Source organism: Cinclus cinclus, chromosome 3 (genome assembly GCF_963662255.1).
Source record: "Cinclus cinclus chromosome 3, bCinCin1.1, whole genome shotgun sequence".
NCBI classification, from domain to species: Eukaryota; Metazoa; Chordata; class Aves; order Passeriformes; family Cinclidae; genus Cinclus; species Cinclus cinclus.
Window position 1 is genome coordinate 8854688 of NC_085048.1, and position 71127 is coordinate 8925814.

Here is a 71127-nt window from a genome sequence, read left to right on the forward strand (position 1 = left end):
AGATATTGAGGGCAGTTTTCAGACCTTGCACAGAGTTCTGCTCTAATGCTCTCTGCTCCACACTGCCCCTGGCAGAACTGTAAACTGCCTGCCTGTGAGAAGGGACAAAGCATGCCATCTCTGAAACAGGCAATTCTTCATCTTCACTCCCAGCCTTTAAACTGGTACCTTCCCTTGCTAAACCTCTGGGAGTGCTCCAATGGCCACACCTTAATTTTTACTTTATTCTCGTCTGCTGCTCCAAGATCTGAAGAACCATCCAAATGGCAGAAATGACCCTTTTGTCGTAAATCAAACAGGCGTTTTGACTGTACAAGATTTACATGTGGCTTATTTTTCTTCTCTGTAGACAAGTCTGCATTTTTTATATAACAGAAGGTGGCATTCCAGATTGTTTGCAGGATGTAGACACAAGGGTTTCGTTTTTAGCACACTTCATAAGTATTTTGCATAGACAGATGAAGATGCACAACACACTGTAAGCAAAAGCAACATTTCATGCCTTCATTCCATAATTAGGCTTAGCTCTTAACAAGTCACATTCTAATTCCCACCAAGCAAGTATGAAGAGGGCATCTGATCTCAAATACCTTATTCATGCAAAGAATAGGTTCAGCTAAAGTGCAACAATGAATAAAATATGGGAAACATATTTCTGAAAGGTTATTTTACTGTGTCACCAAGTTAATTCTGGCACAAGATGACTCAAACCATCTGCAGCTTGAACAAGAAGAATTAAACATTTTGACAGGCCTGAAACCTCATACTTTGATTTTCCATTTTTTAAAATCCCAGTTTAATTCCACCTCACTCCTCCCTTTTTTTCACCCCTAATGCTCTCCTTGCCATTATCTCTCCATTAAATCCAAGTGCTGGAAACCCCCCACTGTGTGACACTTTCAACCAGAGGTTGCTCAGGTTGAAATGAAGAACATGGTAGTTATTCCCAGACTTGCTCACAACTCAGGCTCCAGAACTTTTTGCAAGGCTGACTTAGAGCAACCTTAACATATTACCCATGTTTTGTGTGGGTTTGAAATGCAAATGTTTACTTTCTACTGTAACATAAACATGATTTGTTATGCAGGGCGCTGACACTTCTTATCATACCTCTAAGAAATGGTATAACTGCTGCTGTTAAACACATTTCTTAACACCAGGATGCTTGAAATTTATACTTTGGATAACAACAATGTACTACAGTGAATGCATAAATCAATATGCACTGATCCTCACTTGAAAATTTAGGCTCTAATTCAGGAAAAAAATCTGTGTCATATTCTCCTGTTTAAGAAAGCATTTAAATATTGTCCTCTACAAGGGCGGAATTCCTAATACACTTCTAATGTTAGAGTGCATCACTACATCCCATCCTTATGGGTTTTTTTCTTTCTTTGTCCTTTTTCCTTGCCATCTGCCTTTCAGTGTTAATTACATTTATCTGTCTAAAATTTTGCCACATGCTGCATTTTTTATTGAGCCAAATGATACAGTCCACATGCATTTTACTGGAGAATTTACGGCTAGAGGGCCCTCTTTTTTTCCCTGTCCTTTATGAGAGGAACAGTTCTAGTTTTAATGTTTTGGCACATGAGCTTTAATAGCATCCATGCATCTGCTCCTGAGCTCCTCACTTAAGTTCCCTGTGTACCACCCAGGATGGAAGCTAAAACACAGAGAACATTTGTCACTACTCCATTTTCACACTTGCTTCTCAATCCTTTTCATTACTGCTGATCACACAGTTCTAAAACCTGACAAATAACTGGAGATGCACAAAAGGCTTCTCCATCAACAAAACGGCCCAAGCTTTCAAACTGTGAGATGAAACTCAATTCCCAGACACTGTCCTACCCAAAATTCCTGTCTGCTTTAGGAGGCTTAGCCTTTCCTACTGTTCAGTTTCTGGGCTCTGCATGTGTGAAATTATTTCTTTATGCTACTCTACTTCCAACACTTAAATGCCAACATTATAAATAGGGAGGGGAAATAGGAGCAGGATTAGTCAAACAGTTATGGGCAAATAATTTTATTTTCCATTAAAATCTGAATGACATTATTCTAAGGTTTATTTGGGGGTTTATTATTTTTGTGATTGTTGCTTAATTTGTAGGTGATAGATGCAAAATGTTTTTTTCCAAATTGGAGGCAATTTGTGCACTAAATAAAAAAGCAGTGCACAGTTTTAAGAATATCCCTTAAATGTATAGACCAATCCAATAATAACTTTTAAGGAATAAAGCCACTAAGATTTTGTAATGTCAACTTTTTTTTTTTGTAAACTATTATACACTTCTGTTTGTCTTTAATCACTTCCTAAGCAGCTAAATAATGATTTCAAGTTAATTATTTAGTACTAATGAGAAATCCACCATATCCATATAAGTGTTTCATAGTACTAAATATTTGATACCTCAGTTTACATTACTGCTTGGAGGATACTAACAGCAAACAAAATTATTAGTTTCATTTTGTCAGATAAAGCCCAAGTTTTTATACTTTTTAAAAGCAAGTATTTTGAAATGAAAATAAAACTATATTTCATTATGAACAATTAAAAAAAAAAATCCCCCAGCCTCCAGATTTAGAAACACAATGCTGTATACTTGTGCAAGCCCTTAAGAGAAGGAAGGACAGAATCGTAAGAATTCAGTGGCAATTTGGAGCACTCAACACTTCCTAGGAGATTTTCAGCTTCCTTTAGGCATAAGCCCTAGAGAAACTGCTTCTTTCTTTCATCCAAGAACTGCCCTATTCTCTTCCAAGGAAAGGAATGCATTGTTTTCAAGTTACAAGATTGAGCTCATCGTTCCTGTTCACTGGAATTTTAAATCACTTTCTATTTTGCTGTTTCTGTGAAGTACTTGGTGTGGTCAAACAGCTCTTCCATTAAGCTTACAAAAGTGATTAGATGGCACTTCTCAGAGTGCCAACGATTTCACAACCCCTAGCATCTTAAAATTCTGGAAAACATGAGCATGAATGTTTCTGGTCCAAACAGTGTTATAAGGACAGCACAGGAACACAAACGGTGAGCTAAGTACTCCTCTGTTTATAAATCACCAAAATTCTCACTGCAAAAGAAATCTGCTGATTTACACCAGGTGAAAATATCTGTGAAATTAATGTAATTGCCTTTTGATAACATTATCATTTTTCATTTAATGTTCTATGACTTAGTGATAAACACACTCTCATATCTTTCTATGCAATCTGCAGTAGTTTGTCCCTTAATATCAAATGGCTCTCAATATACAGCCTAATGATATTAATAACCTTTTTTCTTGTGATCCAGACAACATGCCTGGGAGTGGTAATCTTGAACCTTTCTGAGGTCCATCTTACTCACCTCTGTGTTTCTCACATCTTATGAATGTACCATGCTAACTGTCTTTGGCAGCCCTAGACAACCTTCTCAGGGCAGAATTTTCCAGGCAGTATAGTTTTAACTTTTTCAGTTTAGTTGTGGCTGTGGGCTAACTCTGGCCAGCAGCTGAGAACCACACAGCCACACGCTTGTTCCCCCGCAGCAGGATGTGGGAGAGAATCACAAGGGTAAAAGTGAGAAAACTTGTGGGTTGAGATAAACACAGTTCAATGGGAAAAGTTAAAAATAAAGGCAAAAAGAAGCAAAGAAAAACAAAACCATGGAGAAAAAAGCTGTACTATAACCTCAGTCTCCCTCCTCCAGCCGATCAATGCCAGCCAGTTCCCATGCGATAGCAGCCCTGACAAAATCCCTCCACTCTGCTTTTCCTGCTGAGCATGGTGTCATATGGGGTCAGTTTGGTCACTTGGTCAGTTTGGTCACTTGGGGTCAGTTTTCCTGACTGTGTCCCCTGCCATCTTGTGCAGCCTCCGTTTCCTCACCGGGGGAGCAGAGTCAGAAGTGGGAAATGCCTTGAGGCTGTTCACTGATAACTGAAACCGTGTTATCAGCCCTGTTCTCATCAGAAATTGAGAACATAGCACCATGCAAGCTACGGTGAGGAAAATTAACTCAATCCCAACCAAAAACCGTACAAGCTGTAGTAGGCATTGCTTTTTCTACTTTCCCTGAAAAATTGTTTCATGGTCCACTTAAACTCATTGTAAGGATGTTTTCCTTTCCTGTACTTTCTCACCAGTAATTCTACTGCCTTTGGGAAAAAAAAAAATCTTTAAATTCTGACTCTTTCCAAGATTCAGCCTATCACCCCTACTCCAATAAAACCTAAATTTATGTAGCTGGCCCTTTTATCTGCAATAGCTTGTCCTGTGGCCCCACAATTTTATTTATTTTGACAGAAACACTTTCTACTTTGATATTCTTGGTGAATATGAACTTGTCATTACACCTGACCCGGTCATGTTTTCTACAGCACTCTCAGCTACCCAGGCGTTTTACACCTACATGTTTCTATGGGTAGGCACTCTGTGATTTATCTAAGTGAAACTCTGCCTTCTACCTTTCTAGAACAGGATTCTATGGATCTGTGATATTAATGAACCAACCCACAAGAATCCTCTCCATGCCCACACTAAAAATGCTCCCTTGCTCTCCAACACATTTAAACTGCCAACAAGGAATGCTCCATGGCACAGGTTCACTCCTAGACCATGCCCAGGAGTAGCCTGGAAGAGCACTGGTTAGCTCAGGCCAGAGGCATGCAAAAATCCTTGTCCCATACAATAGCACCGATGGCCAAATTACAATACCTGGTTCCTTGACCTTGATTTGTTCGAGCACCAGGACAGACTAACCATAAATCCCAGAAATAATCAAAATTATTTCTTCTGAGTGAAAAGGTGTGTCCTCGTTTCTGCTTTCAGGGGTCTCAAAAACTACAGGCTTACACAAAGAAAAAAGTGTATCAGGAAATGTTTATTCACACAAGGTGTACCTGAACAAGGAATAGCGATCATGGGAATCAGAGTTAGACAGCACTGCTATTCTTCACACAAAATTAGAGAAGGTCTTATTTAGAATCACATTACCAGGCTCGGAAGGAAGATTTTTTTAGAAAGAAACTCCCCAAATCCTGTCTAAAAGGAAACAATTTAAATCACCTGTGTTCCTCAGACCACGGTGAACCCAAGTCCATACTTAAAAAAATATCTTTCAAAATCACTCAGTTTTGATCAAAAGAGTTGCTATATTAGTTGAAGGCAATGGTTTCTATGGTTCAATAAACAGATAAACAGAATAAACAGATGCCAGCAAAGACTAGCTTAAAAAATTATAAGAATGCACAAAACAATGCAATCATGACATACTTTTGAAATAGTGTCACCTCCTTGGGCTATGCTTAGAAATGCATCTTTTGGATCACTTTAATCACTGGTGTATTAAATGCTCTCTATCCATTTCTCTGTCCAGTCTGTGTTTGAATTTAGTTTTCTAAATTTTAGGAGTTTTCTAGAACTAAATAAATATAATGACAGGTTTAAGAAAAAACAAAACAACAAAAACAACAATAAAACAGCGCAGTGAAAAATATTTCTCTAAAATATATTTGAGTACATTTACACTTTTCAGTTATTTAAAAGTATTACTTTTTAACCAAAACGAAAATGTTTTCTTTTATTTTGAACTGTAATATTTCATTCTGTCCCTACTATCATTTCTCGGTTTTTATTTCTCATTCATACTTTTTAAAGTAAACCACAGATGTTAACAAAATACTTTAAGATTTTTTTTTTCTCAATGTGTTTCTTTATAAAGAAGATTATTTGATATGTGTCTTGCTTGGTAAATTTTCAGAGACTTCGTACATTATTGGCATACTGTGATTTTTTTTTAATGGGAATGGATTGCTATTTAGGGAAAAGAAATGTTTAAGAGAGCAGGGACTCTTCATGGAAGAATAACTATTGAAGGGAACTAAAATTTCAGTACAGTTCTAAACTTTTGCCTGAATAACGATTTCAGGTTTCAACCCATTTTTAACAGGAACATGGAACTGGAGGGGATCACCTGAGCTACTGAGTGCAGCTGATGAAAGGGAGTGTTGCTGTCAACGCCCTACAGCACTACCGTTCTTTAGCATTTACTAAATAAAGATTTACCGTGACTCAGGTTCAACCTTCTTTGTCTACATGCCCCCAGATTAATTCATTTTGTGTAAACTCAGACAAACCACATGAACTGAGAAAGCAACCACATCCTATACTGGGGAAGAGTGTGTCAAAATTAGTACCTGCCAGCCTGAGCTGTTGCAGCCTCTTGAACATGCAATGGCTCCAGAAAAACTGGAGGTCAATATTTCTTTTTTTTTCACAACACCTGGGGAAAGGCAACTCTTCTCACACAATCCCCACTAGTCCTCTATGGATCAACAGGGAGAATCCACCCTCTTCCTGCAAGCATCCTCAATCCCAGAAAGAGGTCCTCAACATATAAACTGATCACAATATACTCTCGTCTCAGAGACATCAAACATCCAAGGACTTGTTCATCCACAACAACCTTAAACTCCCTTATTTTAATACGTAATCTGTCTCAGTAGCTTACCAAACATCATCTTAAAACAATTTTGATTCCTTCTCCAGTTGGCTATTTGGCACATTGTGTAAACCCTGAAAGGCATTCCCTAGTTAGGCAGACACAAGAGGCTTCACTCACAGTAAATGCCAGCATACCCTGTTCTGTTCCCTGTACCCTGTTCTGTTTCCTGGGTCAGCCCTGTCTCCCTCCCTGTCCCTCAGTCTTTCAGTCACCCTCACCCAGTGTCCCTGTTGTCTCCCACTCCTTAAGCCCACCCTTGTGCCACCCCCATGTCCCCTGGTAATTGCTCTCTGATGCTCCCCACACCCCGAACACCCATCTACTTTAATCTAGACCCTCAACACAGTTTTTTGCTTTTGCCTTTCCTTCTGACCCTGGACTATCCATGTGCATGGCTGAAATAAACATCTCTATGGAACCCATGCAAAGGCCCTGCCTGCTTCTCTACCTGCTACCATCTCAACAGCTATCCAGGCTGCAACAGAACACCATTCCAGTAACTCACCCTTTTCTCTTTTTTTTACCCTACACTTCATGAAGACCAAATTTAATTTGTTTTTAATTTCAGAAGTTTTTTTTTCCTGTTTGATAGTTGTTCTCCAAAGGTGTCTGCAGGAAGTTATCCCTTTTGACAGTCAGGTTAAAAAGGCAAAATCTTTTAATCTGCCAACAAAGGTTTAAAGAACGCTTTTTACAAGGCAAACAACCAAGTAAATTCCTTGGCAGCTCAGAGACATCGTCCATCTAATGAATGACCTTTCTTGTTTTCCAATTCAAAAATCTTCTTCTGTAGGGAAAGAAAATACAATTGTTTTTTGAGTGCCAAATATCATAATTTGAAACTCTCAAGTTTCAACTCGTGCTTTTAATTTTGGCAACCTCAGTCATCTGATCCACCCTGCCATCTTTTAATGGGAAGGGAAGGAAGGGAAGGAAGGGAAGGAAGGGAAGGAAGGGAAGGAAGGGAAGGAAGGAAGGGAAGGAAGGGAAGGAAGGGAAGGGAGGGAAGGGAGGGAAGGGAGGGAAGGGAGGGAAGGGAGGGAAGGGAGGGAAGGGAGGGAAGGGAGGGAAGGAAGGGAAGGAAGGAAGGAAGGAAGGAAGGAAGGAAGGAAGGAAGGAAGGAAGGAAGGAAGGAAGGAAGGAAGGAAGGAAGGAAGGAAGGAAGGAAGGAAGGAAGGAAGGAAGGAAGGAAGGAAGGAAGGAAGGAAGGAAGGAAGGAAGGAAGGAAGAAAGAAAGAAAGAAAGGAAGAAAGGGAGAAAGGAAGAAAGAAAGGAAGAAAGAAAGGAAGAAAGAAAGGAAGGAAGGAAGGAAGGAAGGAAGGAAGGAAGGAAGGAAGGAAGAAAGAAAGAAAGAAAGAAAGAAAGAAAGAAAGAAAGAAAGAAAGAAAGAAAGAAAGAAAGAAAGAAAGAAAGAAAGAGAAAGAAAGAAAGAAAGAAAGAAAGAAAGAAAGAAAGAAAGAAAAGAAAGAAAGAAAGAAAGAAAGAAAGAAAGAAAGAAAGAAAGAAAGAAAGAAAGAAAGAAAGAAAGAAAGAAAGAAAGAAAGAAAGAAAGAAAGAAAGAAAGAAAGAAAGAAAGAAAGAAAGAAAGAAAAGAAAGATGTATGGCTAGGGATGTGGAAAAACTCTTCCGATCAATCTCTCCCATTTGCCTCTACTTCACTAAAACTTTTAAAAGCTCCTTCAAGCCTCTTATTGACTACTCAGTCTTCCCAAAATCATTCTTTCCTTCGTGACAAAACTGAAATGTCACCCCAGAACAATAATAAATACATAAATAAATAAATGTCCCTGATGCTCACCCATGCAGTGGCAAAATTTCATCTAAGAAGCCCTGAGTTGGCCCTGACAAGAAGCAAGAGAACAGAGGTTGTGGGGGAGGAGGTAGAGTTATTTTAAAAAATTATCACTGTTTTTGATACTCTCTAATCATACAATCCTTAAATTCCATTAAAAACCCTTACTGCTGGACTTGGCATTCCCTGCACTAGATTCCCTCAGCAGTCTAGAATGGAGATTATCTGGACTTTGTCACATTTAGCAATCTAATCTTTGCTTCTCAGAGCTCTGTTCTGCTGCTCCTGCATGTAGAGCAGTTACAATGACTGATTTATAATTGCATCAGAAACCATGTACAATGCACAAAACAAAGGGTTAACATTCTAATCTTCTTGCATTCAAACAGAAACACCCCAGTGGAGCCAGTCACTGAGATAATGAAATTATAGCTCAACAGGAAGATCCTGAGAAAGGATTGTAATGGTTTGAATAAATAAGAATTGCTAAAGTTGGGGAGAGAGGCTTTTTGGAGGCTTAATTAATCAAAAACAGCTAGGGAACACCTAAGCAACCATGATAAATAGTGCAAATAATTGTTCTTTGTGTGAGTACTTTACCAAGTCAGGATGTAATTTCCTAATTTAGCTGTGGAATTATATAGAGAGTGCAGAATGTAGAAAATGTCCATAGGTTCATAAAATCACAGGCCTGTTTTAAATATTTTTTTTTAATTATTACTCTGTTGATTGGCTAGGAAATGTGGTTAGGAAAGCAGAGCCTATCATCTGAAAATAGATGTCTGTTGTACCATTTTCCTGTGAGGGACTGTACAGTAAGAAATTTTATCTGGAACTTTCATCCAAGGCACTTTATAAAAGCTGGGACAGAATCGCAGATGGCATCTTTTTTTTTTTTGCAAGTTTAATAATTTGTGATTGTTTTATCCTGCAGGAGGAAGGAGTCACTCAAATATCTGGTTCAGAGCAGCATTTCTCACGTGTACCCATGTGCTCTCCACGAGAAATGCATCAATCTAACCACACTTTTTATGACATCCTGGCATCAGCAGAACCAGCTGTCGAGGCTAATGGAAATACAAAATCTTCCTGATGATTTCTGGAATAATCCAGAGGAGAAGATGATGGCAATTACCTCTGAGACACCTGCCTCTAAAATAGCACATGCTCATTTTAAACAGCCTGTAATCTCACCTTGACTGACTGCCAGGCTTCATTTGGATCCTTCATGTTTAATATATTATTTAGACTGCAAGGGGTTAGGCCTGAAAGGAAGCAATTTAGATTAAAATTAGCACTAGAGTGTGGAATTATGATGACAGTGCAAATTAAGATAGTTGTTTCACTTTGTGCTCTACATATACCTCAATGCTACTAAAAATGTTTAGATAATGTTAAGACATCACAGTTAAATGCTCAAAATTACAATTCTTAAGTTAAGGTGTCAGGCAGTTGTTTTGCTCCTTTGTTTCCCAGTGCATGACCAAGACCAGAATGTCACAGCCACACTTCTGGCTATTGATCAAACTGGGAGAAATGCAGTGAAGACTGATCAAGGAAAGGAGAAGAGACTTCAGGAGGTAAGTGCAGGAGGGAAGGTTAGTTTGTTTGATCAAATGAAATGTGATGAGAAGCTGATTAGAAATATATCCAAGATGATACAACAAAAACAAAGGAATAACTATTTATATCTGAAGAATAAAGTTGGTATGAGAGTATTATAGTAGAAATTTCTCACAAATAATTTGATGCTGAAACACAGCAAAACACTGACTGGCTGCTCATTTTAAATCACTTGAAATGCAGCCCTATGTCCTGCAAAGGGAGGAGTTGTGATGATTAACTCCTTTTTTATCTTTTTCCTGCAGAAAAATGGGTGAGGGAACTTTCAGCCAAACTGGGAAAAATTTCTGAAAGTAGAAGGTAATCAGGTGCACTTTGACACCCAGAAATAAATCTGCTAATGGTGTTCGCTATGTGTCATGATATATGGAATTGCCATTCATCTTAAACAGCAGGCAGTTATTCAGGAGAAGTACAATTTGCAGACACTGACAAGCTCTCATGCATGAGTTCCAGCTTCATTTCTTTTACTTGCTGGGGACCACATACCAAAATCAGACTTATAAATCAGTCATGTTAGTCTAATCTTGAGGTGACACTGCCCTGGACATGCGTAGTGAGACTTGGATAAAAAAGAAGTAGGCAGACTTGTCAACACCGGGATTAGCTACTTTTCTTCCTCTAATAATATTGTTTTATCAAAATGTAGCCAAATAGCATTTATCATTTAACTATCCATCCATGCTCCTTAGAATGGTTCTTACATTATTATCTATGAACTAATATTAGATGTATCTCCCATACGCAGCTTTATAGTGCATAGTTAAGTTCTAGAAAGATTAGAGAAAAAACAAATCACTTACCAACATTTTGCAGTATTTTTTCCTACTTTTTTTTTTTAACGTACAGCAGATTCTACTGCTTTTTTATTTTAGAAAACATTTCTTTTCAATCCAGCCAGCCTTCAGTGGCAGTGTATATTTTGAGGGAGCTGTACAGCCATCTGGAAAGGTTTTATTTTTTTGTTATGTTTATCCTTTGCACTTTTCAGATTTCTGTCAACGTCCATGGTAACAGCTGCTATAATATTTTCCATTCTTGTGTGGTTTGAGAGCTGCACAATCCAATGTGGTTTGGAGTCTAGACTTCAATCAACCACCAATTTGTAGGACCAATAGTGAGGTAGTGATTTTGGAGAGTATTATAAGCTGCCATAAGTGTCATTTCTGTGCCCTTTTTGCTCATGGTTTATTTCAAGGGTGGTTGATCAGAAGACTATGCATTAGTTTTTCATACTCATGTGTGCATATATATTTATATATATATATAAAATCCTGAAAATGTTGACCTTTGAATTACAGGTTTTGTGTTTCATTTGTGGCTGGGGTTTTGTGTGCTTTTTGTTGCTGTTGTTTTTGGGGTTTATTTTGTTGGGGTTTTTTTTTGGGGGGGTGTTAATTATTTTATTATCTTCTATACTCGTATCATCCACCCTGTAAAAGAAATTATTTTCCTTGCTTGGGAAAGCATAAACTCTAAAGTGTTCAGTTCATGTATGGGTCTATTTTATTTTTCATGAACAGTAGTAACTTGCATAGGTATAGCATTATTCAACTTACAGAATTAAAAAAGGTGGTATCACCTGCAGGTAAAGACATAATAACTGTTTAAAAAAGAAAACAAAACAAAACAAAACAAAAACAAACAACAAAAATATAAGTGTAAAAAGAACTGTAAAAACAGTAAATAAATCAATTTTTCTTTTAAAAAAGTAACTAAAACCGAGGGAAATATTTTTGAAGATGAAATCTGAGCTGAAATCTGAGTTGCCCTAAGTCTTAAAAGTAAAAAAGGAAAAGGAATACCTAATGATTGCACAATACTTTGAAATAAGTTCCCCAAACATTTGTGGAAATTATTGGAAAGAAAAATATTCCAATAATTTCCTGTCTTGAATTCAGGACACTTATGGTACGTGATCTACATTCAATAGCTTGTCAGAATTTTAGGTGCTTACAGCCCAGAGGGCATCAGTAGCTGTGCCAAGGATGTGTGCTGAGCCCAGAGCTACCAGAATAACCAGCAAACACCGAGGTGGGACTGGTCCCTGGGCAGTGCCTGCTGGGGGCTTAGGTGTTGAGATCTAAATTAACCTTGTGCATCTTCAGAGCCACCCAAGACAGGTGCCTGCTCTAATGTGGAAGCTGATGCTCCGTTTGTGGCCAGGGGAGAATATGCATGGAGCAATTCCCTAAGACCTGAACAACCATTCAAATTAAAAATTTTAATACCCCAGGCCTTGCAACAGGGTGCCCAGTGAAGTGTTGGAATCTTCATCCCTGGAGACATGGTTTAGTGATGCTGTGTTAATGGTTGGACTCAATGATCTTGAAAGGCTTTTCCTACCTTAGAAGTTCTATGATCCTATATACACAGGCTTTTAATTACTCTGTACTTGGAATTCAGTGTTTAATTTCAATCTCCAAAAATTCAACTTCTACACAAAGGTCTATGGACTGGGACATTAGTCTCAGAGCACTATCTCAGCAGCAAAAATACAACCACGTCTCTTTCTTTCACATGGCAGGTTTATGAGAAAAATGTATTTCTGTGACTTACTCAATTTCACAGCAATGGGCAATGTAGGTACCTAAGTAAGGTCTTTACATCAAATGAAAACTGAAATTCTCTAATTCGAACCTGCCTTACAGCTAATGAGCTCTTCAGTTCACCAGCGAGGGCTTTACCCTTCCCTTTCACAACCTAAACAGAAAAGCCAAACTGCGGCCAGCAAATTTTCATTATCTCATTCCACCTCTGTATCACAAGGTCAGGGTGTTGCCTCTGAAAAATTACATGGATCTATGAAGCCAAATTCTCCTTTAAAACATTTAACTTTATGCAAAGTTTGACTGGTCTTAAGAAATAGGAGAAGGAGAAAAAAAGCCCTGTAAATTTATACCCAGTACAGTGTGTTGAACTGTAGGCCCAGAGACATCAGCATATCAAGGAAAACAGCTCTTGGGCATTCTTAACATAATTTAGCAGGGAAAAATTTTTATATTATGTAAATATTGGACTGCCTGTCTTTCTATATTGTTATTGCTAAGTTCTTTACTGCTTAAGCTGTGTGGTACAGTACTTGTCAGTCTCTGTTGTACCTGAAAGTTCCTATAAACAAACAGCAGTATGATAAATCTCTTGAGTTTCCCTGAGGCGTTTTTGCTGCTGCTGGAAACCTGAGGTCAGTGTGCAGTCAGTCCTGCAAACATCCCCCTTGACTATCAACTAGGACAGCATGAGTCTGGATGCTGTGACACTGGAATGCTTTAATAAAAAACTCACAACACAGAGCTTTGGGAATTAGCATCTTTAAGAAGTGTAAAAAATCTTTTTGTTTCTTCTAAGGATCAGGAAAAAAATCATGTCTGTCAAACCAGAAGAAATTGTCCCTGAGCATACTCTGTTAATGCACAGACAGATCTGGCAGTGAGAGTGCTGCTACTTTATTGTGATCCACTGACAATTCACACTAAGGTTCCTGCCTCCTTCAAGGCTCAAGCTATGAGGAAACTAATTTCCAGTTTGGATTAAATAAATAAATGAATAAAATTGGTTATAGTTTTCTCACTATAGAGGCTGGAGGTCAGACTCAAACAACCTAAAGCAAGCTAACACCTAAAAATGGCATGCCAAGATTCAGTGTCAAGGTTCAGAAAATCTGAGTTAGTCATCTTAGACTCTTAAAGCAGAGCTGCTTCTGAGGCAGCCCTTGCAGCCTGCACTCCACTGCGGAGCCCTATGGAGCAGGACAGCAGCTGAGTAATTGTCCTGTCCAACTCAGCCACCCTAACTTCAGGTATCTAAGGAGGTTTTCTGTCTCTAAACTACCTCTGTAGTCAACATACAAAAGCAAGATGGTTAAAGTACCTCCCAGGACACCTATTCCATGAGATGAAGTGCTTCCCTATATGTGTTTATTTGTCTCCACTGGCTGAAGCTTACACATAAGGTAACTTTTGAATGTGCCTGTTTCAGGGAGGTGAAAGTCATCATAGCTGGCTTAGCCCATTTTGCACTTTGCATTTTCACATATCAAGCTATATAAGTTAATACAGAAACATAGTACTGTAAGAAAGATGACACTTATTTGCACTGACTGGACCATTATGGGTATTACTGAAGTTCCTACTTGCCTATTAATCTAGTTATTTCTTTTTTAATGCAAACCAAAAGAAAACCTGTGGTTTGCTCAGTTGTCAGTTAATTTCTGTATTTCTTAAGGTATGTCAGCCTAAGAGAACTATTGGAATTCCTGAGATTACAGCTCATTGCAGTTTTCTGACATGGACAGAAAACAAGTATTTTCCTATATTAATCACATGACTTTATTGCAGTGGCCAGTTTTAATCAACACCTGAATGGCTATGCTGTGGTTCTGTTCCCTTTGTACCCTCCACCAGACCCAAATCAAGATCTCTACCGGAAGTCAGAACACTGTCCTGCAGCTTAGTTTTCAAAATTATCTTATGTCAAAATGACTCACCTCACATATGTATGACAAGTTATATTATACCACACATCATTACAGGTATGAAAGCATGAATATGTTCCATTTGCAAATCCTAACCGTGAAAAATGAAACCACCATTACCCCAGTTTTCATTTCTGAGACAGGCAATCAAGAAAACTTTATTCCATGTGGACTACTTGGATTTGTGCATAAAGAAAATAATATTGTTTTACTTGCAGATAAACACTGAAAAGCTTCCAAAGACATACAAAACAGTCTTGCTTTGAATTACATTAGATCCTATTGGAACAGGAAGAAGAGATGACTACTCTTGTGCCATTGTGAGTACATCAGCAAGAGCAGTGTAAAATTCAAAACTGCTCCCTTTCTCAGGATGACTTAAAAGAGCTGGAAGATTAATTTGATAACCCAGGAAAACTCATTCAGTCCATGTTCGCATGCTAGCCTGGCATAGAATGAAATGCAGAATCTCCTCTGAAATGCTACAGTCTCCCAGTGTAAATCTGTGAGAATCTGTAACATTCCATTGCCCATCCACCTCTGTGTCCCTCCCCATCAGCAAAGCCTCCTAAGGCAACTACCTGGGAAGTAATGTTGCAGCCTATGCAGACTGTTATACAGCCAATATTTTCATTACATCTGCTAGCAAAACTTGCCACAGACTCAAGCTCTCCCCCATGACTGTTCACTGCAAACCATGTCAGCCAAGGGTGCTGCAGTCCAGCACCTCTCTTCAGGGGTGTTTTACAACCACTGAGGAAGAAGAGGCTCATAAACAATACACCCTCTGTATATATAAATGCTGTTGTTTGTGTCTCCTGCCTATTAACAGGGGTATCTTGTTCTTCATGATCCAAAAAGAAAAAAAAAATGCACACAAATGAAGTATATACACATATTTTTTTAAAATATAAATCAGAACATCCCTTATGTGTGAGTCAGGTTTTGTTCCCGTAACACAGGAAATAAGAGTTTTCCCAGAAAATGGTGTCATGCAGATTTATAATACTTATTATCCTGAGTGAGAAGATGAAGCTACTTTTGTTCTCCACACAAAAGTAGGTGGAGTGAAAACTGTGTGTGACTTGCCGGCACATTTGTGTTTTGAAGGGTTATTGATGTGAATAGCAGGCGATGTGTAAAGAAAAGACTCCAGCTGTTTCTTGTTTTGAATTCTTCCTTGGTGCAAGCACCAAGAGTAAATACTGGAATGGGAAAAGTTAAACTCATAAGTGTCCCAGTTACACTCAAAAAGAAAAGAATTAAAACCCTTCTCTGTTGGTGTGCTATGCAGCTCTGCAACACTGATTTTATTCACACATAGTGCACAACTGTTTATTGAGTCTGACCCTTGAGGGGAAGCTGAAGAAACACTGGAAATGAAACCACTCAGAAAAAGAGACAGTTTTCCTTTCCTGTTTACTTGACAGATGTTTTATATCTTAAAAAAAAAAAATCAGAAAAAGGAAGCATTTTTTATATAGCAGTGATATGCAAATCATTGTTTTGAATATTAGCATAATTATTTCAATACATCTGATGTTTTTCCCATCTTATTCTCCAGAACATTTCCTTTCACTAAAAATGAAAATAGTGGAGAAGCTCTTGTTGTTATTGTTCAGGAGACTATAAAATAAAAATAAGCAATGCTGTTCTTGATTAGAATGATTTAGTAGCACGACCAACTCAACTCACTTTTTTTATACCACCTTAAATGCTACTATAACTATCCTTAAATATGTCATTCCCATTCTGTTTGATTGTTTTGTCAGAAAAAGAAATCTAAAATACATAATGGATTCAAATAAACAGAGACTGAAAATAGGTGAGCACATTCAAATCCCGGCAGATCCAATTTTGTGGGTAGGGAGGATGACTGGAAAGTTGCCACCTGAGTACTTTTTGCTAGACTCCTGCAGAAATTTCTTTACTTAATACAATCCCTCTTGAATCAAGCAATACCATAATTTGAATATAAGAATTTACATAAAATTGTGAGCCATCCTTTTGGAACTGAAACTCATGTTTAAATAAACAATACTGGAAACTCATGTTTAAATAAACAATACTGGAAACTCATGTTTAAATAAACAATACTGAAGACAATAAATGCACAAAAAAAAAAAAAGGATGCTTTCAACCCCCCTTTCTCCTTAGGTACCTCTAACCTTCCAGTACCAAGATTTGCCCAGCCAAAAGTGATTTCCACAACCATCAATTCTGTATTCAGCACTGGACAATTCATCACAACCACATAAGGCTAAATTCTATCAGCTTGAAATGGCATATGTCTGTGCTTTGAGACTTTTAGAGGGATTCAGATTTAAGAATTCCTTTAGTTTACTTTATATTGCTATAAACTCAGCTCTAGTATATATATGTCAAAAAATTGAAATTCTAAATGTTCTTCTCCTGAAGGATGGCGTGATAAAATCATAAACTACTGTGAGGATGTTACCAGCAAAGCAAATGTTTGAACCTCGGGGAGGGTTAAAAAGCCAGGTCAAGGGGACTTGACAGAACACAGAATCCAAGATACAACCAGACCGAGCTGTCAAGTGCTCTGAAGACAGTTCAAACTCAGTGCTGCTTACAGAAAGAGCCAGTGGAAGATCTGAACAATGAAATAACTGATATATCAGAAAAGCAGATTTTTAGATATTTCAGTGAGGAATGCTGTATAAATGCAGAACATTATTTTCCAACAGGATGGTAGACTGGCCATCACGGGGTTGGAATGAGAAACGCAGATTTAATTAAAAAAAAAAAATTAAAATTGCACATCCAGTTCAGAGTTAGGGAGAAATATTTCACAATGTGTTAACTTTCAGATTGCTGCACCAGGACAAATGGGTACAAGTTTTTCTTCCTCCTTTTTAAACCATCTAAGCTGGAGGTCAAATGTTTGGATAAAAGTAAGCCCGTGCAAATTTTCCTTTTGTTGTACGTAGACTATCTTTTCCTATTACTTTACTTCTGAGTTTTATGTTAAAGTTATAAAGCTCTTAATCTTCTCTTCTGTGATATCTACAGGAACAAGGACAATAGTGAAAACCTTCAGCCTGAATAGTTCAGCAGCTTAGGCCAGCACATGAATTGATCAAATGCAAATAATGTCCATGACAGTCTATGTTAGTCTGATTTATTTCAACAAATCTCAAAGCTGTATTAAAAAAATCTCAATAAGGGGCTTAATATTTTGCTGCAATTAATGCTATTCATTGGCTTATGCATAATGGCAATCACTAAATAAGCTCTACCAACCTCACTGCCCTTTAAAGAACCTGCTGAAAGTCTTTTACTCTGAAATACATAGAAAAAAATACTAAACATCCAAAAAGAAAGGAAAATATTAAGGGACATATTTAAACCTGCAGGTTATGTAACAGTCCTCCTTTATAAATCAAATCTCAGTAATATAATCAAAATCTCACCTTGGAGAACTGTGGATTGTACCATCATAGAAGATCCAATGAGGACGAACTTTACAGATGTGAGCACAAGCTTTCCCCTCTTAGTCTTTCATACTAACAGTGGCACCCAGTGAACTGCCTTTCACAAATGAGGGACATCAGGTAGTTTCCAGATCTTAGTGTGAGTGCTAGATTCTCCTCCTTCGAAACACAAGGAACTATGTGTCTATATGGAACACATGATCCACTCTAGGAGAGCCTGCCCTCAGAGTGCCACACATCTCCTATGTACAACAGCACTAAAGTAGTTTTATTGTTAATTATGGGGCTCTTTTCTTTTAGTCTTTGTGAATAATTTTTCTAGTGATTCATAATGAATTCCGTAGAAAGTCAAACTGAGGAGTACCAAACACCACCAATGTCTGGAAGATAAAAAAAAAAAAGGCAAATTCATAATAAAACTAAAGATCCATATTTCTAATGACAAATGGTCAATCAGCCATGATAAATGAATTGATGTGATAACATCAAATTAAGTTAAAACACCTTCCCAAAATTTGTTCTCTATCTCAAGAAATAAACAAAACAGAAAATAGATGTGGATAATAGGGGGAAAAAATAGTTCTGCACTGAAAACTGACAACCCATTCAGAGGTGCTTGCCTAAGGCACCCTGAATCTTTTCCACAGCACACAAGGGGTAAGTGTGGCCTAGAAGCATATTTAGATGCAGCAGTAACCCCAGCAGAACTCACTGGGTACCCTCAAAGCTTTATAAGTACCTGCAGGTTTCACACCAAATCTACAGCAGATCAAAACATATAGAAAATTCCTCAACTGTCCAACTCCCATGCACCACTTGATCCAAAAAGTCCTCTGGGATCATTAAAACGGTTTTTCTAGTATTCATTTATTTATTTATTTAAATGTCATTTTCCTTATTTTCTGTAACAGTCACCATTTTTCTACAAGAGCATCTCATTACTGTTCCACTACTCCCTCTCACTACTTCAGACAAATATTGTGTTTATCCCCCACACCCAAAGTGGATACCACCACCCCTGCCCTAGGCTTTCATTCCACTTGTTCTTTCTTTCAAATCAGCATTTTTCAGACGTATCTGTTTATGGAATATGCCAAAAGCAGAAACAGGATTGGGATTCCTTCTTTTGCCCAAAGGTATTCATGATGAAAGCCAGGGAATAAACTAAGTAAACTAAAGTGCAGAGTAGCAAATAGTACAGGAATCCCTGAGACCCCTCTACCTGCCACCAGCCTCATTCCTCAGCTGACACTGCTTCCACTGCTCTGTCTCTCAATACTGTCATGTGCACCCTTTTAAAACACATCTATATGGAATTTTTTACCTATCCAAGATCAACTAGTCCTCTTTTCTCTCTCTCTCTCTTTTTCTTTTTTTCTTTTGGATACACTCCTGCACAAAACCATCTGATTCATGTTATCAGCCTTTTATCTACTATATTCACTTGCAACTCAGCCCCCAGATTTACTCACATATCCCCCTTTTCCCACTAGTCTGGAACTGAAAAATGTGATTATTGCTGATCAGAAAGGAAAAAATGCTTTATGTTTCTGCCTGATTACTGAAACTCTGCAGACCGATTAGTTACAGGGCAATGGGTCCTCACCTCTTTTTGCAGCCTCTTCATTGTATAAAAATGTAAAGATATACGGTGGAGTTCCAATTTAATATTACTCTCCTCCATATTAATAAAAAGCTAGCCTGGAAAACCAATTTCCTCCATAAATTTGCAGATTGTTATAGATGACACTGTCTATTATTATTTGCATTTAGGGACTTCCACTTAGAGAAAAGCATGCAATTATGTCTTTGCTATTAACTAAGCTACACAAAGATAAATGCTATTTAAACCTGCTGCAAATTCTAAAGGCCAAAGAGTTTTTATAACTAGGTCATTTTTAATGACAATAATTTGAGATTGGTCAATTCCCTGCCACTTAAAAGAAGAATCAAGCAGATAGAACATATTTAACTTAAGCAAATTCCATTATTTCATGAAACAATTCAGCAATATATTGCTAAATCTTATACTCTATGCTTCTCTTTTTTAAAAAAACAATTAAGGCTTAGCCTCCTCAGATCAGCTTGGAAAACTTTTCATTGCAAGAATTATCTACAAGAAGACCTGGAAAATAAATGGGATTATTTTATTTTTGTGCAAATGGCTTCTTAGTGTGGTATCTTCTTCTGCAGAATCGGTTTAGGAAAAGTTAAAGCAAAGTCTCCATCTGGTGGCCAGATGTATTTTAATGACATCGAAACATTTTGCTGCCTGGTCAGCATATTATAATCCCTTTCCTTCTCATTCAAGCCATTGCTTCAAATTTGGTTGTTACCATTAAATAGCAGGCAAAAACGGGTTGCAGAAACAATAACCCTAATATAATGTAGTAAGCACACAACGCTATTCATCTGTACCTCCCAGGTTTGTAATTTTGCACAGATTAATACCCCATTTTTCCAGTGGCTTGTTATGATCACACATTAATACACACAGCCCCAAAGTAGCCCATGCAGATAAATAAAATGTGGAGAAGGGTTTATCAAGGCAGTGAGCAATTTAAACTGAAAAACTGTGCAAGTGTCTTCTGCCAGAAACCAAAAATTTTATAGCAGAATTCAATACAAGGAATGGGACAACCTCTGAGCTAAAAGAAAAAGAAAACGGCAATTAGACGAGGAGAGAGTTGCCCAAATAAAGCTCAGTGTGGTTGGGTTGACTCTGGTGGGGTGCCTTGTTACCACCAAAGCCCATCTGTCACTACCCTCCTCAGCTGGGCTGGGGACAGAAATTATAATGCCAGACTCATGGGCTGGGACGAGGGCAGAGATCCCTCAGCAGAGACAACATGGGCAAACAGACTTGACTCGGGAAAATGTATTGAATTTATTACAAATCAAGTCAGAGAAGGATAATCAGAAATGAAACCAAGCTTTTAAACACTTTCCCCCTACTCCACCCTCAAGTGCTTTCACAGGAGGATGGGGAATGGGGGCTGTGGTCATTTCATCACACGTCTCTGCTGCTCCTTCTCCTCAGGGAAGGAAGGACTCAGTCTTTCCCTGCTCCAATGTGGGGTCCCTCCCACAGGAGAGTCCTCTAGGAACTTCAACATGAGCACTTCCCATGGACTACATTCTGCACAAACTGTTCCAGCATGGGTCTGTCCCTCCCATAGGATGCAATCCTTTAGGGACAGGCTGTTCCAGCACGGGTCCCCCACAGAGGCACAGGTCCTGCCAGAAGCTGCTCCAGCACAGGGTCACAGCCTCCTTTGTGCATCCCTCCGCTCTGCTATGGGATGCTTTACGGGCTGCAGGTGGACCTCTGCTCCACTGTGGACCTCCATGGGCTGCAGCGGCTGCACCAGGAACTTCACCAGGAGCTGCACCAGGAACTGCACCAGGAGTTGCACCAGGAGCTGCACCAGGGGCTGCACCAGGGACTGCACCAGGAGCTGCACCAGGAGTTGCACCAGGGACTGCACCAGGAACTGCACCAGGAGTTGCACCAGGAGCTGCACCAGGGGCTGCACCAGGAACTGCACCAGGAGTTGCACCAGGAGCTGCACCAGGGGCTGCACCAGGAGTTGCACCAGGGACTGCACCAGGAGCTGCACCAGGAACTGCACCAGGAACTGCACCAGGAGTTGCACCAGGGGCTGCACCAGGAGCTGCACCAGGAACTGCACCAAGGGCTGCACGAGGGGCTGAACGAGGGGCTGCACCAGGGGCTGCACCAGGAGCTGCACCAGAAACTGCATCAGGAACTGCACCAGGGGCTGCACCAGGAACTGCACCAGGAGCTGCACCAGGGGCTGCACCAGGAACTGCATCAGGAACTGCACCAGGGGCTGCACCAGGAACTGCACCAGGAGCTGCACGAGGGGCTGCACCAGGGGCTGCAGGGGAAACTCTGCTCCAGTGCCTGGACCATCTCCTGCCCCTCTTTCTGCACTGACCCTGGGATCTTTAGGCTTGCTGCTCTCATATACTCACAGACTCTCACTCCCCTCTCCTGGCTCCTGTGCAATAACTTTTTCCCCTTAACTCTGTCAGAGGCACTGCCACAGTCCCTCACTGGCTCAGCCATGGCCAGCAGAGACTCCTTTGTGGAGCTGGCTGACATTGGCTCTGCTGGACACGGGGGACTTTCTTACAGAAGCCACCCCTGTAGTACACCCACTACCCAAACCTTGCCATACAAACCCAGTAAAATCAAAGTTCATCTAGCACTATCACTGGAAGTGGTAAGATTAAATCACAGTTTTAAGGAACCCTGTTTGTGCACATGCCATGCATGATGATTGAAGTTGATGACATCATTCCAAGCAAAAAACAAACAAAAAAAACCCCAGATAATCTATGAACTCTTTAGATGTACTATAAACCACAGGTGTTTTACTTTATGAAAGTATTGCAATTATATTGTAAAATTAATGCAAATTCTACATGAATATATTTCAGACTTAATTTCCCCTTGAAACATTCTGTGCATGGTCCAGCTCTTCATCATTAATCTTCTGTTTTGAGCATCTCTGGTCAGCTAAGCCAATCACTAGCACAACTGTTCATTGGTTTTGACAGCGACAAAAATAACAGCATGCCATAACCACCAGGACAGCTTTGGATCTAATGATCCAAAATTAAATTAATGTCTACACTCCCTTTGGCATCAGCTATCAAATCATAACTTGTTGGAGCAGATACTGTGGATTCACAAAGTAGAATTGTAAATTTATAGACTGTTCGTTCTTTAGTTATTTTGAGTGTCCACCCTGACTGAGTACTTCCCAAAAAAAATCAAATAGAGTACTATAAAGACCAGCAAATTCTTTTGTTTAGTACAAAATCTTTTTTAAGGCCACTGTAGAAGAAACTATCTCCTTTTGTGTAAGTAAAAATACAAATAAGGAATGTTCAGATCATCTATGACTTATGAGCTTATAATGGAGACTAAGGAATTAAAAAAAACTAATATTGAAGAGTTTCCATGTATACATGTGGAAAATGGACAAAAAATGTCTTTGAAACTACAGTCCTGATCTTGCCAGAATATCAGGTGAGAAAACCAGACAGCCATTCAGTAATGCCTATGCAGCCATTCTTCCACAACCTTTCACTTTGGGGCTGTTCCATTCGGTGTGGAATAGCTACAGAGTCACTGACACTGAGAATGATAGAACAGATATATCTGGGCTTTTACAGAGCACCTTCACAGTAACCTCCCTCAGGTACCCATGGGAACTGTGGCACAGCCCTGGCAATGGCCTGAGGTCAGCCCCAGCACACAAAACAAACACTGGGCTCACCAGGGGTTGCATCCCGGTGGACAGGAGAAAGCATCATGATCACAACAACTTTCAGATCTTGGATATGCAGAGTGGAGGTTATAAAGACAATCATCTAAACAGCAAATTTCTAACTCTAAAAGAAAAACTAAGGACATATCCTCACACTTCTACCTTTGTCAAGTTATTCCTGATGTTGTATTTTAAAAAATTATTGTTTTTACTCACTGTCAGTGTGATATGTATCAGTACAAAGACCTATAAACTCCTAGAACAGTAAAAAAAAAAAGGTTAAATTTTAAAATCACACAAAGTATTGTAGAAAGAGGAGTACCTACAAACATTCCCACATATGAATGTACGAGATTTACCAAGACCACATCACAGGATAAAATATTTCAGAAGGAAAAAATACCTCTGAGGTAATCTTCTTCAGCCTTATAGGAAACAGCCCAAGCCTGCTCCCTTCAGGCATTTCATCTAATCTAGTTTTAAATAAGCCATATAATGAGCTTTCTACAGCTTCCCCTGGGAATTTATTCTACAGTCTAATAGAACTCATTTTCAGGAAGTTTAAATTATTTTTAATTTCCTCCCAGTACTTCCAGTTATATATATCATATTATTCTTCATACAGTAAAACCTTTTTGAAATACAATAAACAGTAATTTTTCTTTGTAAAAATCTAACCCTTACCATCATTAATAAGCTTACTAACTTCAAGGTTTTCTTTTTCAGACTAATTCAATTCTCTTGAAAGGTTACAAAGTGAAAACTGACTAAAAAGATTTCACTGTTTATAGACATATATATAAAGTATAATAATGTTGTAAGGTATGCTAAAAACATGATCCACTCAAAAATTAGCGTTATTAGTACCAAGGAGATACATTAGGTGAGTGTCCATTCCCTTGAACTGAAAACCTCCTTGTGGAAAAACACTTAAGAGTTCAAGAACAGCAGAAAAGGGAAAAAAACTCATTGTAAATTCTTACTGTCTGGATGGAACAGTTGTTTATTAATAAACCCATCCTAGCCCAGTGTTATTAACTTTCTTAATCATATCAATCTATAGAAGGCACATGCTGGGAAAAAGCCATAACATCAGAAGATGTACAAATTTGAAAGAAATAAGCCTGGGAAAGGGCTTTTTGGTACTGTAGTACATTGTCTGACATTGTTCAACCACATAATGATGGTTCCCTGTTATTGACACTTCTGGCAAACAGTGTTTGTAGCTGGAAAGTGGCATGGAAGATACCTGGGTATGTCTGTACTACCTGTGTGCTTATCACCATGTATGGACACGAAGCAGCTGGCCTGAATACAATATAAAGTCTGGTACTAATCCAAATAGGACCAAGCTTAGTTACTGGAGAGAAACCATCTGTTCCCAAACTGAATCACTCAAAAGTAGTTCAGGTCTGTGTACAAGACACTGTGCCTAACTCAAGAAAATAATGGTTATCAAAGAGTAACCAAGCCTGGACTAGACCTCTCAAGGCCATTTGGTGTGGCTCCAAGTGCTAGAGCAATCTTTGACAGCAACCTGTGCTCAAAGCAGGTGCAACTTCAAAGCCAGGCCAGGCTGTCCAGGGCCACGTTCAGTCAGGGATTTGCATCTCCAAGAAACAGAAAAGCCACAGCCTCTGCAGGCAAACTGTATCAGTGCTTATCTGGTCTCATTCGGAATAACTGTTTTTCTTGTATCTGTCTGAAATTTTCCTTGCTCCAAGTTCTGTCCATTGTTCTTCTACTGCACACCCCTGAGAAGAGTCTAGTTGTTTTCTCTGTACCTTCAGTTTAGGCAGCTGAAGACTGATTAAACCCAGCCCATTCAATGGGTACATGTCCTCACCACACAGGCACACTGCTCACACACATTCAACCCATCGTCCACCATAAGCACAAACATCTGATTTTGGATACACCTCCCTTTTGGCTGCAAAGCTGCTTTCCAGCAAGCCAGGTCCCGGCCTAAACTGTTGGGGTTGTTATGATGCCAAAAGGATTTCTGCTTTTTATACACTGCAAGTGTCCCTCCCTCGGCCCTGCGTGTGTCCACATTGCTCAAAAGTGGTCCCTAGCTCAATCTTCATTATCCATCCTCAGATATAAGAAAGTATCAATTTTTGGTGGAAAAAAATCCCACCATTTTATTTTAAAAATACACTAAGATATTTCTGAAGAAAACTAATTGCATGAATTATGTTGCATGGACTAAATGTAGTAAAATCTTATAGCATTGTATTGTCCAGAATCAAACTTTTTATTTAAAACAATTTGTTCAACAGCTGCTGCACCTACAGGCACCTGCAATTACAAGCTGTTTCCCTATCTGATTTTCCAATTCCCCAGGCACCAGGAACTATACTCCCAAGCATGCCCTGAACTACTTCAGTGTCACCAGCTCAGTGCTCCCACATATACCCAGCTGGAATCCAAGCATTGGCTTTTTTCACCTGACATCCTTCAGGGGACAGGCACCAAAAAGTAGATGTTCTTTCTGCCCCTCAGGGCCCCCTGGTTATGAAAAGGCTTCTCTGGGAGACCAGTTTTTGGGTTTTTTTTATTTTTAAGAGTTGACAGAAAGGAGGATTGCAAACACTAATCAGCAGTTTAACAGTTAAATCATTCACCAAGAAAACAAAGGATGTTTTCAGGTTGACAGTGTCCAAAAACATACCTTCCATCACTAAAAAAAAGGCGTAAGTAACATTGCCATTCATTCCTCTTGAAACTGCTCTGCTGTAGACAAAGTAATGAATGGGTCAGAGAAACAAGCATTTAGAACACATACCTTAATCCCTCTAATTCTGTACCCTAGCAGCTAAGCTACCAAATCATACCCTTTCCTCTTTTGCACAAGGAGCTCCAAATGCCTTGCTGCACTGCTGCACAGCTTCAGAAAGACAGGAAACTGTTCTTTCTCAAAATGTTAGTCTGTAGGCACTTTCCCTGGGTTGTGGCTATGGGTTGAGTAGCAACTTGTTCTTGGAAATCACAACAGCTGAGGAAGTGAGGCAAACAGCACAGACTGTACGAAACATGAGCATTATCTTCTGAACTGGTGGATGTGCTTTATGAACAGCTTTTCACTCTGCGGCATGAGCTATTTCCAGATGTGCAGGTCATGGAAAGACTGCAGACAGATGTCCCTACTTAAAACTCCACACAAAGCACCTTGTTCTGGAAGGGTGCAAAACTTGAAATACATTCTCATCCTCATGTTTTTCTATGATCAATATGTAGACTGTTTAAAATCCCACACTGAGAGATCAGACTTTTCCCCATACATACTACATGAAGCCTTCACATTCCCAAAAGGTTTCTGTGCTTGGCACACAAAACTCAAATGTTAGAAGCCTGCACAAGCCCTTAGCTGGACCCAATGCCATAAACTTTTTTTTAAGGCATTACATCTCATTAGGCACAAAATAAGGCCTAGTAAGTTACACCTAACTCTCCATCTGGCTATCAGAGCAGATTCCACAGCCCATGGCACGGAGCAGATGTTTTGGGATATGCTCCTAAGGACTCCTGAGTCCAAAGAGAGAAATGCTTAAATCAGCCAAACAGAAACACAGCCTAGACGCACCTGAGAGGCCACCCTTTAGCCAACTTATGCTGCAGGGAGGTTCTTCCATCCACTCATTCACAGGCCTCATAAAACTAAAGCTTAATTTGCCTCATGCTCTACTATGCTTTACTCTTTAAAACAGAGAATGAGGATATATTCTACCATGAAGTAGGCTGGTACAGTCAATTCAAGTGAAGAAAAGGCAAAGTTAATTCTCTATTTCAGACCAAAGTTGGTCTTTCCCTTTCTTTTGTTTTTTCTTTCTTTCAGGTGTGCAGTTTAATCCAAGAGCTATCAGCCATTTGCTCTCTCTTGCTGAAGGTGTCCTGCTTTGCTGAAAAGGATCCAAGATTAATTAGGGGAAACAAAGGATGCAAAATGCAGTGAACATTACAGGATTATGAAACTTTTAATATCTGCTCCCAGAGTTGTTTCATCAATGAGTTTTTCAGATAAAAATGCTTAAGAATTCCTTTGAGGAGAAACTGAAGCATAGTTTTTCCCCTGCTCAAGAAACTGCCTAGTTACTCAGCTTGACTCCTGTGGCTAGAGAGACATATCACAGCTCTTTAATACTTTTTAGTACAGTGAAACAGCTTCAAGAGGGTGAGTACCAAGCTTTTTGCTTGAAGGTGAGAAATAAGAGATGAAGGCTTGAACCCTTAGAGGCAGAAGGCAGAATACTGGCTTAATGGAAAAATAAGTGAAATTCCATGTTATATGGAATGTCAGATTAGGGATCAATGGCTCCATGGCTTAAAAGAAAATGAACATAATTAAAGGGCTTGATCATATACTAAGTGTTAAGTTCAAACTCCTATTAAATCAAGGTGATTAAACACTAAAGAATTAATCAGAATCAAAGTCTGTCAAACAGTGTTTTCCCACTTAACACCTTGGTATTCCTTTAAAGTACAAAAAATAAAAATAATATTAAACCCATTTAAACCCCACTTTTATTCCATTTCTTTATATTCACAGGAAAATAATTTCACAGAAATAGGCCTAATTATATTTCAGGGTCACCCAGTAGGATTCCTAATATTTACTGCTCACTAAACATTATACTGCAATCACCATTTTAATTCCTTCATTATGCAGATCTAGACACAGTAGCCCTAGAATCTTTCTTATTAAAACTGCAGGAATCAAGATACCTGTCCCTAAAGTCAGTCCAGAGCTGGCTAAATACTTCCATGATTTTGTTTCACAATGTTTATTATGATGGAAAAATTGATTCTTGGAAGAGAAATAAAAAGAAGATGAAATTTTAAAAGTGCGTGTAAACAACGGAGAAATAGAAATTTAATGAACATTAATGGAAATGTGCATTTTTAGATGCTTTTGAATAACCAGCCTGCAAATACAGCAACTATTTCTCTGCAGATAATAGGAATTTGCTACCTGAAAGTTTCTTTTATCACGTGTCCCCTAAAATAACATCTCCAACCTTTTTCTCCTACTCTGCCCAGTCATCATGAGACCCTTAAGGCTCATCTAGTCCAATCCCCCTGCAGGAACATCTCTAACTAGATTAGGTTGCTCAGAGCCATGTCCAAACTGCTCTCAAACGTTTCCAGGGATGGGACATCTATCACTTCTCTGAGCAAACAGTGCCAGTGTTTCACCATCCCCCTTGAAACCTTTCCCTTGCATCTACTCTAAGTCCACCTTCTTTTAGTTTAAAACTTGCCCTATTGCAACAGATTCTGCTAAAATGTTTCTCCCCAGCTTCATCATTTTTATGCTTTAGGTACTGGAAGGCTGCTAGAGTTCCCGTTTAGCCTTTCCTTATCCAGCTGTCTCAGCCTGTCTGGAGAGGTTTTAGTGCCCTCTGAGCATCTTCACGGCCTCCTCTGGACCTGCTCCTACAGGCTTATGTCTTTCCTGTGCTGAAGAGTGGAGAGCTGGATGCCCTACTCCAGGTTTCACTTCTTCTCAGAACATAAGCAGAGAGATCTTCACTCACAGGACATTTAAGGCCGGGGTGGTCCCTGCAGGTGCACCAGGAGTAAACCCTAAGTGCACAGGGCCAGCAGGTGCCAGTGCAGCTCCCAGAATCCATCAGAACAATCTGCCTCCCACACACAGGCAGGAGCACATTCCTGTGTGCCTTTAAGGACACTGACAATGTACACACACATCCCGGGGCAAACAGGAGAGCAGTCAAACTGGTATCACAGACTTCTCTCATGTCAAGTGTTTCCTGCTGCCCTGCTTACGCTAAAAATTAGTGCTAAAATTACATGCTAAAAATTATTTCCAGCTGTTACTGGAGCAGTTTTCCCAGTCTCCGCTATTCCCACTCTCAAATAAGCCAGCAATGCTTTTTACATTATCAGAGCTGGGTTTTTTTGGGAATCCCTGTTCCCCAGGAGTACTCAGAAGGGATCAGGAGACAACTCCTTGGCTTTCTGAGGAAGAAATATTTTTGCCCTCTTGTACCTCCATGTAGCACATAAACAGCAGCGTCTACACAGGAATTGTCTCTAAGTGGAAGACAACACAATCTGCCAGGGAAGAAGTTCCCTGGTCCCTTTTGAGTAGTCAAAGCAAGACTTTGGAAGTTCCTAAGGTATGTAGAGTAGCTGCAGCAGTAACAGGGAAATTCAGGTGAAGAGGTACCTCTAGAGTTCCCTTAGTTAACCTCCTGGTCTGAACTATGTGGTCAGACCAGGTTTATCAGAACTTAGCCAGTCGGATGATGGCTAAGGACCAAGGATGGAGACTTTGCTATCACTCTGCGTAACCTGCTACAACAGTTGACTGTCCTTGTTCTGAAAAGATCATGCTTTCCAGCCTGAACATTTCATTTTAATTATAAATTAAATTATATTAATTATAAATTAGCCATTTGTTCCTGTTACATTTAATTGTGTTTCTACTGACCTGTTTCTCCAGCCTCTCCCTCTGGATTGCTGCCTGTTGTCCTTAAGGGGTGTCAGCTGGTTCTTACAACTTGGTATAATGTGCAAACTTCATGGGAAAACATTCCATTGCTTCCTTATCACAGATAAGAGCGATGGACTTCACTTGTAAGAAAGAAGCAGCAAAATGTTTACTGATAAAAAACATTTGATAATTTAAGAGTGGTATAACAAAATCTGATGGCAAGATACACATGATTATTTACTGCACAGAGGTCAGGGTCAGACAAAACCGACAGGGAGACCCTCCTGTTGAGTCATGAGCCTCAGAAAGGACTCCCCTGCTCTCCAACTCCCTCTCAGAAGGGAGTTCAGCTGTAGCTGGATCCAGCCTTGGTCAATAGTTTATATCTGAGTGATTGTGTGTGGACAATCAACCCTTTACATCACATAGCCAAGATTCTGAAGTTTAACAGGCTATTATTCACTGAGAATCTGCTGCAGGAAGCAATCTCACAACCTCAAGGAGTAACCATGAGAGGTGTCCCTACTCAAGAGGAGATCCTAGCACACAGCCTCAACAGGCCCAGGGCTTTCCATTACTTACGCAGCGAGATAATTGACTCGTAGTCTTATCTGCATAGTAGTGACAGCAGTTAATTTTTTCCAAACCCCGTTTGAGTCCAACCTTGACCAGCACTAAGGCTCAGATTAGCCCTTGGCTATTGGGTTGTCTGTGGACCTTGAGTTCACTGACTCAGATGCAGCCATCATGGCCAGATGCATCCATTACGTTTGGGATGGGCTGTTTATCTGGGAGGAATGTGGGCAAAGATAAAGCACGAGGGTAGCAAAGCAGCAAGGGCAGGAAGTGCAGCTGTCCGTGGAAGAGTCAAACTTGTCCCCAGACGTTGGTCTGCAGCTAACATAACACCCTCAAGCATGCCCATGCAGTCCTCTGCAGGCATTACGGGTAATTAAATGCACAGTCAAAGGGTCTTTTCCCTCCTTGAATTTGCCTTTATGAAACAGAGGATGATTTGTTAAGTTTCTAGGAGCTGCTCTTCAAACACTACACTCCCACTTTATTTCCTAACTTTTTACTGAAAACTAATCTTAACACACTAGTTTAGCACTGAAACCTCAATTTCTGCCTGAAAGTTTACAGTTCTATGGTGCCTGATCCATACAAATATTCAATAAACTAGGCAGCCTCTTCAAAGCACCTGAACACCCGTCTCCTACCCCCAGTGAAGCCTTTTCCTTCTTTGCCTCTCCTCTTACATCAATCCTCAATTTTGCCTCCAAATCTCAGGCCCACAGTTTCTGGTGGCTCAAGTCTGACCACATTTCTTCTGGAGGTAGTGCAAAGTTACTCCTAAATCAGCCAAAAATATTCAGCAAAATCAGCAGGAGGTACTTCCTCTTGGAAGTTCCACGGAACACATACTGCTTCAGACATTTTCCAATGTATTCACCAACAGCAAAGGTGACAGAAAACTTGAGAATGTCCTAGGCAGGGCAAGTTACACAAAGGAGATAAGCATTTTGTTTATTATTTTTAGTATTAATTTGATTTTATTGATGACAAAAAGACAGTATACACATGAACGTTTTGAATTCCAAACAAATGAAACTGGTTCTCTACCACTTTTGTGGATTACAAATCAGTCATCAATGATACAATTTAAATAAATACAAAAATACCAATAAAACAAAAGATAAACAATACTTTCAAATTAAATTTTAGCCAAAAAAAAATTATTAATACAAGAAGTACTGTATTTGTTTAGCATTATGCTCACTCTAAGACAACCTAAAACTAGGAAAACACACCCAAGCTACTACATTCTATATAATTGACAACTTCTTCCAAGTAGGTTCTGAGTATAGATTCCCCTTTCTTACATGAAAAATGTTTTAACAGCAGAGGCACACTCCAGAGAAAGAAGACTGGATGTAAAAACACAGCCAGACCTCCCAGCAGCTTCACCTAACAATCTTAATATATCCTTGTAATCCACTTCTGAGAATCTGCATCAACAGTGGCAACAAGACATCCTTTATATTTACAGATGCAGTATAATTCTGAAATACTTTCAATTATCTGATTGTAACTTGAAGCATTTTGAGTACCAGACCTTCAGCAAAGGAATTATTATCACAAGTAAGACTCATTACAAGTTGAAAACACAACACACATTCTTGCAAATAAATCTAACATTTGCAATTTGTGGAACATAAAAATAGTACACACAGCTGTTTATTTTTTTTTCTTATTCATACTTCATTTCTAGGCTCCATTTTTTAACATGAGAGAAGCAATATTCCACAACTACATACAAGTTAAAGCACAATATACATTAGCAAACAAAACCCATCTACTTAAAACATGCAAATTGTGTATTACTGTTCACACCATGTCTGCATTTAGGGTATCTAAATTATTTTTAAAAAGAACAGATACCCAAGATCCTACTTTTCCAACTGTAAGTCAGCCAGAAGTTAGAACCAGTGCTAATTAACATGTAAGTGTCAGTGCCTCTATGCAGCACTACAATGAACCAGCACAGCAAGTGTAAAGTCATCACTCAACATGAGTAATGTTACACAACACAACCTTTGTGTTTTATACTAACAGCCAGCAGTTTGTCTAACTATTGACAAAGAATGTGCCAGGTAAGCTTACACTTTTAAGCAGGAAAATCTTGAAATTCTGAAATATGAAAAAACAGTGTAATATAAATAAAATAATTACATACAATAGTTACAAACCCCACCCCTTTTTTCTAATGATTATATTAACATAATGCTACTGATATTTTAAATAGCATTTACTTGAGAGATTTTATCTTACACATTTTCTGATTTGCTAGTAATGGCCATTTTTCACTTGTACAATGAAAATATTGTAAGATTCAAGAATAATTCACCAGCAGAGAGAGCCTAGTAAAGATCAGCTGGCAATGTCTCACCTCTTATTTATTTGGCTTTCCCAGACACGTCTCTCTTACTGGAGAGAAAAAAAAAAATATCTGTTTTCCCGATAAAGCTTTCAGGTTTACACATTAATTAAACACACTGTAAAATGGAGGATGGGGGGAGTAGGGGGAAAAGGGGACATGTGTTGTTAAATCTTGTTTTCTTGTAGAGATGCATTAGATATGTTGTCTATCATTAGGTTTGCATTCATTTTCTCACTGAAATTCAAACAATGACAGAGCATATAAAGAAAACCTCTAATTGCTTCAGGACTCTTAATACTTTATCTCTGTCCAAACAATTGAGGAATGAGGTGAGGGCAATAAAATAAAACAAACAAATAAATCAGAAAAACAGCTGACCATTTCAGACTAGATACTGAAAACAAGCACCCTTCTAAGATCCACAGTATTACCATCATTTTTCAGTTCTGAAATTTCCTCCTCCCACAAAGGAGAAAAAAAATAAATGGTTCTGAACGTTTCCCTTTAAGATACAAACAGTATTTTGACTTTACAGTGCATTGACTAAGCACCTGGAGAAAAATCCCTCTCTTCATTCTGGTAGATGGGGAGGAAGATGGAGGAGAGATATCAGTGGAACACACACTCAGCACACTGAAAAATCGCAAAATGATGTAACTCAGATACCAAGAGACTCTTAAAAAGGGGCAATGGCATCTGTACATCAAAAGCTAATTGAAAACAACTTAATACATGTCTCTCCCATAAATGGGGATGCAGATTTTTGACTTAATCATTGTAAACAATAAAACTTGTCTCACATGAAAACTCTGGAATCAGAAACAAAGAAAAGAGTATGTCTGGCATCTTAGTTTTTGAACATCCAAAACAGGGAGACACCACTACTGTAAACCAGATATTACTGCAAATAAAGATTACATATACATACAAAAACTCTGACAGCATTCCAACAAAAAGGTTGTTTGGTTTATTTTACTTTGAAGTAGTGCTGTTCTAACCGCAGCCTACTGATTATTCAACTAATTCTTTGACAGTCTTTCCAGACTGTAGAAATCAGCATCACAAGTCTCAGCCAGTGTTTCTGGTAGCAGATTTACTGTGTCACGCCAACTTTACCTTTCTTGTCATCATAGTGCTGAAAAATTTCAAAATCCTCACAGTACTGTCTATCTTTTGTAGGTTTTCTTTCAGTGTTGTAAACTCAGATCTTTTGTTAATGGTATTCCAGCAGCCACTTTACCACACTCCCTTCTTTTCAACTTTTTTATAGCTAATGCAGTGCTTCAAAAAGCTTTTTTGTTTCTCTCTGCCTGACTTCTGTCAGAAAATCACAATTTTCATCATAATTATATTCTGGTTCACAAAGAGAAGCACAGTAACTAGAATCTGGCCACTTCAATTGGAATTCTTTTTTCTGATTAGAGTCTGTCTACTGGAATGGGACAGCACCTGCTGTGAGAGCAGACTGCATGGCCAGCAGCAATTAAGACATCAGACAGATTGCTATCTTCACACAGAACATCCACCTCTAACTTCATTTCAGAGCCATAGTGGATAAAATGAATTATCAGACCTGGCTTATGAAGAAGTTGCTGAAACAGAAGTATAGCTTCCTCACTCCAGTGCTCCCCCATGCCAGGAACTGTATCATGCAAAGAGCAAGAGTGTGCCAAGTGTGGGAAGTACAAGAGACTTTCTGGAACAACTTTAAGTTTATAGATATCAGAATAGGGGATGGACCTCAGAAAGCCATAATCAATAAATGTAAGAGCAACAGATTGGCTTGTAACTTCACTAATTTCTGCCCTGTACCACTCTGCTTCCTGCCCAAATTCAATCAAGCAGCTAGCACCAGGTGTCACAAGTTCCTCTGGAAGAGCTGGCAAGTTGTCAGGAAGGTCAGAGAGCAGCAAGGACAAGTTTCGCATGCAATCAAAGAAGATTTCAAACTGGACGCTGAAGTTTGAAGGATCAGTAACTGCAGTTGCATACCCCGGGTACGTTCTGCCACTACGCAGCAGCATCCACATGACTGAATTTATCTTGAATGACGTATCAAACTCCTTACAGTTTGTATTACTGCATTCCTCTGGTCCCCCAATTGTCCAACAATGACTTAAGAGGCAGTTCAAATACTCCTGAAGCATAACTTGTCCTACTAAAATATCTACCTCCCAGATATCAGATGATTTCAAATACCTCAAAAATAAGATCCTTATTTCACAATCTAGGAGTGCATTTACTAAATGGTCTAAGTGAATTTTCTTCATATTTTTAAAACCAATCCACCTACAAAAAACAGCTTGTTTGGGAATACTTTTAATCTTATCACTGAGCATCTTTGCATTATTTAAGGACACCATCTCACACATGCCATAATCCATGAAAAAAACTAGCATTAACTTTTCCCTGACAAATTTCTTTATCACTTTTGATCGATACCATTTTAAGTTCTTTTCAGATTGTGTAATGCATTCCAGTCCCTGTTCAATGTCATCCACTCTAAGAAAATCACTTCTTCGTGCTTCTTTGTCAAGCATTACATTTAACTCCCGTAGTATTTGCAAATTTTTAAGTAACTGTACATAAAACTCTCCACTCTTTGAAATATTAACTACTTCTGCTGCTTCTACTTGTCCAGAATTTAAAACCTGATGAAGGAGACTTGAGGATTTTATAGAAATATTTTTCATCCCAGCAGCCTTGGTTTTATTTTGGCCACCTAAAATATTCTTAGACTTTAGAGGATTACCATTTTGTTTAGGCTTATTTTCCAAAGAAGATTCCCACGTGCTTTTCAACCTTATAATGCCTATTTTATGCAAAAGGCTGTTAGACAAAGATTCTCCATCACAAATTACATCTATTTCCCATTTTTCTCCATGCTGCTGTAAGAACTTGCAAGCTACTGGCTTGTCACTTACCATTCTTGCAAAATAAGCGGCACTTTCTTTAGTCCAGCTTTCACCAGGAACACTTTTTACACTGCTAAGGAAACAGTGAACACTAAACCTTGGCAGAGTTAAGAACTCTTCTGGAATCCTGCAGATTTTTGACCAACTTACAACTGCAGCATTACCATAGTCAATAAATTCTACCTCATAAGAATTTCCTGATTTCAGAGTTTTAATAACTGCTCTATAGTAAAAACCATCAGCATCGTGCTCTGCAACAATGAGATCCCCTACCATGAGCTCATTTAAGCAATTTTCCTGACCTCTCTTCTCCAAGCTTTCATTTAAATCATCTGCTAGTTTTATTATTAAGTTTTCATCCTCTGCAAAGTGAACATAGAAACTTGATGGACTATTTATGTGAGAAATATAACCTGATACTTTGGTATTCACCTGGATATCACGTTGAGGAAGACTAACTAATGTAGGTATATTTTTATTCCTCCTTTCCTGTTGACCTGTACAATTCTGAGATCCAGAGACAGCATTTTCAGTTATTTTCTTTGAATGTAAAACAGAATAAGAGAGTGAGTGAGAAGTAGGTTGTCCCATCCAAGGTTCCTCTCCATTCTCTGGAAGAGCACCGAAAGTATTTCTAAAACCTTGCTCTTTTCTGTCCTGTAAAGTTTGCTGTTTTGAGAATCCACTACACAGCTTTGATGCGCTACAAGCAGCCTGCTCTTCATCTCCAAAATTCTCACTGGTATCTGCCTGGAAATACTCATCATAGACTTGGCATTTCACTTCAGTTTTCAATTTAAGTACTTCAAGTTCTTTAACACTTACTTTATTAATTTTTTTGTCATCCTCTATGTGACATGTCCCTCCTTTATTACTACTAAATTGTTCCATACGGTTTTCCTGTGCCAACTCTTCCAATACCTTTTCTTTAATTTTCTGACTTACTTTGAGCTGTCCATCGTACAACTCCACAACAATCTTTCCATCTGATTCTCTAGATAAAATTACAGCCTTCAGCAGTTTACCAAGGAATGTTTTCACAAACCACGTAGTAATTCTTGCTGGAAATTCTGCCCCTCTAAGATCTGACAGATAGAATTTAATAGCTTGCATGGGTGTGAATAGTAGGTCAGTGGCAGAATCTGGAATAGGCATCAACTGGTCTCTCTCCACCATACTCCTACTTCCAAAATCCACATAGTCAACCCACAGAAAGGATGTTGATTCCACAGGAAAAGCCAATGCTCTGTAAAACAGACCATCTTCCACATATCTGGCTATACACAGTCGTGTATTGCTATGATAATTTGCATTATGTGACATTTTACTTACGTCACTGACCTTCTTCATCAATGCCTCAAGAGTTTCAGTGTTCCGATTAAGCTGACAATAGAATTTTGAAGGACTGTTTATGTGAGTTATATAAACCTCCTCCTCACTTCCAATTTTTATATTAAAAGACGAATAGCAAAAACTGTACAGAGAACCCAAAGATGAAAGGTTTCTCAGTCCAACATATTCAGACTGGCAGAGACCACATTCTCTGAGCAATTCCTCCACACTACTAAGTGGAGTCTGTAAGTCAACTACATTGCATAAACAGTTGGGGCTCACAAGAACAAGAGCATAAATGGTGCAAGTCAGTGGTCCTCTAGAAGAAGAAATGAAGTCTTCAAACTGTCTAAGCACTTCTTCAGACCAATTAAGTGAGTCAGTCTGTAAGACTACATTTTTAAGACCACATCGAAATGCTTGACTCTCTAGAGTTAGGAAATCTGGAAGAACACCCTGAACATCTTTAAGTGAAACTCTCTCCCGATAACCATAATCTACAAAAACCACATCAACTTCATCCATGGATACCTGCTGCACAACAGTTGCTCTGTACCACTTCCCATCTCTGGGACACTTAACAATACAGGCAACCTGTCCAGTTTTGTATGGACTGGTATGATCTTTATAGTAAGTCTGAATTTGTCCCATTAAGTCATTTAGCTCTGGCAGTTTGCTTTGCAGCTGACATGAAAAATCTGCTGGGGAAAAAATGCAAGAACATACCACTTCATAAACAGCTCCTGGTTTAAACACAAGCTCTTTATAAACTAATTTTTCCTCACGTGCTGATTTATGCATTTTAGAGACAGCACCTTCTCCTAAATGGGATGGCACAACAGATTCTCTAGGCATTGGCAGCACATTTAATGATTTTTCCTTCTGAAGTATGTCTCTATTTCCAGATACCTTATTTTTGCAAATATTACTGGTTTGCTCTGCATTGATTTTTTCTTTTTTACATTTGAAGTAATTCCCATTGTGCCATTTTTTTGCTGCCCTTCGAAGAGGATCTGGTGGCTTTAGCCGATATTCAGCATAACCAGCTTGAACCATACACGTGGCAACGTTTCCTTGCAGGAAACCAGTATGACACTGCACATTAACAATGTACTTGTTGTTTTGTTTTCCAACAACATGAAGCAGCAGTGGTTTGTTCAACACCACATTTTTAAAGAAATCAGTTTCTTTCTTAACCCACACACCATCAACAGGAAATGTGTAAGCAAGGGAACAACACATAGCTAAAGCTGGTAAAGCAGAAAACTCGGGAAGCAACATTTTCACATTGTGACAAGGTATAGTATCTGTATTTCCAAAATCCAAGAAGTAAATCATAATGCTAACACGAAACACTTTTGTGACAATACCCCTGTAGTAACACCCATCCTTGCTATACCGGGCACAGCATAGCAACCCAGGTTCTGGCTTTTTAAGGACCATCTCATCATCTCTACACTGACTGTATGTGCAGGCAATGTTTTTCATCAAGGCCTGAAACTCATTCTGGTATCTACACGTTTGAATCCAAAAGTCAGATGGATTTATGACATATACTACAAAAGCTCCATAAAAAGAGTTCATTTGCATCTCTTCTCTCTTGCAGTAGCTGGAGAAAGAAATATCCCGTTCAGGTAAGCAGGTTTTTTTATCTTTGTTTCCAGAGTAATTCTTAGATGAACTGTTTTTCTCAGGACTCGGTTTGTGGTTTTGTGCAATACTTCTGGGTTTTGTTTCCAAAAGTGAGACATATGGTGTAGCTGTCTCATTCTGGTTTTCTGGATGCTCAGCATTACTTCCAAGATTTTGTTCCTGCAGTGTTATATAATATAAGTGTTCAGTGTTATTGTATAAATCAAAATGGACACATACAGAGGTTTGTCCTATTAAGGCTTGTGTAAGTTCCTTGAGCTGAAGTTTTATTACTGTTTCATCCTGACTACCAAAACAAGACAGCGTACATGGAAATGAAATCATTGGTAACGTCATGAACTCAGCTTTCAGTTTCCGAATACAATTAGGTGGCACAGCTTCGATAATGCCCAAATCCATAAACCAGACCTCCACATGGTCAGAGAGAAGTTGTTTTATCACTCCTCTATGCCACTGTCCATTTTGCCTCTTGGCAGCACAGAGCAGCCCTAAACTATCACAAGATGTGGTATTTTCTCCAACAAGAGCTTCATAGTACAAATGCATAGCTCCTGTCAAACATTCCAGCTCTTTCTGCCATTTCTGTATCTGACAATAAAATTTATTTGGGCTTATTGCACCAGTTATTTTTACATTTTCTTTACTGCCAACAGGTAGACATGGGAAGAGCTGATCTGGAACATGACAAAAATCTGTTGGTTTCTCAGAATTATTTAAGGTAAGTAACTCTCTGAATGGATACTTCTGTTTCAACAATTGTGGCATTCTCTTACAAAGCATTCCTTGGGGCAATGCTCTTAAAGTTTCTATGACAAGACAAAATGAATCTCCATCAATAAATTTACCTAGCTGCAGTTCAAGAACATCAGTAATAATCTTAGGCACTTCTAGAATAAATAGCTGATACGGTGTAACAGCCTTCACATGACCTGTGATCTGTAATCCCACCAGAGATGAAAAATAGTTCATGGCTTTTGGACCCCATCTTTCTCCAAGAGGAAGTATGCTTGCAAAAACACCCAAAACCACCTTTGGAGGCAGCTGAAATAATTTATCACAGGCAGCAGCAAGATGTGTTTCCTCAACAGCCAACACATGTCCAGTGTCTATAAGAAAAGCCTCACAGATATTCCCTTTTTTTCCCAGAACTCTTCCTCTGTGCCATTCTCCTTCTGTGTCTTCCACCAAGCAAGATCCACCAACACAGACATCATCTTTTACTTTGAACACACGCTGTATTTCATTTTGTAGTATGAAATAGTCAAGCTCACATCCTACGTTGCATTGAGCCTGGAACACTATAACCAAGCACTCAGGATGACATTCTACATGAGTTATCTTCAATTTCTTATCTACTGAGTCTGGTGAAGAAGTCAGAGATTCCATCCTGTCTGCAAAGAAAAGGAGTACAATCATCTTGATAATTTTCTGTATTTTTTCTTTGCAACTAATTTCTTATACGACATTTGTTTCCGAAATGGTTTAACAGCATATTAAAATTTTGGCTAAAATGTACATTAAATATTTAAGGAAGTCTTACTTTAGCCAACTGGGATACATTCCACACAATTCCCTTAGCAAAGACACGCTCAGGTAACACACACAAAAAAAAAGGACCTCTGGATTCACTCACGTGCCTACAGACTGGTTTTATCACTTGAGACTAATTTTTAAGCAAAATGTTGCTCCCACAATATCACCAAGGTATTCTAGTCTGTCTCCCTCTCCTTTTAATACAAAGAGGCCCAAGAACTCATCCCCTACTCACTCTGCTTTTTCTGTCTAAATCACTTCTCCAAATTACCTACATTTTATAGCTCCACACGCCACTGTTTGTTTACTCTGTCTGTCCTTAACAATTGTAACAATAAAATATTTAAGGCTCTCATAATTGCACCAACATACTGAGATTATCACGTATGCGCAACATTTCTGCACTGCTCATCAAGTAACAACTGTGCCTGCTATGTTTTGTATGGTCTCAACACTCCCAATTCTGACAGTTTAAATATCTTCAAAACATTCAGGTACTTTTCTGATCTATAATCCAGTCTTGAAGCTCAACTTTCAGTTCAATTCATAAGTCAACAATTCAGTGAATCTGTGACTTCACATAGTTTAAAAACTCTGTGTATGACCATAATTTAATCAAGCAATTCCATTATATGAACTGCTGTTCTATTACAGTAATTTGAGGTAGACAACATCAAATGCAAAGGCAGTGGATAAATACTCAAGGATAGTCTGGACAGAGATAACCTTGATTTATGAATTTGTATATAAAGCTGGAACTTGCAGTTCCAACTACAAGGTTTTAGGGCAAGATCCCCCTTAGCCTGCAAAAAATCTTCAGTGAAATTGTCATGATAGTTTTAATCACAAGCATACATGAGGTAGCTAATGAATATACAACCTGTCTTCAGAAAAAATACTGATCCCTATCATTCTAGTTCACGAAGCAGTACAGCAGAGGGATGGAGGATGCCTAACTTCTAAAAAAAAAAAAAAAACAAAACAAAACAAAAACCAAAAAAAAAAAAAAAATCCAAACCACTGGACTCAAAAAACCTCTCCCAGTAGGGGTATCACAAAGCAGTATCAAACCCAGATCGGACAAATTCCTTATTCAACAAGGCCCCTTTTTAATCACCTTCCCCTGTAACAGAAAGTGACAATCTGGGTGTTTTTAATTAAAGAAAACAGCCTTAAGGAATTGTTTCTGTCTGCCTGGAAGAAACATTTGATCACTACAAAGACTTCAACTTTACAAGGGGCCTGACTGAAACTCTGCTCCCCTTTTTTTCCCCCTTCACTGAAACTATGCCTTACTTGTACTAAGACATAACAAAATAAAGCAATTTGTGCATTAACACTTGTCTGCTATCACAGCCTGAGTAACAGCATCACACTGACACAGCCATATTTCTACAGTTCACAAAATAATTTCTGCTGTTTACTCACCTTTCCACCTTCATTCATAACACATCTTCTAAAGGAAACATGGCCCAGTAATTAACAACTCGGTATCTCTTTATGAGGAAAGATAGTAGAAAAATCATTAGAAAAATACACAAACTAAATTACTGTACTACTTCTCTTACTGAGACCAGCCCCAAGGATTAAGTCTTGGTGTGTTTGTTGACAAGAAGCTCAACATGAGCCAGAACTGGGCACTCGCAGTCCAGGAAACCAAACACAACCTGAGCTGCATCAAAAGCAACTCGGGCATCAGATCCAGGGAGGGGATTCTGCCCCTCTGTCCTGCTGAGACCCCACCTGCAGTGCTGCATCCAGCTCTGGGGTCCACAGCACACGAAGAACATGGACCTGCTGGAGCAAGTCCAGAACCGGCCACAAAAATGCTGGAAGGGCCAGAGCATCTCTCCTATGAAGACTGGCTAAGGGAGCTGGGCTGTTCAGCCTGAAAAAGGGACAGTTCCCTAGAGACTTTATAGCACCTTACAATACCTGCAGGGGCTAAAAAGGGACTTTTTACAAGGGCATGGAACAACAGGAAACGGGGGGGATGTCTTTAATCCGAAAGGGAGTAGATTTAGATTATATATTACAAAGAAGTATTTTATTGTGACGGTGGTAAAGCCACTGGAACAGGTTGCCCAGAGAAGCTGTGGACACCCCATCCCTGGAAGTGTTCAAGGCCAGGCTGTAGGGCACTCTGAGCAGCCTGGTCCAGCAGAAAGTGCCCCAGCCCAGAGCAGAGGGGTTGAAAGTGGATGAACTCTAAAGCTCCTTCCAACACAAACCAATCCGTGATTCTCTAAATCCTCCTCCTGCCTGATAAACACATCCCGGAGAAGTTGCTCATACTTAGCTAAGCTACAATCTTAAGATTACAAAAAACGAAATTACAAAACTGAATTCACCCCCTTGGAAGTACAGCCTGGAAATTCTTTCTTCACTGAAGCTCAAAAAAACCAAAGCAGTCAGATGAACACCACGCAGGCACCTACTACCTGCCTCCTAAGCAAGAGGAGGTACATTTACATTTATATTTGCTTCCAAATCTTCAGCCTTCAAAACGCATACTTCTATCAAGCACCACTAACCTGCAGCAAACTCATGCCGTAACAAAAGAACTATTAAATGCAAACAAACGCAGCACACAAGACAGAGGCCGAGCTACCCGTGCTCCAAAGCAGTGCTCTGAGCGGCGCTGACACCGCACTCACCTGAGAGGAGCCGGGCATGGGCAGGCGAGCACGGGCGGAGGCTGCGGCCGCCAAGGGGGATCGGGGAGCGGAGCCGAGCGGAGCCCGGCGCCCTTCAGCAGCCGCCGCCTCTCCGCCCCTGGGCAGCAGCGCCGAGAGCGACCCGCGGCACCGAGCGCCCAAAATGGCGGCGCGAAGCGCGGCCGGAGCGTGCTGCCCGGGAACGCGCGTGCGCAGCCGCACTGCCCGGGCCTTTGGAGCATCTGGCGTGCGGTTTAGGAGAGCCCGCGGTGACGTCGGGTCCGTGGGTTCGAGTCCCGGTCCCGCGGGTTCGAGTCCCGGTCCCGCCTTCCGGTGGGGCGCGGCGGCCTCGTTCGCTTTCCTTCTGGAGTTGTGATTTCTTTGTTTGTTGTTGTATTTCCTTTGCTCTTGCACGTTGCAGGTGCCGTGTATTTAAGGTGCCACGTGAGATTTGAGAAAAGTGCCCGTGGATTGTAGAAGTTCCTGGAGCTGCCTAAGAGGATTCTAGAGCTCTTGTTCTTTCTTGTTAGCAAAAAGAAATTGTCTAGGCTGAGAAAAGTACATCTTAACAGAGTGCAAAGTGCTGCCCCGCTTATTTTTGCATGCACGTTTTATTTTTTTTTTTTTAATCGGGGCTTGGAGGCGGTGTTGCTTCTTTATTTTGTTTGGGTTTATTTTACAAAGAGTGTAAGATGAGGTGGTCACAAGAAAACTTGATATGAAGTATACTCCTATAAATGCCAACGTGATGGTATGTCTATAACTAATTGCACTCTAGAAAGAGCTCCACTGTGTATAATAATTTCTAAAGGTTTAATCTTCAATTTTTGCATTGTTTTCCCAAAATGCCACTGTTTCTGTACCACAGCTACACTTTGCAAAGTTAAGAGAGAGAAAAGCTGGGTTTGCAATACTTGAAGATGTAATAAGCCCCAAAGACAGCTATTATATTAAAGTCTGTATAATGTATGGTTAAAGTGGTATTGTAGCTACTTGGATTAACCCTCATATTTACAGGAGCTCTTAATTTGAGTTTGTGGGTAAACCATCATGTTTATCAGGGTCAAGTGTTTGTAAGAGCTACTCACAACAAATGTCATAGAGGTCCATTATTGATGGAACTTCAATTTCATGTTTCTGGATAAAATGTCTAGTTTATCTACGTAGTTTTGCTTGATGCCAAATGATCAGATTTTACATGAACAGCCTAGTTAGTCAGAGCTGGTCTTCTTTAGTACCATGTTTAGAGAGGGAAGATAAAACCAGATCTTTGAAAGAAGTTAGGTTAAGATTGGAACCTCAGACTTAAATCTAGAGCCCAAGGTTCTATATCATGTTAGCATTCTCTGCACTGTGAAGGGAAACTGTTCCCTAAGACTGGGTAGTTTGGGTTACTAGATAAGGAACAGTCTAGAACTTCAGAACACAAAATACTACAACAGGCTGTGGTATGGTTATGTTTTTCCTGGCAATTGAGGCTGAAGTCAGTCAGAGCGCTGCCACTGCTTTTGTAAAGGCAGAGACACCTACATTCTTTTCCTACTTAAATTACAGTGGTGATGGCAGCTGTGATACAGTGACCTTCTGGTTAGAGCACTCAGAAATGTAGTCTTGCAGCTTGAGCTGGTTTTAAAAATGTGCACTATTTCCCTGCAGTGTTCCTTAACCATGGGCAGCTACTCATGGTGGAGTGTCAGATCTTCCCCTGGTCTCTCTGACCTGCCCCAGCTAGCTGAGGGTCAGAGAGATAGGGGATTTTTTAACCGGCATGGACAAAGGCAAAAGATTAGAGGAGGCTCTCCTTCCCAGGATGATCCAAGTTTATTGTCCTGAAGAGTTCCAGGGAGAAGAGAGAGAGCATGGGAAACGTGGGGTATTTTCAACCCCAACTCAGAGGCAGAGGAATCCCGGGTCACAGCCACTCAGGGCTGGCCAGGGGAAAGGGAGGGGTTAAGGGAAGGGGACAACCACAATACAAACCGAGAGGGGAAACAGAGCAAACCATCCTCAGTGCAACACAAAACCATAAACGTGCATTACAGCTCCCCCTTTTTTGTTTAATAAGTTAGGAGAAAGGTATCGGTTTCATTCTGATTCAGAATATGGCAATATTGGATAAAGTTCATCACTGGGATGAGTGGGAGGTAGGTTTTTTCTAAAAGGAAAAAGCAAACATTTTTAAAGCATATTAAAGGTTGGTGTCCTTGTTAGAGGTAAAACCAAATTCCAAGGAGATGTTTTCTTCCTGGCAGCGTCTTCGTTTTGAAGCAATTGAAACTTGCTTCTCGTCCCCTTCTGCTGGAGCTGGATGTTTGGGGACAAAAGGTTTCACCCACTTCTGGGGAATCCACCAAGGGCCTGAGGGGGTGGATACATATGCATAACTACGTCCCCAGGTAACAAGCTCATAGGGACCTTTGGTTTCCCAAGTTTCTGGGTCCCTAATCAAAACTGGTGGACAGTGGGATAGTTTGAATTGATTACCACTGTTAAAGTGATGAACCACAGGTAGACTCATATTTTCAAAAGAACAGTTTAGAAAATTGATAGTAAACATGGCGTTGCAGAGCTTCTGCTGTGGAGACATCCACACAGTTGACCTGCTCTGTCTAGACAGGACCTGTTTGAGCATCTGGTGGGCACGCTCGATCACACCTTGGCCTGTGGGGGAGTGGGGGAATGCCAGTTTTATGTTCCACTCCCCACTGCTGGACAAACTCTAGGAACTCCTTGGATGTGTACGCTGGGCCATTGTCCGTTTTGATTTCTCTAGGGATCCCCAGCACTGAAAAGGCTTGCACTAGATGTTTTTTGGCATGCACAGCCCTTTCTCCTGCGTGGGCAGAGGCATAAACTTCACCTGAATAAGTATCAATGCTTACATGTACGTATTTGAGGCGACCAAACCTGGGAATGTGTGTGATGTCTGTCTGCCACACCTCACAGCTGCCAAGGCCTCGGGGGTTAACCCCTACACCCAGCGAAGGCATGGCCTGGAGCTGGCAGCTGGGACAGGTGGCCACAATGGCTCGAGCCTGACTCTGTGTTAGCTGGAACTGACAGATCAGACCTGGCACATTTTGATGGTACTGCTGGTGGCTCAGCTTTGCCTGTTGGAAATTGTCAGGGAGGCGTGCTTTCTCAGCTGGGGCAGCAAGGGAGTCTGCCTTATGATTCCCTTCTGCAATTTCACCTGGCAGATCGGTGTGTGACCTTACATGCATCACATAGAACGGGTGTTCTCTATACAAAACTAAATAGATTAGTCTGGAGAGCAACCTGAAGAGCTGCTCGTTCACAATGTCCTTGAGAACTGTCTGCTCTGCTCTGGATACCACCCCACTATATAGGCTGAGTCGGTTACCAAGTTAATTGGCTCCAAGAACTTCTCAAAGGCTCTCACAGCTGTGGCCAGTTCTGCTATCTGGGGTGAGCCCTCTACAAACTCAACCTCAGCTTCCCAATTTTGAGTTTGTGGATTTCTCAAAATTGCCTGGCTAGCTCAGTCAGTAGAGCATGGGACTCTTACTCCTCAGGGTCATGGGTTTGAGCCCCATGTTGGGCACCAACTTGTCAGAGTTCCCCTGGTCTCTCTGACCTGCCCCAGCTAGCTGAGGGTCAGAGAGATAGGGGATTTTTTATCCGGCATGGACAAAGGCAAAAGATTAGAGGAGGCTCTCCTTCCCAGGATGATCCAAGTTTATTGTCCTGAAGAGTTCCAGGGAGAAGAGAGAGAGCATGGGAAACGCGGGGTATTTTCAACCCCAACTCAGAGGCAGAGGAATCCCAGGTCACAGCCACTCAGGGCTGGCCAGGGGAAAGGGAGGGGTTAAGGGAAGGGGACAACCACAATACAAACCGAGGGGGAAAACAGAACAAACCATCCTCAGTGCAACACAAAACCATAAATGTGCATTACAACAGTGGAGCACAGTGTGTCCTGCTTGCCTGAGGTTGTGCTGGGATGTAGGATGGGGATGTGGGGGGAAGGAAGAAGAGATATTGTAACAAGAAAATCTGTCAGGGACAATGGAATGCCAGAGCTTTTTCTGAAAGGAAAGAAGATCTATTTTGCTAGTTATGAGTTTATTCCAAAATTTATTTGAAATTTACATAACAACAGCCAGAAAAATAATATGTCTTTTCTGACACTAAAGCAGGGGCAGGGGTGCTGTTGGATACATTTTGCTCACGAGTTGTATGTTTTCCCTCCCCCCTGCCCCCACGCTGATACCCACATTGAAGAGTGTGTGTAAAACAGATCTCAGAATTGAGGTCCTTCAATAACATTTGAGCCATGAAGAGTCACTGTAAGTCATTGGAAGCAATCAGGAAGCATATAATAGCCCAAAGCAGAAATCAGTGTTGCAGTATTCCAGAACATCCTTATCAAATACTTCAGAAAACTTGCAAAACTTACTCAGTGTTTATATTTGCATTGCAGATGTTTTCAAATGCTGCTGAAACTACACAATCCACATTGATTAGTACTAGATCTCGGAAGGGTTTCCCAACATTATGTACTATTAAAATAATATGGCTAACTCTGAGTTTTCATATTTTTAACTGTCTTGAACTTTAAAATTTTTGTGTTGTTGTTATTCCCAATATTTTCCTTCCATGTCATTATTGTGAAGAACTCATTAAATATTTTTGCTGTTTTAGCCAATGTGGAAGGCTAACAAACTCTAGTAAGTTTTGTATTTCATTGATAAAAATAAAATACAATGGAAAAATATTTTTTTTCATGTGAGGCTTTACTCTCTTAATAAATCTTGACTAAGACAAACACCAAAAGAGAACCTCATGTTGTTCTTTGAATATATCAAACTACTGAACAAGATGTGTTCCAAAATATATCTGTGTCCACTCAGAAGTGCTTTCTTATCAGGAAAGTTCTGCTATGACTCTGTATATACTTTAAAATGGCTAATGAAAACCTAAAATTAAAAATGTCTTCTGTGCTGACGGGGGGATGAAGTGTAATATAAAGAGTGTAAAAGTTTACTTCAGAGTATCATAAATGAAGCTCTGCTGCCAGCTGCCTGCCAGGAGATAGAATATAGTGGTGTGTGAGTGAGCACCTTGTTGAACTCACGTATCTGATGAGCATTCTTGCTAACTTCCAACATTTAGGAAAAAAGGTTTTGAGGGCAGGGAACATAAGGCAAAGCTACTATTTGTTGTAAAAACTGAGGGATGTACTGAAAAATAGTACCCAAAGGATGGGTTTAGGATAATGTGGACATTCATCACCTAGTCTAAGCGCCTGCAGACTTCTTAAACTGTGCTTGGTAGGTGGTAAATATGTGTTTGCTTTGATTTGAGCAGTAGAAAAATGGCAGGTAAAGGTTGCAATCTGTAGAATACCATGTAAAAGGAGGAGAGGCATTATCAGCATCTTCTCTTCTGTTGGGAGTTTTGTTTTAAAAATGAGTCTTACTGAATTCCATGCGGGGGAAAAAAACCCCCAAAATCAGGTAACCACCTGTCTCCAAGGAAGGCAGGAGGCACAGACTACAAGAGAATAAGAGTATCTCCCCAGTGCAGAAATAGAAAAGGGTTTAGGTCTTAATCTTCTCTTTAATTATTCCTTCTGGAGTGACTAAATAGCTGAATATTCATGAAACTGGTTCTGTGTGCTGACTGGAATAAATCCTATTTGCAGCACCTAACTTTCATAAAGCATTATGTAGTGATCATAACTGTTTTAATTCCACATGGGGAGAGAAGAATTAAGCAATATCCTACTTTTAAATCCCAACAACTGTTCTGGGATCTGTCCTTAGTTTTGCTTGGATTGTTTCTGAATATTAATATCGAAATTGTTTCTAAAATAGATACCTTATACTTCTTATTTTTAGGAAGGACAATAAAGTCCTAATAAAGTACTTTGAATCTGCCTCTTATGGAATTGGGCTAGTTCATAGCATGCTAAAGTGTATGAGAAGAGGAAACACTCCATGCCTCAGTTCCATGCCTCTCGGCTTGATTGTTGTGCAAACCTACAAATACATCAGTGATTTCTGTTTGCCAAAAACATTTTTTATTGTTTGTAATAATTTGCTTTTCTAAAAGGCACTGCAGCATTCCTTGTCATAGCATTTATGTTTGTCTTTTAAATGAATAAATAATTTTGTAAGGTAGCACAGAGTTCTGAGTGAGTAGTGACAGCAGAAATTAATGACGTTTCAGTATTCTGAAAATGAAGAGTGAAGGCACCTCTCTCTGCCCAAGCTAAATCTCACAATAAATGGGTCGTTTTAGCCAGATCACCCCAGGTTAATTGTTTAAACAATGTCATTTATACTTAAAAACTAGGGACATAAAAATAATCATATTGTTCTATTATGTTTCCCTGGGAAAATAAGTGTCTCATCTGAAATATTCATGTAACAAGATCTGTATAACACTTTTTTTCCCCTGAAGCCAGTCTGAAAGTTTTCTGTTTCTTTGTAGTAGTCGAAAAAACTTAAAAAAACAGGGGGACTGAAAACAGTAGTGCCAAAACCAAAGTTTGTCCCGTTTGCCTACTTAGTATTTGAAAGTGCGTCCTTGATGTGTTCTTAGTTTGTGTTTCTGTTAAGCTGAGCAATTGCCACGAGGTGGCAGGAATAGCCACAAGTTCAGCGGGATGCTTGGAAATGCACTTGTGTTCCTTCGGTAGAAGGAAGGAGCACGGGAATGATCGGTTCAGAGTGACCAACAATGAAATATGAGGGTGGGTGCATGTGCTGGAGAGTTTGCCCAGAAGGGTCATCACATTTATCACAGGGTCTGAAGCCACTTGCAGTGTTTTCAGGTGACCTAAAGTAACTCTTGAAATACTTTCAATCTATTTACAGCACCTATTTACTCAATACACAGTCAAAATTTCATTTCAGATGGTTTACTAAATTACAAGTTAATTTTACCACCTCCATATCTTTTCAACTATGTTAATATCATCACTTATATGAAATTGGTCAGTAATTCAGCAGCTTACATATCAGAAAGCAAGGGGTACAAACAATTTTTACAAAATACTTTCAGTAGCAGATGATTGAATCGTAGAATGGTTTGGGTTGGAAGGGAACTTAGAGATCATCAAGTTTCACCCTCCTGTCATGGGCAGGCAGTACCTTTGAGTACTTACTGTTGCTTCTTAAAATAGGCATTGCACATTTCAGTGACAATAAGTGTCAGAGCAGAGAGGTTTGCCCATTACATCAGAAGAAGTGTCCATTTTACAGAAAGAACAAAGTGAGAGTTGTTAAATAGTGAGACAATGTAAGAGATAGAATTTATGTTAGTAGGGGCTTTCCAAAATAGATGAGTTTTGCCATAGAGATGATACCAGTACTGCTGTGCAGGTACAGACCCACATTAGTGGTGAGATTGAGTTTCTCTGCTGTGCAGGTACAGACCCACATTAATGGTGAGATTGAGTTTCTCTGCTGTGCAGGTACAGACCCACATTAGTGGTGAGATTGAGTTTCTCTGCTCTGCAGTTTACATCAACAGTTCCTGGCACAATCAGAGCAGATCTGCAAGGTTAAATGAGTGGTACTGGTGACTCAGTATCCAAGTCAACAGGTTTGAAGGGAGGGAGGATTATTTAAGGCTAGCTCTAGTGTAGTCACATGGCCTGGATGTCTGCTAGCATTTGAGATAGTTTCATTCCAAAGAATTTGTGTGCTGCGGTGCTGACCAAAGCAGGCTAAGTGGGAATGGCAGGGAGATTCACCTCCTGTTCTAAACTAAAACTAAAGCACCTCAGAGGGAAGCTTAGACTTAGACATTCCGTGGGTAAATTCCCCTTTCTTCAGCATGGCAGTGCAGGAGTACGGCTAATAGAGCAGTAGAATGATCATACAGGAAAAGTGCCAACCATCTTCAGAATAGAACTATAGTAATTTCACTTAATTAAGTCCATATAGTTCCATTTCATATTGAAAATGCTGTATTTGTGAAGATCCATAGATGAAAACGTTTGGTTGTGTAGTAGGAGCTGAGAGATGGAAACAAAACCTTGCTAAATCATCTAGTTGTCTCTTCAGAGACAAACTGAACAATCTTACAGATTTTTAAAATTATTCCTTTCTGTGGTTCATATCAGTTAATTAACTTCTAGCTCCAAATCTGCAGGCTACATGTGAAGAAAAAGCCACAGCCTCTTGCAGACGTTAGTGAACACTCCAGGTGTCTGTGCAGGTGCACATTTTGGATTATGCAGATCTGACAGCACGTGAGTGGTCTTAATTCATACTCTCTTAAAATCTTACTAAATCTATTTATGAATTTTAGACATTCAAGTAAAAATCAAACACCCTCTCAAGAAAAGAAAAATTTTTTTGCTCAGTATACTGTCCATGCATCTGTGCACTGGACACATAATATTTAAGGAATGTTGTCTTACATGAAATCTCTATACACAGTTTTCATTTAAATGAAAAATTATAAGTCAGAAAAGGAAAAGATTCTGGTATCTTAAGTTTTTTCATCTCACAGTACAGTTCTATAATCTGTTAAAGGCCTTTCTGTTTAGTAATGTTGAATGTCTCCATTTCGTACTGGAGCAGAGGTCAGAATCTTTTTGATTTAGAGCCATGGTTTAAGTTAGTCCAGCATTATCTTTTTCTCAAAAGCCTTACAGTGTTAGACTGCAACGTTAATCATTATATCCAGCTTGTTAAATATTTTACATCTTGTCTCTGTTTACAAACAGAATGAGTTTTCTGAAGCTCTTTTCTGATATTTTTCATTGGCCATTTGTATGAAATCTGAAATCGTAGTGCAAACAATAAGGTCATGGAATGGTTTGTGTTGGAGGGGACCTTAAAAATCACAGATTCATAGGATAGGTTGGGTTGGAAGGGACCTTTAGAGGTCAGCTAGTCCAGCCCCCCTGCAATGAACAAGGACATCTTCAGCTAGATCAGGTTGCTCAGAGCCCTGTCCATTATGACCTTGATTGTTTGCAGGGGTAGGGCATCCACAGTTTATCTGGGCAACCTGTTCCAGTGCCTCACCACCCTCACAGTAATGAGATTCTTCTTTATATCTAATCTAAGCCTTCTGTCTTTCAGTTCAAAGCTGTTAACCCTTGTTCTGTCACAACAAGCCCTGATGAAAAGTTTGTCCTTCTCATTCTCATAGGCCCTGTTCAAGTATACCATAAGGAAGGCCACAATAGTGTCTCCCTAAAGCTTTCTCTTCTCCAAATGGAATAACCTCCACTTTTCCAGCCTATCTCCATAGCAGAGGTGCTGCACCCCTGTGATCATCTTTGTGATCTCCCCTGTACTCACTCCAACAGTTCTATGTCCTTCTCATGTTGAGGGCCTCGGAATTAAATGCAGGACTGCAGGGGGATCTCATGAGAGGGGATCTTTTCCCTGAAGGGACAAAAGCTTGCTCTCCTGAAATCCAGTGTACTGAGTTTACTGAACACCCACTTCACTGCCCTAAGAGGCTCAAATTCCACCATTTCATGGTCACTGCAGCCCAGCTGCCCTTGAGCTTCACATTTTTCATCAATCTCTCCTTGTTAGTCAGAATCAAGTCCAGAACAGCACCTCTTTTTGTTGACTCCTCTGTTACATGGAGGACATTGTCATCAATGAATTTCAGGAAACTCCTGCATTGCTTAAGCCCTGCTGGCTGTCCTTCCAACAAATAATGGGGTGCTTGAAGTCCTCCATGAGGACCAAGGTTTGTGAATGTGAAGCTGCTCCTGTCTGTAGAGTACCTTATCCACTCACTCTTCCTGGTCTGGTGGCCTGTAGCAGACCCCCACTATAATGTCACCTGTCCCTGCCTTCCCTTTAATCCTGATCCCTGAGTTCTTGGATAGCTCCTCATCTGAGGCTCATGGCTGAGCCCTGTGCACTCCAGCTGGTCATTGGCACAGAGGGTGACAGTCCCTCCTCGTGTCCCCTGCCTGTCCTTCCTGAGGAGCCTGGATCCTTCCATTCCAACTCTCCAGTCCCAGGACCCATCCCACCATGTCTCCATGATGCCAGTGAGGTCATAGCCCTGGAGTTGTGTGTACATTTCTAACTTCTCCTGTTCATTTACTCCTCCTGTTTGTTTACTCCTCCTGTCCTATGTGCATTTTCATAGAGGCCTTTAAAATGAGACCCTGGTGAAGCAGATTTACTGGCTGGAGTGGCAGGAATTCCTTTGTGCTGCACTTCAGCTGCTCTTCTGCTGACCTGTGATCCCTCTCCAGCCTCTTGGCATCTCTTGTTGGCACTGGCATTGACTGATAGCATTGGAATGGATTGAGGTTCCCCTTTCCCAGCAACTCATGTTCATGGCAACACACACTTGCTTTTCATGCTTCCAGCACAACCTGCTCTTTCCTATGAGCATGTGAGATGTTTGTATGTCTGTATGTGGACTTTAGCACTGTTTTTCTTTTTAATGAACATTCAAATCCTACCTTCAGATAGGCAGAGGAAGTGTGCTGTGTACGGAGATACCTGCATGCATATTTTCATGCATTTAGAAATTTGTTTAGAAGTAGATTTTAAGTCAAAATATATTAAAACTGGGTTTGTTTGTTTGTTTGTTTGTTTTTCTGGTAAATTTTAGTTACTTATAGCACATAAAGTAAAAAAAAAATGTTTCTCCACTATAGTCCTTCAGACAATGTACTGGATAAGTATGATATACTACAGCAATTTTAATTACTGCAGGGTGCTGATCCATCCTTGGAATGGAAGTACAGGATTTTGTCATCACATGTATTAAAGGGAAAAAGACTGACTGAAAATCACACCAGCCCTGGGAGAAAATTTCTTTATTGAAGTCCGTGGCAAAACTCCCACTGAATTCACTGGGGCAAGGATTTCACTCCATATATTTAAACAAGAAAAGTATTACATGTGTTACTAATACTGCATGGATAGTAAAGAGCAGACAGATTTTCAGTGTCTGTCTGTCTCTTCATTGTTTGTGCTGCAGACAGATTTTGATTCTCAACTCCCCAGAGCAAAAATGTTTTCACTTTGGGTGTCTGCTTGCACAGGCAGACTTACACAAGGGCCTGTCAGCATTTCATTGAAATTTTCAGCTGGGAATTTGTTTGTAGGATCAACACTCTAAGGATGATAGTGCCAGAGTTGAAAGATAGAATGTATTCAGTAGCATGATATTTTTTGGAAACTTACTCCTGCTTGACCCAGGGCTCGGCCACATCCAGAAGATTTTGTAAACTGGGCCTCCCGGTCCAGGTTTTGTGCTAGGTTCTTTTCCGGGCATTCAGTCTAATCTTAAGTTTTCCCTTCTCTGTCATCTAAAGTGGTATTTCTGGGCAGGTGGAGATTTCTGCTTCAAACACTTTACTTTTCCTTGCAGTCTAAGCCATGTAAAACACATTCAGACCTCGTACATAGCAAGTTTCTGGTACCAGCTCAACTGCCTCAGTGTAAAACCGAGTTCCCTTATGCTCTATATAGACATGCTGTGAGGGCTTCCTAAAAACGGCTGAACAAATGTGTTTCCAAATACTACCCCATGGATTTCCATATTAATCCTTCTAAGAATATTTTTTCCTATATAGATTTCTTTGTACACTAACAGGGAATGTTCTAAACTAACAAGTCATAAGGAATTACTGGGTGTTGTTAATAAAGTGTTTAACTTGTAGGTTAAGAATAGATTCCAAGTACTGAGACAGCCACTCATCTTCCAGATGAGTGCAATTCCAAGGTACAGTTATCCACAGCTCATGTACAACCTCTGTGTGCACAACATCAAGCTACTCACTGATTTCCACATGGTGCTGAACATAGCAGTTTGAAATCCTTCATGTGCTGAGACCAGCATCTAAGATAGCCAGTATGGTCTTAAGTAGTAAATGATGATAATCTGCAAAGATTGCTACTGCTGTATCCATGGTGTATGGAACCATAAATACAAACTCAATAAAAGAAACTTCTTCTGCAAACTACATTTGTACTCTATTGAGGTTTTTTCAGTCTTCCTGTGTGAAGAAAATACAGTACTGATAATGAATGTTTCTGAAAATAAGGGCATGGCATGGAAAAGAGCCTCCTGATCTATCAAATCTAGTCCATTGTTTCCACCAGCTGTCTTACACCTGACTCAGTTCTTACTTGACAGCTTCATATGAAAGTTATTTGGTTTGAAGCTTTTTTTCCTTCTGCTGTTTTTCTTGAAATGTTCGGATACAAATGTTATTTTGGTGTAAAATAAAATATCTTTACCCTACTTGATATTTACATTCATGGAACAGTGAAATTCATTTTGTTTAAACACAGCAAATAAAGCCAAATTAATTTCATTTACTTATCAATTAATGGAAATTCACACTTTTATAGTACCATTATAAAACCTATCTCCATCAGAGAGAAAATGTATAATATTTATAATTTTAGTATACCTTTTCTGTCTGGATTTTCAGTGAGATTCATGAGAAGCTGTCCTTTCCTATGTTTGATTGCAATATATTTTCAGCTTTATTAAGAGCTTCCAGTTAATAGAAGCTACATTATATTGTTCTCTTAGTCAATGAATTAGTAAATTAACAAGAAACTAATGATACTTAATCTGTGTAGGAAAAACAGGTCTGTGTTTATTACAAGTGGAGATTTTTCAGGTCTCATTACATCAAATTATTGTTGATGCCAGCCATGTCACTTTCTGAGTTTCAGAATTAATGGAATATTGCAATGCTGTTATTGATATTTTAAGACCAGAGATTACAAATATTTTATATTTAATGAGAGTCTTATTCATATGTATATCTTAATCAGTGCAATAATCCTGAATATCTTATTTCTCAAATAATGCTATTGTGAAACTCTTAAGAATCTGCCTTCATTTCATCTGGAAATGGCACGGACTGTTTGTTCCTAGATATTTCATTGGACAAACTACATTGTCACTTCCCCAATGTAAAAGGAGGGTTATTGAAAATGGAAATCACTCATTCTCCTTGCAATTTTCTTTTTTTCCATGGGATAATGGAACTGGGGAAGGTAGGAGGAGCTTAAGGGTCACATTCATTCAAATGGTTGTAGCAGTTCATGGGAGTGAATATTTTTCTTTCATGTGCTCTGTGTCAGGGTGATCCTTCAGCTAAACAGGTCAGTGTGGTCTGAAATTAAGCATTATCTGTTGATCTGCACCCTGCAGTGTTTGCTTTGCCTAATTCTTATCATTCACCATGTCTGTTCATCTCCACCCTCCTCCAATTCAAGAATTGCACAATGTGCAATTCCTCCAAAAGGTCTTATCAGGAATCTTTTGTAGCAAGAATAGTCAAGTCCTAAAAGGCAGAAAAATAAGTAATTGACAAAATACAGCATTATCAAATCACTGTATGCCTCTGGGGGCACATATCAAGGAAAATAGAAATCAGAATATAAATATGTAATGACTATAAGCAAGTTTATAAGCACAGTAGCTTTGAACTGGCCACCATGGGTAAACAGGAAAGAGGTGATTGCACACACTTCGCCATGGATTGTGCAACTGCATGGGGAACCTGAGGCACATGCTTCAGTTCCTCTCCTTCTCTGACATCATCTTCAGGTAGTGTATTTTGTGCTTCCTTGGACCATTCTCCCCTGAAGTCACACATTCAGCTCACACATTCAGCTGTAGTGTCAACAGAGGCGGAGAAAATCTGCTGTGAATTCTCAAAAATAGCAAGTCTGAAAGTCAAGCTGTGTACCAGGTCCTGTTAGTATTCAATATATGTGTGGGGAAAAAAACAAAAAAAAAACCAAAAAAAAAAAAAAAAAAAAAAAAAAAAAAAAAAAAAAAGAAGGAAAAATGAACCAGATTGTTTCAGTGAGAAATACTGTTTTAAAAATTTATGTTTTTCTGACCAGTCTTGGCATTTTGGGGACTTGCCAAAAAAAAAAAAAAAGGCAAAACAAAAGATAAATTGGAGCAATTTGGGAGCAATTATTTTATTAAATAAGTTCATTTATTAAAGCTGAAAATCAAACACAAGCATAAACATAATTTTTCTTTAAAATCTAGATCTTTCTAGGAACTTCAACAGACTGGGGATATTTTCTGCTAAATAAAATAAAAATATCATTATTAGGAATTTTTTCCAACTTTAAATTTTCAATGAATAATAATTGATAGCTCTGAACAAACCTCTGACACTCTTTCAGAAGTCTGTTCTGATCTGCCTTTTTCCTTGGCTTTGATGCTTAGAGTGAGACAGAATTTTTGTTCCAAAATGACAATAATGTACGTAATGCATTGACACAGGCTTTGAAGTTGCATAAAACTTCGCAATTTGATGAGTTTTGAGGTGGCACAGACTTTCCATATTTCTCCCTTAAGCAAATAAATCCTGTGTATTTTGCACCTTAAATGCCTACTTGTCTCTATGATCTCCTTCTTCCAGTTTTTATTAGGGAGACTAATGTTAGGTCTCTTCAACAGTGCCTCATCAAACTTCATATTTATTTATCACATTATTTGCCTTAAAATAAGGACATTCACATGGATGCCATTGAAATCACAGAGCTGGAGGCAGCTTAGTTCTGATAAATTTGTTTTCTTTTACAGTTCTAATACATAGCCAAAAACTCAAATTATACTTGGAGTTGAGTTGGAAATCTGACTTGCCAAATAAGGGGTAGGGCTCACTGTAATACGAGTAGTTCTCTTAAGATAAGTTCATCTCGCAAGGCTTCCCCCTTCATGAACTGAGCTGAAATTGTGTCTCAAAACCTTTATTTCACCCTAAATAGAAAAAAAATCCTATAGAACTAAAAGCAACAGATACTTTGTACCGGTGCCTGTCATTTTCCATCAAACTAAAAGCAGTTTTGGGGTGGGCAGATCAAATTTCCATGTCTTTGTTTCCAGCTACTTCAGAACTGAGGAAGACTTGATAATGGGCAGCTCTTAAGTGTGCCTGCTCTAGGAAAGTCTTACTGTATAAGAAATCCATAGCTGCTTGTGGCGTACATATTTATTTGATTATTTTATTCTTCCCCCACAGGAGATGGTGCTGATATATGCTACTTAGTCTGTTTGCCCAGATGGACTGAGGCCACATTTCAAGAGTATTCTAAAACTAATAAAACAGTGACTTGAGAAGAGGGTCCTTGCAAACAAATGAATGGTAAAGATGTATTGATAATTTTCAAGGGGAAAAAAAACCTCCAAACTTTTGCAAATTTCATCAACAGGACTACAGAAAATAGGCTAAAGAGAAATGATGCTACTATATGTGACTTCTCACGTAACTTTTCCTTGTAATCAATAAAATAAGTCACAGTCATGGTAATTTCAGGAAGTAAAGCACTGAAGATAAACAATATAACCGATCCAATGGTGAAGCAGAAGAAAGCTCAGTTTGCACAACAGCACCTTGAATCTTGAGAGACTCCCTCTTGCATGTGGTAAACACGCTCCAGCTCTTTCCTAAACTCACACCAGAAATTGTGCATATCTAGAAATTTAAATTCCTGACTTTATCTTGAAGATTACTGTATTGCTAATGATTGTACATTATTACCACCCAACGTTGTTAATTGCATTCATTACCTTCCCAGGCCTTTTTAACCACTAGCTTACATTTTTCTTTATTTCTGGGCCAGACATATGGGTATCATCTTTTATCTTGCTTTAATGTGATGATATTTTTTTCTCTTTGCTTACACAGAGCACTGGTCTGTATCTGCTAAATAATTTCTGTTAATTGCAGTACAGTATTTCTGCTTTGTCACAATTTTGCATTATGGAGCTAAAAACAGAGATGTTGCCCTAAAAATTTACACATTGATATCGTGACCCTGACCTTGTATGTGTGGGCACTCTGTTCCTGCAATTTATTCTACAAATAATATATTTTTTGGCCTATATTAATTATAAGAGTCAGACTAATGAAAATAACTGAATTTAATCACATCAGGTCTAGGAAAGTTGTTACTCCTTTTCATGGAATATTCTTAAAACTGTATCTGAGATACAGTGTCCTGAGGCTCTGAAATAGAAGAGAGGAACTAACAGACTGAAGAGAGCCTGGAGGAAAGCTGATAACAGGGTTGGGACTGTGGAGCCTGTGATGTGTGATGTGGGACTGCTGGTTTTGTCCAGCCTTAGGAGAAGAGAATATAGTGGTCTTATTGCTGCCTCCGACTACCTTATGGATACATCTTTGAGAAAGTGGAGTTGCACACTTCCCCAGGGTGAGCAGTGAAAGACTGAGGGAGATAAGGAACAACAAGGGAGATTCCAGTTACACGCTGAAAAGAAAGTTCAGCGTGATCAAATGGTAGCCTGGGATTCCCAGAGAGATTGTGAAATCTCCAACCTTAGAGATTATTCAAAAGTCATCTGGATGTGGTCCTAAGGAGCCTGATCAGACTTTGAATTCAGCTGTGTTTTGAGAAATGGTTGGGTCAGAAAGCAACCTGATTTCTCTGCCAGCCTAATTACCTGTGCAGTTCTATGATCAAACCAGTAAGGCGAATCGACATTTCAATGCTTATCGCCCCATAATTTCTGAAATTTCCTGTACAGATTTTGGATTATAGGATTGTTACTACCACAAATGAAGACAAGAAATACATAATATATCCATAATCCTTAAACTAATTTACTTTGTGTGTAAGAAAATTGGGAAACTAAAAATGCTACTGTATAAATAGCACAGAATCCCTCAAAAATCTAAAGAAAAAGTAAAGTTTATGGGGAAAATTTGCATAACATTTCATCTAAGTTTATATCAAATATAAAAAAGACATTTATTTTGGGTGGTCCAGATTCAGAATATGCAGCTTTTGAAAACATTCTTTGGCTTCTTTTGGCTCAATTGAATGCTTTTCAATCCTTGTAATGTCACAGAAATATCTCTGTATTCTGAAAACATTTTTAAAACATTTCAGAACACAGGGGTATGACTTGGAAATACCTTCTAACCTTGAATAGCAGTAACTCCAACATTACTAGCAGCTCTATCATTCATGTCAGTGCTCTTTAACCAAAATACCCAGTGTAATGTATTTATAGTGTACCTATTAAAATCCTAAATCCTTCAGAGATTAAGTATTCTTAACTGCCAGTTTCATGTAGTCGTGATAAATAATTGCCTGCCATAGGAATGGATTTTGGAAGAGGAGATAATTTGCTTTTGGCACTTTCCAGTTGCCTCTCCTTTATTAGGGTGAAACCAAGGTGTTGTTACTCTCTTTTTTCTATTTATTTCCTTCCCACTGAAGATGAAAGAAATGAACATTGTGCCTGTCCATGTGTAATGCTAGGAAACTGGCACTGTCGAAAAAACAAAACTGAAATCCAGTTAGGATGTCATGGTCTTATACATCAGCACATATCTGAGCCATGAAACAGTACTGGGCAGAGCCACCACTGTGTCACCAGCTGTCACAAGAAAATAAAGGGAACCTATTCTTTGGAAGTGGAAAGATTTCAGTACCAGTTATTTATAGAGGATGATGGTCTTGCACTTAATTAGCAGCCTTCACAAAGGCAGCTCTGACAACTGAAAAATGGACACAATAATAACAAGATTTTAATAAATTTGTTCCTGGTAACCCTAAGACCATTATCTGGGAGTGGAATGTGAGTTCTTTTCTGTACTTAGTCAGGAGTGCATTTAAACACCTGTTGATGAGTGTATACTTGCTCGCATGTTTATCTCACTTTTCTGGCTAGAGTTTATAATTCCCTCTGTGATTTTTTTATTTCCCTCTTCTTAGTTTTATCATCCAGTGGAGAATGATGTGAGATGAGTACTTGTGATGTCTAGTTCATGGTAGACAACTGAATTGCCTGAGATAAAATGGTTCAGCTTCAGTTTTACTGAAAACATCCCCATCACTATTTCCTGGTACTTCCTCTCAGTTATATGGGTGTGGAGGTGCCCAGGCAGAGCAGACACAGTAGGTGCAAGTGCAGTGTAGTAGGTTTTTAGCTGAAAATAACTTTGACAAATAGCCTAGTGGTTTTTCTCGACTGCAAGTCCTGTGAAGTATTTGTACAGGGAGCAGGAGCCTTATCAACAGTGCTGACTCTACTGACACTTATCAGTATTGTGCATGTAGGTTAGAACTGGTGTCTGTGAGTGAACGAACTCGAGCCTGAAACCAGTGACTGCCTGTACCTCCTGTTTACCTCAGCCCTTATCAGAGAAGTTATAAAGAAGCTGTTCTACCTGAACTCATCCACATTATAAAGAAGCAGCAAGAAATACCACTTAACTTTAATTGCCAAGATGCCAGATTCCTGAACTTTGCACATAACAAATCTCTGTTGGCTGCAACCTTTGCACGGCACAATAAATACGTCTGCTGCGTGGCAGCTGCTGAGCTCATGGAGTTAGTAACAGAAAAACAGAGAAATATCTTGAAGTTAGTCATGTAAAATTACACTTAAATGCGGAAGGAAACCATGCTCTACAGAAAATGTATGGTCTAATTCTCTGAAAAAAATTAATAGAGGAAAAAAGTCTTTGTCTTTTAGTACTGTTAATTAATAGAAGTTTTATAGCAATGTTTGAATTTTACTCAGACACAAAAGTCAGATGTAAATAAACAAAGGAAAGTACCTTTTGCCTGAAAGAACACTTAATATGTGCCAATTGTAATGCTAGACTGATATACTTTTTGGAAAACTAAAGCCAGATAAGTAATTCAAACTGTGTTGTATTTGTTTTCACCTGAAATTTTTTTGACTTTTTTTTTTCTGGGAAGAACAAAGAAAATTCATGTGACATTTCAATAAATGTCATCTTTGCATTTTTCGGTCAAGTAAACAGACCTAATGTTATAGTTTTAAGAGCTGGAATTTTAAAGGGAACTGCTCTGGGAAGAGAATTTTTTAAGGTGTCCAGGCAGTATAGCATAAGTGACATAAGCAAGATTACTTAAGTAGTAGCATAAATGGAGAACATAAACTAGTGTTTCCATTAGGTGCCTTTATATGTCACAAGATTCTTAAATGTTTTTGTAAACTGGCTGTAGCCATCATTCTCTTTTTTGGGGGGTTTAATTGTTTTAGTTTAGAAAAACAGTGCAAGCTATTAGCAATTACTATTCTTAAAAAAAAAAAATCAAGTGTAAATTTCAGAAATATTCACATTTTTAATTCCCAGTGTTCAAACTTTTCTGTTTATTTTTAACATTCGTGTTTTACAGGGAGATTATGTAGAATATCGTTCATGGAAATGCACTGGATTAGTCCAAAGCCTGAAATTCATCCATTTGCTTTCAAAGGGCAAGAAAAAAAAAAAAAAACACTTTTGGGTACATGATAGTGAATGCAGTTAGGATTTTAAGCAACTGAGCTGATTAGAATTATCTATATAAATCTTTTCTGCGGACCTACAGTTTTGTGAGTGCTTATTATTTTAGCCAAAACTTAATTTGGTGCCAAATTGCTTTATGTTCCCTGAAGCATCAATGTCCTGCTTCTCCCTTCAGCTGTTATGATTTACAAACAAGGCATTTCAGCCTCAGCTTCTCTGGGAGGTCAGTGCAACCAGTAGTCTCCCAGCACCCCTAACACACATGAACAGCATTTATTTCAGCACAAAGTGCAGGAGTCACAGATAGTTTCATCCAAAAGTACAGCTGGAGGAAGCATCAGACTTGTGTATAACAGTCTAGAGAGTTAAACCAACTGTCCAGGAAATTGAAGTTAGGTTTTCCAGACTCTCCTCAGTCCATACATGTTCTCTCTGACTTTTCTCATCTTCCAGGTGACTGCTCAGCCCCTTAGCTGATAGGCAAAAATGTAAGGCAAGCCAGTACCACTCCTGTTACATAATAATTTAGAGAATGAATATGCAGAAAATTTTATTTGTATTCGGATATTAGATCTGTGTAGGATAGCCCAGCATTGCATGCTGTGTCAAAATTCTAACCTAGATAAGCAGCTGGGCAAGCAAAGAGTACCAGGCTAAGCTTTGTTTCTTACAAAGGCAACATTGACAAAAGAAGGCTAACATCATTTCAATTTCTAAGGAGGTGGTAATAATAGTGATAGCATACTGCTTCTTTGAATTAACCTTAATTAAGCTTAAAGTACCACTTCCTAAAAGTGATGCTTAATCTTACTTGTTCTTCAGTGGAAGAGGCACTATAGCCCTTTTACTTTCCTAAGTACACAAAATAAAAGCCAAGAAATTAAAAAGAAGCAACCAAAATTAATTGGGGGGGGGGGGGGGGGGGGGGGGAGGGAATAGAGGAAACAAAATAGCCAAACCATGAACCATGAATAGCTAAACTTCCAGTGACAGCTGGCAGTCTTTCAGGGGTGGAAGGGCAAGACACTTCTCTTGGCTATTATTCTGGATATGTCTATTATGAGGAAGAGACAGGGGAATGAGAAGTGGATTGTGATGCAGGTAGGTATTCTGAAAAGGAATAAATCACTTCAGATGAACTGAAGATGCAAATACATTCACTTCTTAATCTGGAGCAGCATGTGCTCCTAAAGAAAACTTCCCCCTTACTCTGCTTTGATTCACATCAGAGCTGTCTTGGAGTGCACAAATTGGGTTCCTTTAAAATGAAATTAAAGCAGCAGTGCACAGTAAGATCTCCAGTCCTTGCATTGTCTCTGGGACCAGATCAAAACTGGTCTGAAGTCTGCAAAATTTTCCTGCTATGGCTATTGAGTCCTCAGCATGGGCACTGCATGGTCACTCTTTTGAATATGCAGCACTTGTAGGTGAAGGAGTAGAATGATAAATGCCCAGGAAGAAATTATCTCTTTCTAATGTCTATAATTGAACCACAAAATATTTGCCAGATCAGTGTCCAAGGATGGGAGGCTGAATAGGATCAGTTAATCTCACAGGGCTTTTTCTACTTTTGTGTTAGGCACCACATAAGCCTGCACCTTCTTATTGTCAATATGTGGCAATCCCAAGGTTCAGTTCCAAAAGAGCACCATTTTGCAAGAGAAATATGAAGTTTTTTTCTTTTCTTACTATTTGTTGTGCCCTCACATAATTTTTTTTCCTGGTAGAAATGGGTTGACCATTTTTTAGGAGCAGTAGATGCAAAGTGCAGATAGAGTGTAAGGATTGTAATCAAATTATGGTCCACTTAAGAAATCCCTGGCCAAAATACTGTATTTATTAAAATAAAAATACCAACTATTAGTGTTTAGCTTTTAGCTCAGATAAAGACTCAATGTATTCTGGCTTCAGAAGTTATTTTGTGTCAGCAAAGCTGATCTTGCTGTTGACATACATATGCTTAACCCTATGGAGATGTGAACTTAACCTGACACTGAGTTGCATTTGCTGCAAGCTGGGAATGAGCACATGGAGAATTACTCTGGTAACTTGGCTTTTCAATTAAACCTTCATCCTGTTCCTTATGGATAAGCATTCAGTCATATGAAAAAGCCCCTACACCCATGTACCTTGCATAATATTTCTTTTCTTTAAGGTAATAGGGGTTTATGCTTTATGATTCACTATAGAGCAGTGGGAATGGTTCATAACCTGAACTATATTAAGCTGCAAACTCCAAGATTTTGAACCACGAAAACTAGTTCTGCGATTTATGTTTAACAGACAGTTCTTCCTTTACACCTCTTTGTAGACAGAACAGTGTGGTACTCACTGGCACTCATAGAAACAAATGGTTAATGGTGAGGATAGCAAACTGAGCTTTGTAGAAACAGTGGTCACCAAATAAATGTTTAACTAAAATAAATTTGCCCTAGATTTCTTTGGCCAAATAACCAGGACACTGAAAAACACACAGAAGATTTCCCAGCACTTTTCATTACCTTTTCATGGAAAACAATAGTTTAAAATTCAAGAAAAACTCTTCAGTCTCAAAACACTTTGCTTTCTATTAGTTTTCATGAGAAATTCTTCTTAAATCTGTAGAGGGTTTTCCAGAAGAAGTTTCCTGTCTTTAGAAAGTATTTAAAATTTCATAAAAAAACATGGTGAATCTCATTTTAAAATATATGAGTTCAGTGTTTTGGGTGGGGTCTTTGTTTGATTTGGTTTGCTTTGGTTTGGGTTCTTTTGGTTGTTATTGTTTGTTTGTTTAATTTTGTAGGTTTGCTCTTTTTTTCATGTTTTTGTGATGCATCTTTAAATATTTGTAGCTTCGCATAGTGTTGTAAAGGAACAGAAATGCAAACCCACCACTGGGAGGGTCCATGGCAACATAGCACATAACTGCTTTTAGCCAGAGGACTCCAGGAGAGCTGTAATCCCAATAGACCCTGACAGTAACTTTGGGCCAAAATCTGTATTTCAGTAGCCTTCACCTGCTGTCATGTATTTGGTTGGAGAGTCTCAATCTGAGCATGTTCTGTGACAGCCCTTGTCCAAGACAGAGGTCTGTGAGTGTGCTGATAATACAACAGGGCAACTGGGAATTTTTGGCTTAATCTCTTCCCTTAGCAAATTTTTTTAAAGGATAAATAATGAAATCAAGAACCTTTCAAGCCTGAAAGGTTCTTGAAGGCTCTTCCTAAGGCGAGCTCTATTGCTCTCCATAAACAAAAACTCAAAGGATGAAATCCTGGCTCTCTTGTAGTGGATGGCAAAACTCCCATTGACTTCAATGGGGATAGGATTTCTTCCAAAGTGCACAGAGTATTCCCAAGTCAAAATGTAATCACACCAGCTTATTAATAAATGCACAATAACACAGCAAGCCAAAGGCAGTATAAATACTTACATGGAGTGTGATTCAGTTTAAATGCCAATAACAGACTTACTTTTGGAATCTGTGAGGGATCCAGATGCCACAGTTAAGATCTCTCACCTTCAAACATCTGGATTCACTGATTGCTATTCAAAAGGAAATAATTAATAAAGAAAAAGTGGCAGAGTGGTGCTATATATCTAATGGCACCAGACTTTATAGTGATTATGTGCTATTTTCTAATGTTTAAGTAAGTGAGAACTGGATTTGTTTTCTACAGTCCTTACTCTACCTTTTTTCCAAGAGAAAGTGAAAAATAACAACTGGAGTTAACAGAGTGCATATGAAAATGTCAGGAAGTTTTAAAATTGCTGTTTAAAAATATGAGAGAATATGAGGATTTAAATTAATATATTTTTTGTTGTATAGCTATCTCTACAAATTAGCTGGCATTTAGTCTATGCTTGAGTTAGAGATGAGTATACTACTATTAACTGCTTTATACAAAAAAAAAGAACCCAAATAATAATATGTGCTCTGGGGACATCTTTCCTGTATGGAGTTAACTGAGGCTGAGGGCAGTGGTCTGTTCATTTTCTCTCTGCTTCAAAAAAACACATCTGCTAATTAACTTGATGCAAATGAGAAAATTGTCTTATGCAATAGTTGAATTTTCATGTTAATTCTCAATGTCTCTTATCAAAGAGTAGTCTTGAAATCATTCTTCCTGCCTGTAAGGGCCACAGAAAAGATATTTCATGACTGAGAGAGAGAGAGAGAAGTCTTTTACATAAGCTGGTTTTTTTCTGTTTTTTTCAATCCTATCTTTGGAGGACTGGTGACCCTAACCAAGGGCTGCAGCAACAACCTTTAACAGGGGTCTGATAAGCCTGTGAAGTAATCACCTTTTGTCTAATCATTTCCACCACCATCCTATAATGAAAGCATTTGCAAGGCAGGCAGCTGCTCAGTAAAAAATGTTCATTGCACTCATTGCTACATGATATTTTAGTTTAGGAAATCTATTTTTACCAGCCTGTATAATCATATGAAGTGTATCATACTAAGACTGTGCTTGAAGTTTTATATTTCCTTGTGACACGGACCTTCGAGCAGTCCTCGTTTTTATACTGCAGTTATCAAACACAGGCAAATGCTGACTTCCTCTCAGCTGTAATTTATGTTGAGTGGGGAGCATCACACATGAACTCTGTAGTTTTTATAGTGAATTTATATTTAGTTTCTTCTTTTTTAATGCTTTTGTTATCTGCTAGGTTAACAAGTTCATGCTGTCTTTACTTTGATCTTTCTTCGTTTTATCCCATGTACTTTGCTCCTTGAGCCCTTCCTGAGCCAGAGCTCAGCTTGGCATGTATCTGTGTAGCAAGGGCTGCAGAGCCTGGAGGTGATCTTGAACTCAGGAATTGTGGTTCTGTTCCCAAGCAGAGCCAGGCAGGGCAGAGCTCAGAGCACCTTTGCTGCCAGTCAGTCACTTTGCTTCTAAGGTGGGCTTTGCTGCTTTGTTTGATAAAAATCTAAGATTACCCCTCCCTCTATTTTACTGTGAAAAGCCAGAATTGATACTTAGATGGTAGCAAGACACTAGGAAATTAAAATCTTAGCAGATTTACTGATGCTGCAATAATTGATGTCTGTAATTGCAGAAATATATTGAGCTAAATTGAATGCAGATTCAAAGACAAAGCATTTTTGATGACCCTGCTTGCTTTCTCAGAGATATTCCCTGGAAGCAGCTGCTGCTCTGGCCAAGAAGCAATTGTCCTAAGCCTGTGCCTCTCTCCAGGGTTTAACATGAATTCTCAGGCAACACATGACACACATTTCACATGCAATGAAGTCGTATGTCAGGAGTTATTACCTTTAAGCAATTTCACATGCTTGAGGAAATTCCACCACTGGGGCTAAGAACTCTGAAAACTAATTTATTCCACAGTTTTTCAAATACATTAGTGAACAAAAAGCATCTTACTAGTGCCTTTTAAAATGCGTCACCAAAAAAGGATGAAATTTATCACCGAACATCAGCAAGTTATTAAACATTTGGCCGAAGAAGGCCAAAGGTTTTTAAAAGTTTAATTTTAAAAAAATTTTAATTATTTTTTAAAAGTTAAGCTTCCAAGTCTGTATTAAGTATTGGAAACTGATTTTCATTCAATCAACTTTTTAATCAACTCTTTTAAATGTAATGGAGGCTACTTGATTCTGAAAAGAATCTTTGTGATGCTTATTTTAATTGGCTAACTATGCACTCATATTTAGTGCAATTAGCAGCCTCGTTGTAATTATTATAATTTTCCAAAATCCTTTCCATCATTACCTGTTATGAGTTTGGCTGTATCTATATCAGATATATAACTTAAGAATGTCTGTGTTTTAACTGTGTTCTTGACATAATGAGTCTTTCATAGTTGAATTTATGCCTGTACTAATGAAGAATAATGTACATGTTTTCCCCCCACACCACCTGAACATCATTTCTTGGTGGATATAAGTAGCCAGCCATATGCCAATGGAAAATAAATCTTTACAATATTAGTAGGAATTATCATGAGTAATGACAGCATAATAGAGTAAGACACACACACACACACACACACACACACACAGAGCCCTGCAAATGTGAGAATAGTCACTACTTTATACCAGTAAATTGTCAACATTTATTTACAACATTAAGTACTTTATTAAGTGCTTTGCATTGCCATCACATTTCCCAAATTACAACCAGAAAGATAAATTAAATTCACAGAGAGTTTTGTGAATTCTGCTGTCATAGAACAGTTTGCTGAAATGTCTTCTATTCCTTATCATTCTTTTCTTGCCACAGAATGGTATGGATTGTCAAGTATATTCTAATAAGCAGTGATCTAGGAAGCTGATTTTTGTAATAAAATTTCTTAATAAAAATTGCCACTGAAGGGGGAAAAAAAATACGAGCATTTTGGAAGAGAACAGAAAAGAACAAAATGGGACCTGGCAAGATGTGATTGTAGTGGTGTCCAAACCTTCCTGCTGAAGGGAGCTGGGATAATCCATGGGAATGAATCTTTTCAAATCCTGTCCACCATTTGCTCCAGACCTTATTCAATAGTTCAGAGGAAGTTATTGAAAACTGCTGTTTTCTACCAGTTTCAGTCATTGTAGGATATCAGGTCTGTTTTAATATTGTTGTGTACTATAAAAGCATTTCCTTCTGTTGGAGGTGCGATGAAACAAATTTATTTAGTCAAGGCAAAATTTGACTAAAGATTTTAAGGGAAAGGCAAAAATGTATCCAACTGTAGAACAGTTAGTCTGACAGAAGTCCTAGATTTATTGCTATGACTGTGTGCATTTTTTTGTATATGGGAGCCCTGTGTACATCACTAATTGCAGAAATTATGGAATTTCTATATGTAAAGGTAGAATATAACCCTTAGGCACCTGATTTCCATTGATAAACAGTTCTTGGTGCCTTTGAAAATACTTCTTTTTGTCTTCCTCTGTGGTTGTGCACTCCTTGATATAATCACATATCTAAAAATGAAACACTAAAATGTGCAATACTGGACCTGATTATTTCAATGTCACAAGACTTTAATAATGTGTGTTTTTCTGCATAGCTGTCAGCCATAAACTTACATGGTTTTTATTTCAGAAGCATTCCTTAATGCTTCTAACTGGTTGTTAGTTGAATTTTTTTTTTTTTGTCATTTTGTTTTTCTAAAAACCCATTAGTGTTTGAGGAAAAATACCATTTGATGTTGCAATGAGTGTCTTCACCTCTCAGGGTAATGTTTAACCGTAGGTGTAATTGTACGCAAACAGAAAAGTTTTGCTGTAAGAACTCTCTACTTTTAGTCTAAGAAGCAGAGAATGTATATTTTCATCATTCTCATATTTATTTCTGCTTAGCTAAGTTCTGCAGCATTTCTGAAGCAAAAAAAAAAAAAAGGTTGGAAAAGATTATCAAAATCCTTAGAATCATAGTACTACTTCCTATCATTAGCAACAGTGTTTCCTTATGCTGGCCATAAATGTATTAAACTAGGCTCTAAAAATGTTTAGATTTGGTTCTTCAAATGCTACTGCTTTTCTGCAAAGGCTCATAGACTAATGCATAGTTACCAGTCTTCAGCCTTGATGTACCATTGTGTGCTGTATTTTGTGTCTGTAACAACACCATCCTTAAGCTTATATGGCTCTTCTCTCTTTCTGTGGCTTTACAGGGATCAGTAATCACCCTCTTCAACTTTTCCAGGATAGAAGTGCCAGGCTGCTTTCTCTCTTCTTGAAAAAAGACTTTTTGCTTCCATGCTGATTTGCATAGTCCTTCTATTCCCATCTAGTTTGAATTCATGTTTGCTGAATATAAAGAACAAGAAGCGCTTAGAGTGTTCTACATGAAATCCCAGCAGTACCAGGGAAAATAAACAGTAATTACAGTTATATTCTAGTGCATAATAGTGCTACTAGTACAATACTTCCAGTTCTTCCTATCTGTTCCTAAATTACTGACCTTACCCTTTGTAATGCAGAAACTGATGCTATTCCTAACATTCGAATTCTTAAGTTAATTTAGTTCTTTCCTAGGCAACTTTCTGGTGTCTTCCATGTTGACTATAGCCTAGATCCACATGGCAATGTGATGGGATTCAGTCTCAGATTTAGGTTTGCTGTTTGTGCTGGGTTGCTCCCCATCTCTGATGACTGTGTCATTATGAGTGCCTCTCTGTCACTAGAAAGTGTCACAGCAGTTCTGCTGCTGTGGGTGCTCCAGGCTTTGATAAAGAACCGAGTTTGATGCCAATTTAATTTTCAGAGCTTAACAGTAGCTTAACAGTAGCTTGCCTATCCTTCCTTTGTTTTTTTTCTTGCAGCATTCATACATTCCCTATGGCATTTTGGTGCAGTTCCCTCAACCTTCCAAGATAGAAATTTTTGCTGTTCCTTTCTTAGTCACTGTTAATATTGTGTTTATTTTTAATAGAATTTTTTTACATTTCTGACATGATTTATTCAGTTAGGCTGGGAGTTCTTAATTTCAAGTTTTGTCCTCTTGTTTAATATGGAAATTCTGGAGTAGTATTGCTCTAAAGAAATTACATTCTACTTCCACGTGCTGCAGATCAGTCTCTTAATCTGTCTTAATCTGATTTTTTTTTTCCCTAACAACATTCTCTTTTCAAAAATTCCCATTGTTGGCTGAACATTTCTCTGATTCCTATTTATTAATAGTCAATAATCTACCTATTTTCCTCCCCTTTTCAAGTTTTTCTTCTCCTCCTCTGAAATTAAGTCTCTGAAATTGCTCTAGAAGAATCACTAGAAATAACACCTTCTTGACTGTTTTCCCTAAACTAAACCAAACAGACCTGCTTTAGTATGAAACCAGCAGAATCATTGCTTTCCACTTCCTTACTAAAAAATTAATAGAAAGTTTTCCAGGTTTCCTCAGAATCATATCTCATATCCTTACTTTTGTCTAGCATTGCATACTTTTGTTCACTGCCTACACTTTGATAACAAAATATGATGGTTTGATGTTTCCCAGGTTTTTAGACATGACCTCTCCTGGATTTGAGAGGAATTCCAACATTTCTCCTCCCTGTTTATTTGGTTTTTTTTGTTTGTTTTTTTTTTTTTTTTTTTGGTCCTTAGGTCACGGCATTCAATTGCAGTTCTCTGTATATCATCTTCTTGTCTCCTTGGACTCTACTCTCCCAGGCTACACTATGCTAGGAAACTAAAAAAAGAAAACAATGGCAATTGAGCCTTACTTTTTCTCACAGCTGAATGGCAGAATCAATAGCAGGGTTTGGTGCCCAGGCACTATTTCAAGCTTCTCTCCTGTCAGGAATCATTCCCAG

The 71127-nt window shown here is 39.0% G+C and overlaps 1 protein-coding gene and 1 non-coding gene across 2 annotated transcripts; one reads left to right on the forward strand and one right to left on the reverse strand.

Annotated features, from left to right (window-relative positions):
* Positions 1 to 33954: 33954 nt before the first annotated feature.
* On the reverse strand, positions 33955 to 39834 carry TDRD15 (tudor domain containing 15). The gene has a single exon (XM_062488441.1). It carries the CDS (start codon positions 39820 to 39822, stop codon positions 33955 to 33957), a length of 5868 nt encoding a protein of 1955 aa, XP_062344425.1. The 5' UTR covers positions 39823 to 39834.
* Positions 39835 to 46117: 6283 nt separating this feature from the next.
* TRNAK-CUU (transfer RNA lysine (anticodon CUU)) lies at positions 46118 to 46191 on the forward strand. The gene has a single exon. It is a non-coding gene; the product is annotated as a tRNA-Lys (tRNA).
* The last annotated feature ends 24936 nt before the right edge of the window (positions 46192 to 71127 follow it).

Coding starts and splice junctions, on each gene's coding strand:
- TDRD15 (XM_062488441.1), bottom strand. CDS start 39,822: ATGGAATCTCTGACTTCTTCACCAGACTCAGTAGATAAGAAATTGAAG.